Raw genomic sequence first — 64810 nt, 5'->3', positions numbered from 1 at the left:
TGAGAACTAACTTATTAGCTTGTATAAGCATAAAGATAGCTCGTAAGTGGTCAAGGTGTTCTTCGAGTGTGATGGAATCCCAAAACTTATTAGCTTATATAAGCATAAAGATAGCCACACCAAGCTATCTAATAAGGTGTCATGGATTAAGTGCTGCTTTAACATTTGAAAATAGTTTGCCTTTTCAACGTGTTCCAGAACCTAAGGATCCATCAAAGAACAGTAATGACACAAACCCAAACCCATCTATGAGAAAAATGAGCATCACACCTTTCAAGTAAGGCATGAGAAATAGTTGCTATTCATTTGTAATGTAACGGTAACGCCATGCAGTTTTATGAAGTAACAAATACCACTTTTACTTTGTCTCCAAATTAGATTCATTTAGCCTCTAACTTTTACTTTGTCTCCACATAAGATCCATTTAGCCAATAGACTAATATTTTGAGATTAATGTCTGTGAGACATCTCATGATTCAATAAGTTTAATCATAGTTAAATCAAATTACAAATAAATTTAAAAGTATTAAGAAGTAACAATAACAAGTAAAATAACGTGAAAAGTAAAAACCAGTTAAACTAATCATGTTTCAACCTAAATTCATTTCGGTACAACCATAATATGATAGAACCAAGATAAAATCAATTGATAAACTAAATGGTTCAATGTGGTTTAAAACATTGCTCTAGACCTAGTCATGGTTCAACTTAGAGTAAAACATTGCTCTAGACCTAGTCATGGTTAAACTCACGAAGGACAAATAAAATAAGACTATCTTCTCCCAACACAAATATACAGAGCAACCAATTCGATTCCATAAATCAATCAACAGTCAATAATTCGTCACAGAATCATATCCATGCATACACTATGTAGAATAAACCTAGTTTTCAAGTTTAAATTAATTATAAGCACTTAATAGTATCAGCATATCCAAACAAACACTGCATATACAAGCTATCTTTATGCTTATACAAGCTAATAAGTTTTGGGATTCCATCACACTTGAAGATCACCTTGACCACTTACGAGCTATCTTTATGCTTATACAAGCTAATAAGTTAGTTCTCAACAAAAAAAAAACCCAACCAAGATTGAAGCTGTTGCTTAGTGGCCAATCCCAAAAACCAATTTCTTTTGGAATTCTGAGTCAACCAACTACTGCATTTACTGAATGCAAGTTTATACAAGTTTATACAAATTCCGATTACATTAAGCAAGCTTATGCAAGTTTATTGGAGAGAGTAAACTAACAAACCTGGAATCCTCTTTAGCCCCCCTTTGCCTCCTTTTTCTACCGCGACTTATTTTTTTACTGCAAAACGATTGCAAGAGGGTTAAAAAACTGGATGAAAAATAAAAAGTAATCAATGAAAAATGATTGCGACTTCTTAACAAGATGAGATCTAATATCCCCGGAAGAAAGATGTGCTTTCAAACGACCATTCGAAGGCCGAACCATTGCTAGGGTTTTTGGAGTTTTGCAAGGAAGAAGATGGGTTTTGACGGCACCTCTAACGTGGTTTCAGTTGTTCTCAATATAACGTCCAAATTGCAAATTAGTGAACATAACTTATAGTCAAATTCGTCCCTGAAGATTTGGACGTGATAAAATTGAACCATATGCTTTGTTTGGTTATAAGTTGTGTTCACTAATTTGCAATTTGGACGTGATATTGAGAACAACTGAAACCATGTTAGAGGTGCCGTCAAAACCCATCTTCTTCCTTGCAAAACCCCAAAAACCCTAACAATGGTTCGGCCTTCGAAGGGTCGTTTGAAACCACATCTTTCTTATGTGGATATTAGATCTCATCTTGTTAAGAAGCGGTAATCATTCTTCATTGATTACTTTTTATTTTTATTTTTATCATTATCATCCAATTATTTAACCCTTTTGCAATCGTTTTGCAATAAAAAAATAAGTCGCAGTAGAAAAAGGAGGGAAAGGAGGCAAAGGTGGGCTAAAGAGGATTCCAGGTTTGTTAGTTTACTCTCTCCAATAAACTTGTATAAACTTGGTTAATGTAACCGTAATTTGTATAAACTTGTATAAACTTGCATTCAGTAAATGCAGTAGTTGGTTGACTCAGAATTCCAAAAGAAATTGGTTTTTCGGGATTGGCCACTAAGCAACAGCTTCAATCTTGGTTGGGATTTTTTTTGTTGAGAACTAACTTATTAGCTTGTATAAGCATAAAGATAGCCACACCAAGCTATCTAATAAGGTGCCATGGATTAAGTGCTGCTTTGACATTTGAAAATAGTTTGCCTTTTCAACGTGTTCCAGAACCTAAGGATCCATCAAAGAACAGTATTGACACAAACCCAAACCCATCTATGAGAAAAATGAGCATCACACCTTTCAAGTAAGGCATGAGAAATAGTTGCTATTCATTTGTAATGTAATGGTAACGCCATGCGGTTTTATGAAATAACAAACACCACTTTTACTTTGTCTCCACATAAGATTCATTTAGCCTCTAACTTTTACTTTGTCTCCACATAAGATCCATTTAGCCTCTAGACTAATGTTTTGAGATTATTGACTGTTGATTGATTTATGGAATCGAATTGGTTGCTCTGTATATTTGTGTTGGGAGAAGATAGTCTTATTTTATTTGTCCTTCGTGAGTTTAACCATGACTAGGTCTAGAGCAATGTTTTACTCTGAGTTGAACCATGACTAAGAGTTCTCAATATCACAACTTGAGGAATGTTTTTAACCGCATTGAACCATTTAGTTTATCAATTGATTTTATCTCGGTTCTATCGTAGTATGGTTGAACCGAAATGAATTTAGGTTGAACCATGATTAGTTTAACTGGTTTTTACTTTTCACGTTATTTTACTTGTTATTGTTACTTCTTAATACTTTTAAATTTATTTGTAATTTGATTTAACTATGATTAAACTTATTGAATCATGAGATGTCTCATAGACATTAATCTCAAAACATTAGTCTAGAGGCAATGACTCAGCCTTTTATGCATTGATAAGCAACTGCTACTTTTCTCTGTTTATTGGCAATGACTTTTTTCTAATTTATTTATCCAACGGCTATTTTGTTTAATGGTCATCGTTTCTCATATTCTATAAATAGGTGCTTTGCGATAGCTCATTTTGAACAACTAATATCTGCACTAACCATTGTCAAAAATATTATTCATCACTCTCATTATTTTTTACACTTGCTAATTTATTATTTTGAGAGCTATTTTATATTACATAGTTAAGTTGTAGTACTTGTGCTTCAATTTGTTATATCTATACATTTGGTGTATTATTTAATTATTGTAACTCTTATTTGTATTGGGTGCGATCTCAAGGTTTCAAGAGAGGTGATATCTCTTGGTTTTAGAGACTCTTCTACAAAGGATTGTTTTGTTTGGAGAGTGCTCGTTATTTGTAAAGGTTACCAGCTTATCCTAATTAAAAGCTAGAGCAGTGAAAATCTCAAGGGGCTTTTCCTTGGGGACTAGACTAGGCCTTGTTGTTTTAGGCCGAACTAGTATAAACTTCTTGTGTCTTTTCTCTCATCTCTTTATCTCTTTTACTTTGTTTGTCATTTATTTTATCTCACCATATCTATTTTTATATTTATTTAAACCTTTTATAAACACTTTATTTTAATTGCTTAAAACTTTTTTTTAAGTGCTTATTTTAAATCGTTTTCTAAAGAACACAATTTAGCCACCCCTCTTGTGTGTTTGAAGTCACTTGTTCAACACAAATGCAAATCATATTAATATTTGAAGAATTCCTCAATAATGACTCATGTCTGCACACACTCCAAAATTGAGTATGGTATTTCATAATGAAAATTATGAGGATGCTCGTACATACACTAATTAGATATGAGTTTATATCCCATCTATAAGCAAGGATTTGAATACCTTAATTAGTTCTAAATTTCGCAATAAAAATTTACACCATTCATCAAATCACAAAAATCACACATTCACAATTATCATAAAGAAAGTACATTTAAAAGAATACATACTTGTGGCTTCCCACTATTCCAATTTTCATATCAAGGATAAACATTTCAATGACTATATTCACAAACGATTTACACATATACCAAGCATCAACAACAATGATCAATTAGTCCACAAAATGAGAATAAAGACGACAATATTTCATTCAAATAATAATAATCCAAAAAGATGAATTAATCTAACATTTTAAAGTTCTTTAAGATGCTATTAATTTCTCCAATTTCCTTATACTAGTCCAGCATAATTCAACTAAGCAAATATCACAAGAATAATTAATATTATATATTTGATGACTCAAGCCAGCGTATGAAGATAAACAACAGCCAAAAGTAATTGTATGATAATATAATACAAATTAAAGCTTAAATGATGAAAATCATAACCTGGACTTTCCTTGGCTGAAAATAGCTACGGTGAAGGTTTACCTCAAATTAACTATGTTACTTCAAGACATCAACCGTTCGAGCATTTCATTTGAGCATCACAATCGGTAGTATCAAATCACCTAATTTAGTTCCTTTGATCAAAACCAACCGCGGTGGCAGATCTGAGAATTCGGGAACAAACGTAATTTAGAGAAAATCCTTAAGATTGTTGTAAAATTAGGGATAAGAATACCTATAAATAATAATCAACAAATAAATATAAGAATCAATTAAATATAAGCAAAAAAGTGAGATCAATAAACTTATCTGTCTTTGATGTTGTTGTATAATTAGGTCACCGACACAACTCTATCAACATCCAAATCAAACCTGCTACCAAATCAATTATAAAGATCTATAGAACGAACAAACAATGAGGTAGTTTGAGACGTGCTGATCGCACTGTCTTTAAGGATTTTCCGTGCGTGATTATACGCTAATCCTCCAGGATTTAACAGACCCTTCTCGGTAAGAACCGAGGATACATAACTGACAAGAAGAATATTTGTTCAGGAAGATGAAACCCCTGAGTTGTATATAGACTCATTATAAAATCAATTAATACGTAACTTGAAGCATATAAGAGGGGATTTCATTTTTTATGTGCTACTTCCTCTAACAATTATAAGGAGAGTTTTCTATAGTAGGTCTGTAAAACTTCTACACCTTTTTTCCAGTAAAAAACGTGTATTAATAGGCACACATATGTTATAGGTTGAGAGAATTAAGGTTTGACTAAACACCATAATTTCCATATTCATGAGATATTAAAGCAAAGGATGTTACAAAACTTTGGAATGAAAAATATGTTACAAAACCAAGTCAAGCATTATAATTAATAATATAATAATAATTTTCTATTAAAATCATTTCTATATTTCTCAATTAAAATATGGGACAAAAAATATTTGAAACTTTTGAAATATATTCAAAATTTACAACAAGAAACGATACGAACTTAAGGAATTTGAGAACCCACAAAATGAAATTTTGTTTTGAATATACAAGTCAATTACATGTTAAATTCATAACTGCGCATTTTTCAATATAAAAGTTTGCACTTTTGGATGTTTAAGCGATACCCTAAGGGCACTTGTTAGCATTTTCCAAGATTTTTAATTCAAGATGCTGTTTACGGGTAGTTGGTGATGGTAATAATACTTTTTTTTGGACGGATAATTGGGTTGGCGGAGTTCCTTTAAGGACTAAATTCCATCGACTTTTTGATTTAGTTGTCCATCGAGAGTGTTCGGTGGCGGATATTGCAGTGTTAGGTTGGGAGGAAGGAGGGAGTGTGTGGGTGTGGAGGCGAGGTCTTTTGGAGTGGGAGGAGGAGTGTGTGAGGGAGTGCTCGGCTTTGTTACATAACGTTGTTTTGCAGGAACATGTTAATGATAGCTGGAGGTGGTTGCTTGAACCTAATCAAGGCTATTTAGTGCGCGGAACCTACCATTTTCTAACGGCACCCGATGAAGTCTTGGCTGACGACCGTATTCATAATGTGTGCCACCAATTGGTTCCTTCAAAGATATCTGTTTTTGCTTGGTGTTTGCTTCGCAATAGAATTCCTAATAAAACTAATTTGTTGCGTCGAAGAGTTCTCCATCAAAATGATATTATGTGTATGGGCGGCTGTGGCTGTTCAGAAACGGCAGTCCACCTATTCTTAGCATGTGAAATATTTGGCAGCACGTGGTATTTTTTGTGGCGGTTGCTCGGTATTGATTTCGTTTCTTCAAGTGGGATTGGTGAACACTTTCATCTGTTTTCTCAGTTGGTGGGTGTAACGCCCTATTTCTATTAAAGCGATAAAACACGCGAATAAAACATATATTCAAAAAATAGACACTACGTCTCAACATAATCCAACAGACATGCATATAAAATTCTCAACAGTCGCAGCGGAAATAATTCATACATCACCAGAATTTACATGTCATAAAAACAACATCAAATCATAAGTGAAATCTCCGAAATCCGACAATGGATAAAACTCCTCAACATAAACAATACATAATTCCAAAGACAACTGACACCTAATCAGAGCCTAAAACTAAGACTCGACAACCAACAAAGGAGATTAGCTCCCGCTATCCAATCAAAGCATCAAGCAACTTACCGAAAGCCAACTAATCCTGCACAACGTCTACCCATCCATACAGACAGGTAGGTGGTCAAACCACTGGGGGTAAGCTTTACATTAATCATAATCAATAAATAATAATTGACATGAGGAAATCAATTCAATTCTCAAATAGTTTGCATGAACAATTAACTCCCATATATACAACCATTCCAAGTATCACAAGCAAGCACTCATCAAACACTTATCACCAACAACATCGTTCATAAATTACAACAAGATTTCATTTCAATATGCAATGCGCCTATACTCGACACATATATGCATGTGGTACCATAACAACAACCATTAGATGCCAACCGCACATCTATGTAAGAGTACACCTCCTCTTACAACCAACTATGTAAAAGTACACCTCCTTTTACATTTCAACATATGACTCAATATGATTATGATGCATGGACATACAACAACGACCCGATAATGCACAACTTCAACATATCAACTACCAACGAGAATATAAAAGTACACCTCCAATTACATTGACTATCTCAACAACAATTGCATTATCAAGTATTCATGTCCTCACATTCAACATACATCAACATCAACTACACAACATATCTCAACAATTCCATATACTTCTCAAAAACCAAGTAAGTGGAACAATACAACACTTTTATGATAAACATCTTATTCAACCATCATCAATCATCTACATATCCTCAATTAATCATATAAAATCATTCACGAAGGATTTATAAAGTAATCGGCTCAAGGAACCATTTTCAACCAAGTTCGTCTATCATTATCCCATTTTCAAAATAATTGAAGTTATTGAACCAAAACCAAGTAAACAAGATCCAATGCCTCAACTAAGTATACCTCTAGGCTACATATAAGTGCAGTAAAGTATACAATTATGCTTCACCGGCTAAACATGACGAATTCATGAGAATCACAAAGTTCGTCTCTCTTTATCACTTTTTCAAGAAAATCCCATTTTCAAAGCAAAACAAGTTAAGACTTGATGGTACATAATCACCTTTTCATGGTACATAATCACCTTTTCAATATTTATATTATTTTTTAATTCAACATTCATATCCTGACAAAAAAGATCATTTACAATTTCAAGGCATAATAATCATCCATATCCTAGGGGTCTCAATAATCTAACATTATTATTGTTATTATTGTCTTGCTTCAGATCTTGGGAAAATTCTTCTGCTTCCTAAATTTGGTGAATTACCTCAATGGGCAGTTGTTGGTTAGAAACTATTCCTTACACTTATTTTCATATGATTTTTGTTTTGAATATTAGTTATTTGTATTGAACATTGAATTCAACATTTTAACTGAATGGTTAATGACATATTTGCAAGAGACACATTTCCCTTAGGTTGTGCCTTTGATGAATTAAATGTTCACCACAAGGTAATTATAAATATCTTGTAAAATTATGACAATGAATGAATGAGTCAATTGTTTAATCTTAAGTAATCAATCAATTTACCTAAATCTTGTTCCTGCTGCAATATTTCAAGGAGAACCCTGATATCAAATCCCCTGCTTATAACACTAAAAATGGGATCTACAATGAAGGGTGTGGACTAGACAATGTGATGATGTCATGGGGACATGATGATTATATGTGTATGGTGAGTCCGTAAATAATTCACCACACGATAGTATTAAATTTTCATTTTTTTTTTACTGAATCGTTTGAATTGTTTCGATCTTGATCTAATAGTCTAAATTGTGACAAATGTGTGATGTGCTAGCTTCCGAGGAAATCCGAATCAATTTTCCGATGTGCAGGTTGTTTTATCTTGGTTTTCGGGTGTCAAACATTGATTACGTTTGAACCTTTTTAACCGGTGATATCTCATTTTTTCTTGGGAAGGGAAAAAATAAGCAAAACCCTTGAGAATCGAGGTCCGGGAGTTGTTTTCGCTACGGGAAGGTGTTAGGCACCCATAACGACTATAGTATCCTATAGGAACCGTCTTTACTTTCTACGCGCGCGCTTTATTTTTAAATGCTATTTTGAAAGTGTTTATTTAAACCTAAGAGTTTACCAAGTCAAGAATTGGAGGGAGAAGAAGATATTTGAATTTTTATTTTATTTGAATTGAAGGAATTTTGATTCCTTGCCTACGTACCCTTTTAAGGGATCAAATCCACCGTAGTTCTCTTCCAAAAATGTTTTTGTTTTTGTTGGTTGATTTTAAGTTTGAAAATTGTAATTTGAAGAATGAGAGAGAGAGGCCTCAAGGGCATAAGATTGTAAAATTGTGAGGTTTGATTATTGATTTTGGAAAAAAGGTCAAGTATGATTAATTTTCATTGAAATTTGATTAAGAAAACAAAGGGAAAATACAATGGGATTTTGATCCCAAGGTTTATTTAGAAAATGATTTGAGTGATTTTGTTCATATTTTGAAAAATGATTTTTTCTAAGTGTAAATCCTAAGCATTCATCTAAACATTCAATCCTAAACATACATCTAAACATGCATATCCTAGCCATACATCTAAAAATATCTATGTGATGTGTGTGCATGTGTCGGTGCTTGTGTCGGTGTACATCATTAGAGTCCATAGTCCATATTACATCCTTCACCTACATACACACTACTTCCTTGTGAGAACTTAATCCCACATAAATGAATTAAAAGCAAAAGAAATGTAAAGAAATGCGATGAGAAGGTGTGATGGAGAATATGCTTATGATGTATGAAACATGAAACAAGAAAATGTTAAGTAGCATAGGGTAATATCAAAGAAAATAAAGCAAGTAAAATATCAAGACAAAGGCATAGAAAACTTCACAAAATAAAGCCAAAAAGTGCAAAAACATAACTAAAATTCAACCACAAAAATGCAAGAATCATATGACTTATAATCCTCACAATTCAACACATTTTTTAAAGGCATAAACTCAAGTTTTAGAATGAGAATCAAGACAACATGATGAACTTGACATTTTTAGATTGAATTTAGACATATTTGCATTATTTATTTACAAACATAACTTGCAAACCAAGCAATTAAGCAAAATTCACACACATGCAGCAAGAGCTCATACAACCAGTAGTCAAAGCTTCACAAAATCCTATGGTATAGATCACAAACACTCATCAAGGAATTGGAACTAGAATCAAACAAATTTTCACAAGTTTTTTAATACAAAACATCACAAAATAGCAAGAAAATCATCACGTTATTTTTTATCAATTTTATCATGCAAAATCATCACAAAAATGTCAAAATTAACAAGAAATGCACATGAGAAATTTTAGAATTTTTAAGGGATTTTTAGACTCAAGAACATATAAAACTTCACAAATTTTAACAAAAATAGTAAACAATTAACAAGAAAATACCACACATTTTTTAATCAAGATTTAATACATAACAACATCACAAAAATGTCAAGAAAATACAAAAATAAGCATGCAGGGGTTCAAACAGCAAGCAAACAGGTGCATATAGCAAGAAAACAAAAAAACGAAAAAAAAACAGGAAGCTGGCCCAAACCCAAGGGAATATGGATCCTGGACTATCCAAACGTATCAGGGACGTTGGATTGATCCAGGACCCTAAAACCCTAGATCAAACGGTTGAACATGAATCAGAGTTGAACCAGGACTGGACCGGTCTGGTTCAGGGGTCTATAAAAAAGCAAAGGGACCGGTCTAGTCCATTTCTTACTTCTCTTTCTCTCTCTAAGCCTATTCTAGTGAGAGAAGCTCTCACTCCTCTCTTCTTCTTCGATCATCTTCTCCGATGAACACTACGACGGAGGTACGGTGGCCGCTGGTGGCGCCGCCGTACCTGAACACTTTTTCTGAAAAATTTTATGTCGTTGTGTTCGTCTTTGACTCCTCTTCATGATTTTGGCACTCGTTTTTTGAAACAAGGCTTAGATTTGAACAGATCTACGCTTGAATCTTACGTTCTAGGGTTTCAAATCTTTTTCTAATCTCCTTGAAACTAAACCCTAACTTGACCTATTTTCAACGCTGATGATGATTATAAACTTGGATTCCTGAAATAAACGGTGAATCTTTGAGAATTTACATTTTTAGGGTTTCGAATCAAACTTTTTGAATCCTTTTCGAATCAAACTAAAAAAATAAAATAAAAACCTTAAAAAAAATAAAATGAAATAAAAGGACTAAAGTGCAATTTAACAACTTTCAGGGACTAAAATGAAATTTAAAAAGAAATTAAAAAATAAAATTGGTTAAAATTTGGCAAATTGACAAAAACGTAAAGTGAAACAAAATAAAAAACACAAAATGGACTAAAACGAACCAATTACTTAAATGAGGTATTTAAAGTAACCTCTCTCTGCCAAAAATTTTGTGTGAAAAGACCAAAATGCCCTTGGGGACTAAAACGACTCAGATTGACTCTGATGCAATTTTAAAATGGCTTTTAACAAGGAATTTAAGCAAAAACTTATACAAGCACAATGAAAAGACTCAGGGACGATTTTTTTAGAAATTAAACAGAGTTTTAACACATGAAAAGACTAAAGTGCCCCTAGGGGCTAAACTGACTCAAAATGACTTCAAATGCAATTTTTGGAATGGATTTTAACATGGAATTGAAATAGAGACTTATTCAAACCATTTGAAAAGACTCAAACAATTTTTAAGGACTAAAATGAGTTTGGATGTAGGAAATGACTAAAATACCCTTTTTCATGAATTTTGCAAGTAACATTGAAATAAGATGCAGAGGAAGGTGTAATTGATCAGAGACAATTCAAATGACTTGAAATGCAAGAAAAGAAGAATTGAGCTAGTATTTTTAGGTCCAAAATTAGGGTATAACAGCTGCCCCTATTTAAGTTTCTTTGTCCGGAGAGTCAAGACACGAAGTCTTTGATTTGACGGGACGAAGATACTTAAATATTAACATTTGCACTGTTTTTGGACATAAAAATACGCCCTCAGATTTTCAAAATATGAATGCCATGCAACGCTTTGATTATGAGTGCAAGACAAACGAATTGGAGTCTACAGAGCATGTCATATCACTGGGGATTTAGGTGGACATTGACAGGGTAGACAAACAAGGGGACAAAAGATAGGTACGAGCTGTTCTTTGGATCGAACTTGCCACTTGACCGAGAGATACAAACAAGAGATGGGTACAAGCTATTCTTTGGATCGAACTTGCTACTTGACTGGGAATAGAAGTACAAGGCAGGTACAAGCTGTTCTTTGGATCGAACTTGCTACTTGACCGGAAATATAGACATATAGGCAGACACAAGCTGTTCTTTGGATTGAACTTGTCGCTTGATTAAAGATACAAACAGATAGGCAGGTGCAAACTGTTCTTTGGATCGAACTTGCTATCTGACCTGGAGGCATAGACAAAAGGATGATACAAGCTGTTCTTTGGATCGAACTTGCGGCTTGATCAATTATCACAACATGTAGGTTGGTGCAAACTGTTCTTCGGATCGAACCTGTCGTTTGACCGATAACAAAACATAAGCAGGGTACAAACTGTTCTTTGGATCGAACTTGCCGTTTGACCGGAAACATAGGCATATAAGCAGGTACAAGCTGTTCTTTGGATCGAACTAGCCACTTGACCAATAACAAGATACAAATTGGAAGTTTGATTTGGAAAGATACAAATTGAGAGTAAGTTGATATTGACTTGACTTGAAAATAGACATGACCATTTTTGTTGGCCCAAAAGCAAATTGAGAATGAATTAGCATTGATGGAGACATTGAAAGTTGAAAACAGTCAGAGACATAGACATTGAATTGGAGAGTTGAATTTGAGTTGAATTGGAGTTTGAAATTGAATTGAATTGGAAATTGAGATTGAATTGAATTGGAAATTGAAATTGGGTTGAGTTGGGAATTGAAATTGAGTTGAATTGAATCGAGTTGAAAGTTGAGATTAATTGAAAGTGAAGATTAAGTTGAATTTGAAAGTTGAGATTGGGAATGCAACATGTATGTATGGTATAACAAGATTATTAAATGTATGGGCACATAAAATGCATGATTATGCATGTATGAATGCTTGAAATGCATGATTGGTTTGTAGTTTGACAGAGAAGTTTCACAGAGACAGACAAAACATTGGAAGATTGGGCACGTAGTGGCTCGTGCTATAACATATTCATATGGAAATCCTCTTTGGAGAGACCGTCGTTGGAAGACGTATCAAAACCATGGCTGAGGGCAATAAAACTTGTAGAGGAGGGACCTTTGGAAGATTCTTGGATACAGGTCGCCGTTGTTAGGCGTGTCAATGCTGGGTAAACATTGGATGTTCGCATCTGTGGTCAATGCTTTTCATTCTTTCGTTCTTTCATTTTTTCAATCCCATTTTTGCCTGAACCACCCTTTCGGGTTTTCGATTCACTGGGAATAAATTCTTTTCGTTGCCCCATTTTTGCCTGAATTGCCTTCATAGGTTGTCAATCAGCGGGGTGCTCTTTTTTGCCTAAGCCGCCCTTTCGGGTTTTCGACTTAGCGAGCCTTTCATTTTGCATTTTTTTTCAATTTTTCATTCTGTTTTTTCATTCTTGCCATTGACCACAGATCATCCTGCGGAACAACCTGCTCGTAACATGTATTGGAATAGACATTGACACTCATTTATTCATGCATGTTTCATTGAAATGTACCCTGTTGCTTAGGTTTGTTTTTAAAATAGACAGAAAAAGGTTTTTTAATTTCCAAAGATGTTTGTTTCAGACATTGACATTATCAAATAGAAAGGAAATGTTTTGTATACAGTATTGAAAATAGAAAGAAAAAGTAGAGTTTCAAACAAAAGCATAGGCTCAAATTGATGTAGAAGAGTGAAAGTCAGCCAAAGACATGACTCCACGGATTTACAAAGCTTGGAAAATGGTAATTTTATTGGTTGGTGGTACATTGAACACGATGACCGCTACATTTCATAGAAATTTTGAATTCACAAGTACAGAAGCTTCTGATGAAGACGATCATTGACAGCTACAGACGCCCCAAGGAGTGATGGTGATTTGCCAGATATAGTTACTTGTCTTTTTATTATCAATCTCATTTTTGCATGAACCGCCCTTTCGGGTTTTCGGCTCATCGAGACGCTCATTCTTGCCTGAGTTGCGTACAATCTCAGCGAGCTTTTTCAGATTCATTTTTTTGTCCCTAACTTTTGCCTGGATCGCCCTTTCGGGTTTTCGATCCACCGGGAAGCGCATTTTTGCCTAGGCCGCCCTTTCGGGTTTTCGACCTACCACGCTGTTCTTTTCTTTTTAGACAAAGTATTTCTTGACTATATCGGCATTGACAGGATTTGGGAGTTCAACACCATCCATGTGTGTAAGGATTAAAGCACCACCAGAGAAAGCCTTCTTGACAACATAAGGACCTTCGTAGTTAGGTGTCCACTTGCCCCTTGGGTCAGGTTGCTGGCTTATCCTTCTTTTCAATACAAGTTCGCCTTCCTTGAATTCTCGAGGTCGGACCTTCTTGTCAAAAGCATTCTTCATTCGCACTTGATACAACTGTCCGTGAGCCATAGCATCCATACGTTTCTCTTCAATCAAATTCAACTGATCATACCGACTTTGACACCATTCAGCCTCAGTTAATTTTGCTTCCATGATCACTCGAAGAGACGGAATCTCCACTTCCAGAGGGAGAACTGCTTCCATACCATACACCAAAGAGAAAGGAGTTGCCCCGGTTAAACTGCGCACCGTAGTACGGTAACCATGCAAGGCAAACGGTAGCATCTCATGCCAGTCTTTGTAAGTAGTAACCATCTTCTGAACAATCTTCTTGATATTCTTGTTAGCGGCCTCAACTGCACCATTCATCTGAGGCCTGTAAGGAGAAGAGTTGTGATGTTCAATCTTGAATTCTTCACATAAAGCTTGCATCATGCTATTGTTCAGATTGGAACCATTGTCAGTGATGATCTTGTTGGGAACACCATATCGACAGATGATGTTATTCTTGATAAACTTTACTACCACTTGCTTGGTCACATTTGCATAGGAGGCAGCTTCAACCCACTTGGTGAAATAGTCAATTGCCACTAGAATGAAACGATGTCCATTGGAAGCTTTTGGCTCAATTCTTCCGATCATGTCAATGCCCCACATGGAGAAAGGCCATGGGGAAGATATAACATTGAGGACATGTGGAGGCACATGAATCTTATCAGCATATATTTGACATTTGTGGCATCTCTTGGCATGTCTGTGACAGTCACGCTCCATAGTTATCCAGTAATAGCCGGCTCTTAACAGCTTTCTTGACATGGTGTGACCCGTAGCATGGGTCCCAAAGGTACCGTCATGTACATCATGCATCAATTTCTCAGCTTCTTGTTTATCAACACATCTCAACAAGACCATGTCATAGTTCCTTTTGTATAGGATTTCTCCGTCCAGAAGGAATTTACTAGCCCATCTTCTCAAGGTCTTTTTATCCCTGTTGGAAGCACCAGGTGGATATTCGTGATTTCGCAAGAACTGTTTGATATTATGATACCAAGGTTTTCCATTATTCACATCTTTATCAGCCCGATCTGGCATATTTTCAATAACAAACACATGAGCGGGTCTATCAAGACGCTGCACTTTGATTACGGGCACATCATTCCAGTGATTCACACGAAACATGGAAGACAGAGTAGCAAGAGCATCAGCCATCTGGTTTTCATCCCGGGGAATGTGGTGCAACTCAACCTTAGTAAAGTATGTCAACAGACGTCTTGCGTAGTCACGGTAAGGGATCAGCTTCTCATGATGAGCCTCCCATTCACCCTTTATCTGATTAATAACAAGTGTAGAATCTCCATAGATGTCAAGGTGCTTAATTCTCATATCAATGGCTTCTTCAATGCCCAAGATGCATGCCTCATATTCAGCTATGTTGTTTGTGCATTCAAAAGTTATTCGAGCAGTGAAAGGAATGTGGTGCCCCTGCGGAGTTACAATAATGGCTCCAATCCCTTTACCATAAGCATTGACAGCACCATCAAACATCAATCCCCATTTGCTATTGGGATCCGGCCCTTCATTGATCAGTGGTTATTCACAGTCTTTGGCTTTCAGATACATAATCTCTTCATCAGGGAAATCAAACTTAATCGGCTGGTAATCATCAAGAGGTTGACAAGCAAAATGCTCAGCAAGGATGCTTCCTTTGATTGCTTTCTGAGCTTTGTACACAATATCATATTCAGACAACAACATTTGAAAATTGGTCCACAGGTAGTAGTCATGTGAGATATGAATCTTGAAATATAATTCAGGCGTCCGAGGAAACCTCTGACTTGTTTTTCAGTTTGAGGGGCCGGCATCTCTCTGATGGCTCGGACTTTATCAAGATCAACTTCAATGCCTCTTTGGCTGACAATGAAGCCTAGCAACTTTCCAGATCTTACACCAAATGTGCACTTGTTAGGATTCAACCGCAGCTTGTACTTTCTCAATCTTTCAAACATCTTTTTCAAATACACAACATGCTGCTCTTCATCACTTGACTTCACAATCATGTCATCAACATATACTTCAATCTCTTTGTGAATCATATCATGAAACAGAGTGGTCATACCCCTTTGATAGGTAGCACCAGCATTTATCAAGCCAAACAGCATCACTTTATAACAGAATGTTCCCCATGGAGTGATGAAAGACGTCTTTTCTCTATCTTCAGGTGACATCCGTATCTGATTGTAACCTGAGAAACCATCCATAAAGGAGAACACTTTGGATTGAGCGGTACTGTCAACAAGTACATCAATATGAGGCAATGGGAAGTTATCTTTCGGACTGGCTTTATTCAAATCTCTATAATCAACACACATTCGAACTTTCCATCTTTCTTTGGCACTGGTACAATGTTGGCAATCCACTCAGGATATTCAGCTGTCATGAGGAAACCCGCATCAATTTGCTTTTGCACTTCAGCCTTGATCTTAAGAGCCATGTCTGGACGAGACCTTCTCAATTTCTGTTTGACAGGAGGACATTTAGGTCTTGTCGGTATCCGATGTTCCACAATCTTGGGATCTAGACCCTGCATATCTTCATAGGACCATGCAAAGACATCTGGATAATCATGAAGAAGCTGAGTGATCTTCTTTTTTACTTCTGGCTCTAGTGCAGCACCAATCTTGATCTCTCGCTTATTCTCTTCAGTACCCAGGTTGATAAGCTCAATCTCTTCCTGGTGGGGTTGAATGGCTCTTCTTTCTTGCTCAAGTAATCGAGTGATCTCATACGATATCTCTTCATCATCTTCCTCATCTTCAGCTTCGTATACAGGGAATTCAAAATTTGGAGGAACCATAGGGTCACTGTGTTCAACGGGTTTATTGTGGTTCAATCTGAATAATATGATTGGGAAGATTTTAGAAAAAATGTTTTTTATGCAGATTTTTGAAATCAATAAGAAAATACAGATGTTTTGGTTTTTTCTGGCATTACCATTATTTCCAAGAAAAAGGCACTAAAAAGTAAAAAAAAAACAAAGATTCGTGGGAAAGACGACAACTTTTATTGATAACGGCAATGGCGAAACAAACAGGCCCTTACAAGGATATCACTTTCGCCTTGGGCAGAGCGAAAGGATTGTTATTTTGAAAATGAAGAAAAACATGAACAACAAGACACATTACGTGGAAGCATGCATGACTAAAGGAACATCAATGGCCTCCCAATTCCTCACGGTGCCTCCTGGTACAACAAATGTAGGCACATAACTACTTTCAGCAGCATCTTCAGCAATAGCATTAATGAACCCAGCACTATAGAAAGCTCCTGCTGAAACGCCTGAGGTCGGGGAGAATCCAAGGCCCTCTTTGCTTCTTCTCACTCTCGAAGCTTCGCTTCTGTGATCGTTCAAATTTGTCACTCAAGTGATGGATTTGAGCTTCGAATTGCAGAAATAAAAGTTCGATGATGAAGGTTCTTCAGTGAATCTCTGAGAACTGCTTTGAATTCATTGCAATTGATTGAAATTTTCGTTACTGGAAAGTTAGGGTTTGTGTGTGTTCTTCGTGTTCTTGAAGAATTCTGAATTTGATCTCTGATTTTGGAGAGAGAATGTGAAATGGTGTTTGTTGAGTTGGCGGTTAGAGAATGGTGTGATCCTGGCACATGTGATGAGTTGGCCTGTATTTATAGGCCAGCTGTGACATCTGAACCAATGAGCCCTTGACACCTGTGCTGGACTGTAACTAACTCGTCCTTGGCTGGAAATTGGCTTGAGGACCATTCTGCAATTTTTGAAAGTTTGGGACCAATCTGTAAATTTAAAAAAGGACTATTCTGTAATTTTTGAGACTTTGGGACTTAAATGCAATTGACCTAAAAAGGACTTAAAACAAAAATTTGACTTAAAGGACTAAAAAAATAAAATAAAAACCTTAAAAAAAATAAAATGAAATAAAAGGACTAAAGTGCAATTTAACAACTTTGAGGGACTAAAATGAAATTTAAAAAGAAATTAAAAAATAAAATTGGTTAAAATTTGGCAAATTGACAAAAACGTAAAGTGAAACAAAATAAAAAACACAAAATGGACTAAAACGAACCAATTACTTAAATGAGGTACTTTAAAGTAACCTCTCTCTGCCAAAATTTCGTGTGAAAAGACCAAAATGCCCCTGGGGACTAAAACGACTCAGAATGACTCTGATGCAATTTTAAAATGGGTTTTAACAAGGAATTTAAGCAAAAACTTATACAAGCACAATGAAAAGACTCAGGGACGATTTTTTTAGAAATTAAACAGAGTTTTAACACATGAAAAGACTAAAGTGCCCCTAGGGGCTAAACTGACTCAAAATGACTTCAAATGCAATTTTTGGAATGGATTTTAACACGGAATTGAAATAGAGACTTATTCAAACCATTTGAAAAGACTCAAACAATTTTTAAGGACTAAAATGAGTTTGGACGTAGGAAATGACTAAAATACCCTTTTTCATGAATTTTGCAAGTAACATTGAAATAAGATGCAGAGGAAGGTGTAATTGATCAGAGACAATTCAAACGACTTGAAATGCAAGAAAAGAAGAATTGAGCTAGTATTTTTAGGTCCAAAATTAGGGTATAACACAGGTTGCTAAGGATGTAATACACTGTGCATCCAATGTGCAGATTCTCCGAATCAAATGTGTAATAGTCTAAATTGTAGATTCAATGATCTAATACACTGTGCATCCAATGTACAGGTTGCTAAGGAAAATGGCTCCACTTTGCCAAATGCTGGATTGTTCACTATCAGATATCACTCCTTTTACCGTAGGCATTTTCGTTATTATGTGAAAACTTACCCCATTCTCTGCACAGAAAATTTATTTACTGAAAAACTAGATGACCTTACCTTACAGCTTTGCATAAGGATGGTGCATACACTCACTTGATGAATGAAGTTGATTTGAAGTGGCTCCACATATTTAAGTATATTTGTATTTTAGTTTCATCATTTTTTTTATTCATTTGCACACATCTTTTGCTTCTCCTCATTACATAATAATTACTAATGATGTAATTTTTGCACAAATATGATCTCTACAGCAAAAGCAAGGTTCTAGTTGATGTCGAAGCAGTGAAGCCATATTATCTATCACTTATTGAGAAGGTAACACCAATCTTTATGAATTGGTCATGTTTTTTTTTGTTCCCTCATTGTTTTTCTGTGTTACTTATTATTTTGTTTTGGTCATTGTTTTGCAGTATTTCCAAGCAAAGCTTAGATGGTGATACTAGAGAGTAGAGATTAAGGATTGAGGGATCAAAGATCTGAAGGAGACAAACATATACTGAATTATTCTAGGGGCGGTTTACATGATTATTAGGAGATCAAAGAGTTAATTTATTTTTTGGGAAGGTTTCAAAATGCAGTTCTTTATGTTTGGTGTAATATATATGTACTCACTTGCAGTCCGTATGCAGTCAAATAAATAAACTATTTACTATTATCTATATGATTCTCTTAGTGATCAATAATAATTTATGGAGTTCGTACAAAAATGACAAGAATCTGATGTCTGTGCTTAAACTGATGCATGTGCTTAAACAATTATAGCAGTTTACAGTGATTAGAAATAATGTATAGATATAATTGAGCAACCAACCACTATCACTATCAGGAAAACTACACCCTTAAATTAAATTACATCAAAAGTTTTGGGTATCTCTTGTAGTACCAGTTTTAGTGTTTTAAGTATTAAAATCAAATTACATCAAAAGTGTTGTAATTTCGAATTCCAAGTTCAATTCCTGATGAGAACAATCGTTGTTCAGATTTTATCATTCTCTGTCGAATTTCGAATTTCAAATTACTAGAGACTTCTTCCCTTCAAAACAGGAGATTAACACAAAAAAAAATGTAAAAGTAATTATTTCTACAAGAATTGTTCTCAACTTTTTTAAAAATATCTTAAGTATGAATTAGGGAGTTTTGACATTATTTTCTATTCCTTACGTATTGTTTTATGAAAATTATAATGAAGTTGTCGGATTGAACTAGTTATTATGTTTTAAACTATTTATGAGACTTTTATGATGAGGCCTTAGTGCCAAGGACTACTTTTAGAAGTTGTTAAATTCCGCTATATTAAGTAATTTATTGGTTGAATTTTGAAGGATAAATATTTATTTAATCCATTTATGATTTTTATGAAATGTGGCATTCCGTTTACGATGAATTACTCTGATTTTATTAAGAAATTTTTATGTTGGGAAAACGGGGTGTTACAATTGGTATCAGAGCAGGTCGGTCCATCCGTCCGGCCAAGTAGTTGAGTCGCGTTGTGTCGTTTGACAATTGAAAATACCGTCGTTAAGCTGTCCTGTTTGTTGTTTGTTGGGTAACCCTTAGTATGAACTGGTTGGAGTACAACCATGTTCATATTAATTTTTTTTAGTAAGATGGTGCATTTTTCTTCTGCTGAAGAACAGAGTGAAGCTGAGTTTTCGTCTACTAAGCAGCTGAAGCAATTAGAACGTGATGGAATTTTGATGTTCTCCTTGATGGCATCTTTATCTATGGAAAATCAAGCAGTGATTGATAAGATACAAGTGGTATGCAATTTTCCTGAAGTTTTTCCAGATGAGATTCTTGATGTATCTCCAGAAAGAGAAGTGGAATTTACGATTGATCTTATTTCGGGAACGAAGCCTGTGTCTATGACACCTTACCGTATGTCAGCGTCTGAGTTAGCTGAGTTGAAGAAACAGTTGGAGGATTTGCTTGATAAGAAGTTTATAAGACCAAGTGTTTCACCTTAGGGAGCGCCGGTATGGTTGGTTAAGAAGAAAGACGGTAGCATGAGGTTATGCATTGATTATCGCCAGTTGAATAAAGTAACGATAAAGAATAGGTATCCACTTCCAAGAATTGACGACTTGATGGATCAGTTAGTGGGTGCACGGGTGTTTAACAACATTGACTTGAGATCGGGTTATCACCAGATTAATGTGAAGTATGAAGATATGCAGAATACAACTCTTAGAACGCGATATGGACATTATGAATATAAGGTGATGCCTTTCGGTGTTAGTAATGCACCTGGTGTGTTTATGGAGTATATGAATCGCATCTTCAATGCATTTTTGGATCGCTTCGTGGTTGTGTTCATCAGCGATATTTTGATATACTCCAAGTCTGAAGAAGAACATGCTGAGCATTTGAAGATTGTTTTGCAAGTGCTGAAAGAGAAGAAGTTTATGCTAAGTTGTCTAAGTGTGAATTCTGGTTGAAGGAGGTAAGTTTTCTTGGCCATGTTATTTCTGGTAGTGGTATTGCAGTTCATCCGTCTAAAGTTGATGCAGTATCACAATGGGAGACTCCTAAGTCGGTTACCGAGATTAGAAGCTGTTTGGGATTGGCTGGTTATTACAGAAGATTTATAGAAGGGTTTTCTAAGTTGGCACTTCCGTTAACACAGTTGACTTGTAAAGGAAAAGCCTTTGTGTGGGATGTTCAGTGTGAGAACAGTTTCATTGAATTGAAGAAGCGTTTGACGACGGCTCCAGTTTTGATTTTGCCAAGGTCGAATGAACCTTTCGTGGTGTATTGTGATGCGTCCAAGTTGGGCTTAGGCGGTGTGCTTATGCAAGATGGTAAAGTGGTTGCTTATGCATCAAGACAGTTGAGAATTCATGAACGAAATTATCCTACTCATGATCTTGAATAGGATGCAGTTGTATTTGTGCTTAAGATTTTGAGACATTACTTGTATGGTTCGAGATTTGAGGTGTTTTGTGATCACAAAAGCTTGAAGTATTTGTTTGATCAGAAGGAATTGAATATGAGACAGCGAAGGTGGCTTGAATTGTTGAAAGATTATGACTTTGGTTTGAATTATCATCCGGGTAAAGCTAATGTTGTTGCAGATGCCTTAAGTAGGAAGACTTTACATATGTCTGCTATGATGGTTAAAGAGTTTGAGTTGCTAGAACAGTTTAGAGATTTGAGCTTAGTCTGTGAGATGTCGTCTCAAAGTGTTAAACTAGGAATGCTGAAGATTGATAGCGACTTCTTGAAAAGTATTAAAGAGGCGCAGAAAGTTGATGTTAAGTTTGTGGACTTGTTGGTTGCTGATAATCAGACTGAAGATAGTGACTTTAAGGTCGATGATAAAGGCATGTTGAGGTTTCGAGGTAGGATTTGTATTCCAGACAATGATTAGATGAGGAAGATGATTCTTGAAGAGAGTCATAGAAGTTGCTTGAGTATTCATCCGGGAGCTACAAAGATGTATCATGATTTGAAGAAGTTGTTTTGGTGGTCTGGACTGAAACGTGATGTGGCACAGTTTGTGTATTCCTGTTTGATTTGTCAGAAGTCGAAAGTTGAGCATCAGAAACCTGATGGATTGATGACACCTTTAGATGTGCCAGAGTGGAAATGGGATAGTATATCCATGGATTTTGTGACGAGTTTTCCCAATACTCCTAAAGGGAATGATGCTATTTGGGTGATTGTTGATAGATTGACGAAGTCGGCTCACTTTATTCCGATTAATATTAGTTTTCATATAGCTCAGCTGGCGGAGATTTATATTCGAGATATAGTGAAGCTGCATGGTGTTCCTTCGAGCATTGTGTCAGATAGAGATTCAAGGTTTACTTTTAGATTTTGGAAGAGTTTGCAAGAGGCTTTAGGTTCTAAGTTGAGGTTGAGTTCGGCGTATCATCCACAGACAGATGCTCAGTCGAAAAGAACGATTCAGTCATTGGAAGATTTGTTGAGAGTCTGTGTACTTGAGCAAGGTGGAACTTGGGATAGTCATCTACCGTTGATAGAGTTCACATACAATAACAGTTACCATTCTAGTATTGGAATGGCACCATTCGAGGCTTTGTATGGTCGGAGGTGTAGAACTCCATTGTGTTGGTTTGAGTCAGGCGACTGAGAAGGTAAAGATGATCCAAGAAAAGATGAAAGTGTCGCAGAGTCGACAAAAGAGTTGTCATGATAAGCGTAGGAAAGACCTTGAGTTTCAAGAGGCAGATCATGTGTTCTTAAGAGTTACTCCCATGACCGGTGTGGGTCGTGCATTGAAGTCAAAGAAGTTGACTTCGATGTTTATTGGTCTGTATCAGATATCAGAGAGGATTGGAACAGTGGCTTACCGGGTGGGTTTACCAACGCATCTTTCGAATTTGCATGACGTGTTTCATGTGTCGCAACTTCGGAAGTATGTTCTGGATCCATCTCATGTGATTCAAAGTGATGATGTGCAAGTTAGAGATAACCTTACGGTGGAGACCTTACAAGTGAGGATTGAAGATCGTGAAGTGAAGAAGTTAAGAGGCAAAGAGATACCTCTTGTGAAAGTCGTTTGGGACGGAGCGACTGGAGAAAGCATGACGTGGGAGCTTGAGAGTAAGATGGTGGAGTCCTATGCTGAGTTGTTTGCTTGAGGTATATTTTCGAGGATGAAAATTTTTAAAGTTGGGGAGAGTTCTAACGCCCATTTTAATTATTTAATTATTTTAATGAGTTTTAGGATATATTATATGATTTTTATATTATTTATAAGATGTACGTGATTTATGTGATTTTTTTAGAGATGTTATGAGACGTTGTGACTTATTTTATTATTAAATAAAATAAGATTCGGAAATAAAATAGTTATTGAGATGTGGGGTTGTTTTATAAATTTAAAGAGTTTAGTGGTTTAAGAGGAAATAGGAAAGAATAGAAGAGGGGTTATAAATAAGGAAGTCTAAGTTAGAAAACATTTTTACGTTAAAAACGACTTTTGGAGAAGAGGAGAACAAGAGAAGAGGAGAAGACCTAGAGCTGCGATTTCTACTTCTTTAAGGTAAGGGTGAGACTATCTTTCACTAATATTAAGTATGTGAATCATTAGATTGCATATAACATGTTTTAGGTTGAGTTTGTGACGATTTTAGAATTAGGTTAAAAGTGGTGAATTGATGATGAGAAACCATAGAATTGATGTAGAAAAACGTTTACAGATCATAGGGTAACCATAGTACATCGTTTCAGTCAATTTAGGGTCGATTATGAACCCAGAAGGGCTTAGAATGGTAGAAATCGCACTTTTGAAAAGCTGTTTTTTGGACCAGATACTGTCAAAAATGTGGCACGATTTGGCAACCATGGCACGATTTTAAAATGTCGAAAGTTGGGTTTTTCTGGTCGTAAAAACGTGGCACATTTTCCAAAATCGTGACACGTTTTCTGCAAACTTTTTCCTCGATTGTTCACTATTTTTCACCCGTTTCTGTTTTGAATTAGCTTTCGGTGTAAACATGAAAGTTGTAGATAATTGAGTTAGCTTTCTAATTGCACTCGTTTGACTTGAAGATGAATTGTAGATTTTGAGTTATTTTGAAAATAGTCCAAGTAGGTCTTCAGAAAATTTTAAGAAAACTTAGCATAACTAATCCTAAGTTAGTCCAAAAACTTATGGTTGGTTTCCAAACTTCAAACTTAGGTATTAGGGATTTAGTTGAGGTGTTTTATGAGTATTTGGCCTATGTATTATTTAATCAAACCTGATTTGCTTTTGAAGAATGTTTTGAACTTAGATATGAATATGAATGTATATGTTGATAGTTATGTTATTCTTTCAATGATCTTGGTTTGGCGTGAAAATGATCTGTGAAATTGTCAGAAGATGCTTAAATGTTGTTACTAATGATATATAATCGTATATGCATTATGTGGAATATTACGATGTTTAAGATGTTGTTGATTATCATTTGATGCTGTTGTATTATGATGCTGATATGATATGAATTAATATATGCTGCATATGTTGTTGTTGATCTTCATTAAGATGTAAATGTTGGTCTAAGTCACGAAGTTATAAGATGTTCATGAAGTTTCTAAGTAATAAGATGTTGAGTCTATGCATACTCATTTAAAGATGAGGGCTCATGCCCTATGAGCTTATGCTCAACAGAGACGAGGGCTCATGCCCTAGGAGCTTATGCTCAACAGAGACGGGGGCTCATGCCCTAGGAGTATATTTATGTTCATAAGCGACGAGGGCTTATGCCCTAGAATGGTACCACATGCATTTGCATTGTCAAGATGATATAAGATGATAAGAGTTGCATAGTCGAGTGTAGATGCATTGTCAAGTCAAATTGTTAAGTTGTGATGTTTTAACGAAGTATCTAGTGATGAAATATTTGTATGATGTTTTGTGACGATGATTATGACTGTTATATGATGATATCTATGTACTTAATTATAATTGTTGAATTATATGATGTTTATGTTGTTAAATGTAATTGATGAGTTATATACTTGATATTATTGTTTGAGAAATCTCACCCCTTCTGCTTGAAAATGTTGCTCTTCGTATGAGTAACTTGCAGGTAATCAAGATTAGGTGTGGTCGTGAGTGGACTCCTCACAAGTGTGTCTTTAGGTGCTCTGATACCTAACGGGATGGGAGTTTTGACATTATTTTCTATTCCTTACGTATTGTTTTATGAGAATTATAATGAAGTTGTCGGATTGAACTAGTTATTATGTTTTAGACTATTTATGATACTTTTATGATGAGGCCTTGGTGCCAAGGACAACTTTTAGAAGTTGTTAAATTCTGCTATATTAAGTAATTTATTGGTTGAATTTTGAAGGATAAATATTTATTTAATCCATTTATGATTTTTATGAAATGTGACATTCCGTTTACGATGAATTACTCTGATTTTATTAAGAAATTTTTATGTTGGGAAAACGGGGTGTTACAATTGGTATCAGAGCAGGTCGGTCCATCCGTCTGGCCAAGTAGTTGAGTCGTGTTGTGTCGTTTGACAGTTGAAAATACGGTCGTTAAGCTGTCCTGTTTGTTGTTTGTTGGGTAACCCTTAGTATGAACTGGTTGGAGTACAACCATGTTCATATTAATTTTTTTTAGTAAGACGGTGCACTTTTCTTCTGCTGAAGAACAGAGTGAAGCTGAGTTTTTGTCTACTAAGCAGCTGAAGCAATTAGAACGTGATGGAATTTTGATGTTCTCCTTGATGACATCTTTATCTATGGAAAATCAAGCAGTGATTGATAAGATACAAGTGGTATGCAATTTTCCTGAAGTTTTTCCAGATGAGATTCCTGATGTACCTCCAGAAAGAGAAGTGGAATTTACGATTGATCTTATTCTGGGAACGAAGCCTGTGTCTATGACACCTTACCGTATGTCAGCGTCTGAGTTAGCTGAGTTGAAGAATCAGTTGGAGGATTTGCTTGATAAGAAGTTTATAAGACTAAGTGTTTCACCTTGGGGAGCGCCGGTATGGTTGGTTAAGAAGAAAGATGGTAGCATGAGGTTATGCATTGATTATCGCCAGTTGAATAAAGTAACGATAAAGAATAGGTATCCACTTCCAAGAATTGATGACTTGATGGATCAGTTAGTGGGTGCACGGGTGTTTAGCAAGATTGACTTGAGATCGGGTTATCACTAGATTAATGTGAAGGATGAAGATATGCAGAATACAAATCTTAGAACGCGATATGGACATTATGAATATAAGGTGATGCCTTTCGGTGTTAGTAATGCACCTGGTGTGTTTATGAAGTATATGAATCACATCTTCCATGCATTTTTGGATCGCTTCGTGGTTGTGTTCATGGATGATATTTTGATATACTCCAAGTCTGAAGAAGAACATGTTGAACATTTGAAGATTGTTTTGCAAGTACTGAAAGAGAAGAAGCTTTATGCTAAGTTGTCTAAGTGTGAATTCTGGTTGAAGGAGGTAAGTTTTCTTGGCCATGTTATTTCTGGTAGTGGTATTATAGTTCATCTGTCTAAAGTTGATGCAGTATCACAATGGGAGACTCCTAAGTCGGTTACCGAGATTAGAAGTTGTTTGGGATTGGCTGGTTATTACAGAAGATTTATAGAAGGGTTTTCTGTAACAGCCCGATTTTCACTAGTTATATTTTATTATTTATTTTTGTGTGTTATATGTGCTCATGTGTGATTATTCGCCTCTATGTGTATTTTTAGTTGGGAATTGTAGGATTCGGTGTTAGAAGGGTATTTTAGTCATTTTGGACTTAGGGGCATTTTGGTCATTTTAAGAGTAGGGGTAATTTTGTAATTTTGTTGAGGATTGTTTTTAGTGCTTAATGAGAGTTGTTATTTTACTAAGTTACTATAGAGTGTAGTAATTATTTTATTTACCGGTAAGTGACCGTTAGTGATATATTTTACAGTTAAGTGAGTAGTAACATTTGGAGTTAGAATAGAAATGGGTTAGGCCCATTAAGGTTTGTGAGATAAACCCAATTGGATAGAGCATATATAAACTCTAGTTGTTGGTGAAAATTAGGTTTTACAAACATTTATCATTTCATTTCATTTGAGAGAAGAGATAGAGATAGAGAGAAGAAAGGGTTTGAAGAGATTGAAGAGGAAGACTAGGGCTAGAAGAGGGATTCATCATCTAGGAGCTAAATTGAAGTTTGGGTTAGAGAATCTTGGTGCTAGAGGTAAGAGGGTTAGAATTCAACCATAATTCATAACTTTTTCTTTTACCCATTTTTATGAAATTGATGAATTGATTTTAATTGGTGTAAATTTGTGCATGATTATTGTTGTTATGTTTGAGAACATGATTTGTATGATAATTGTGTTGTTGTTGTTGAATTTGTAAGTCAAAATAGGTAGATATGAACATGATATGTTTTTGTATGAATTGGTGATGAGTTTGTTGTTGTTGTTGATGAAATTGCATGTTCGTGATATGTATAAATGGGTATATTGTGAATTGTGCTTAAATTGATGAATTGTGACATGTTGTTGTTGATTTGTGGTTGAATTCATGTTTAATAAAGTTGTTGTTGAATTGGATATGTTGTTGTTGTTGGTTTGTTCCATAGGTATTCCATTTGTGAAGTTGTTGTTCGGATTGGTGAAGTTTATGCTAAGTTGTTCATGTGAAGGACCAAAATGAACTTTTGAAATATGAGGTTGTTGACTGAGTTTTTGATGTTGTTCGATGAATTGGACTTGGTAGAATTTCTGTTTTCATGTTATGATTGTGTTAGTCGAGTCGTTTGGGAGAAAACGAGATTTTCGTGTGAAAATTCGAGTGTTAACCGTTTTGAAAATGAGTGTGATGTGAGGTTTTGGAAAATGATTTTGGGATGGTTGAAACTTGAATTTTTCTGTAGATTATGATAGAGCTAAGTGTCAGGAGCATGTAGGCGAAAACGGCATCGAAAACGGGTTAACGGTTTGGATTTTACGCGCGAAAACGTGAAAATTGGAAAATCTGATGCTGTCTGTCAGGTGGCCATCGTACTACGATTTTTGACCAGTTTTTGGAGTGTTTTCGCACTGGAAAAATCGTACTACGATGGAGAAAAATCATACTACGATTTTGCCTGACCAGAAACTTTAAAAATGCATTTTTCTTCAACCAAATTGCTTCCAAACTTATTCCTAAGTGTAGGAACTTTATCCTAATCATCTAGGGGTGTTTTTATGAAAGAAATGACCTTGTTTAAGGGATCTAACTTGGTTTTGTTTTGTAAATGAATTGGTTTTGCAAAATGATATCATGAGACGAACTTTGTGAATTTTATGATTCCGTCGTGTTTAGCCGGTGAAACGCCAAGGTATACCTACTGCACTTATATATGGACTTGAGGTATGCTTAGTTGAGGCATTGAAACTTGTTTACTCGATTTTGGCTTCAATGCCCAATTATTATTTTTAATGTTGTGATTTTGGGAGATGAACTTGATTGAGAATGAGTTTTGAGAGCCAATTGCTTATGAATCCTTTATGGATAGATTAATATGATTATGAGATGATGTATGAATGGTTGTTAAGTGATGAATATGATGTTTGTGATCATATGTTGTATTTGTTCCTTTATTTTGGATTGTAAAGAATTATGTGAAAAGGTGGCAACTATATGTTGATTTACGTGGAGATGATTGGTGATGCATATGTGTGTGACAACTATATGTTGCTTGTATTGTGAATGTTGTTGGTAATTGTATATATTTCAAGGGGTGGTGAATTGTTGTCGATGCATATATACTAATTGAATGGTGATGAACATGTTTATGTTATGTTATTTGTTGAACATGTTAAATGTTGATTGTTGGTGGTGAATTCATACATGCTAATATTGATGATGATCTTGTTGGTGAACGCATGTATGCAAACTGATGGTGATGGTGAAGTGATTATTGTTTGTGTGAACATATGCATTGAGTCGAGTCATATGTTCATGCATTCATGACTGATGGTGGCGGATTTTATATCCAATTGAGGTGATTACGATGTTTTTGTTGCATCGAAGGTGACGACCTTGAGGTGATTTGGTACCACATGCATCTAGAGAAGAGTCTAGAGCATCATATCCATTTGATTAGTTGATGAGTCGTGTCATAATTGAATATATGACTTGGTGAATTTGTGCATTGGTGAAATTTGGTGAATGTTGTGATTGTGTGGATTGGTGTATATGTACATTGGTGGATTTTGTTGATGGTTGTGAATAATTGAATTATGCTCTAATTGCATGTCTTATTTGTTTGTGCTTATACACTTGGTGAATCTATTTGATGATAATTAATTTGATAATAATGATGAAGTGAGAGTTGTATATGTATATGCATATGATGTGGTGATTTCCTTGATGATGATGATTACTTGCTTATAACTTTGAAATGTTGAATTGTACCTTTGAATTAAGTATGCTAAGTGGAGAGTAAGGTGAGTAATCCTTTCTTTGATTGATAATTGATGAACTTATGTCGATGATTTGTTTAGAGATTGGATATGCTTGCTATGCCATGTTAATAATGTGATAGCTTGAAATGTAAGTGATGGGGGATAATAATCATGTGATGCTAGTATTCTAGGAGGGATGGTTTTGTATATGTGATATGTATGATTCCTTGAATGCTATGTTTTCATATGGATTATGATGATGTAATGCTAACCCTCAGTGGTTTACCACCTACCTTTCTGTATGGACGGGTAGATGGAGTGCAGGATGCTTAGTTTGTTTGCTTGATGATGCCGAGGAGTGGAGTTCCTCTTTTTATGCAAGTGTCTAGATTAGGGCTCTGATCTAGGGTAGTTCTTGCATGCTGTTTTATTTGACTATGTATTTTGGAGTTGAGTTGGTACTTGTTATTTGAGATTTGGAGAATACATTTGTATTTTGTTGAGACCTGGAGATGTTTTATGATTATATGTATGTTCCGCTGCTATGTTATGTAAACATGATCTTTATGCATGTATGAATTGTGGTTTATTCGAAGACGTAGCATCTATTTCTAGAATATGTTTGTATATTCGCGCGTTTTACCGCTTATTAGAAACAGGGTGTTACATTTTCTAAGTTGGTTCTTCCGTTAACGCAGTTGACTTGTAAAGGAAAAGCCTTTGTGTGGGATGTTCAGTGTGAGAACAGTTTCAATGAATTGAAGAAGCGTTTGATGACGGCTCCAGTTTTGATTTTGCCAAGGTCGGATGAAACTTTTGTGGTGTATTGTGATGCGTCCAAGTTGGGCTTAGGCGGTGTGCTTATGCAAGATGGTAAAGTGGTTGCATATGCATCAAGACATCTGAGAATTCATGAACGAAATTATCCTACTCATGATCTTGAATTAGCTGCAGTTGTATTTGTGATTAAGATTTGGAGACATTACTTGTATGGTTCGAGATTTGAGGTGTTTAGTGATCACAAGAGCTTGAAGTATTTGTTTGATCAGACGGAATTGAATATGAGACAGCGAAGGTGGCTTGAATTGTTGAAAGATTATGACTTTGGTTTGAATTATTATCCGGGTAAAGCTAATGTTGTTGCAGATGCCTTAAGTAGGAAGACTTTACATATGTCTGCTATGATGGTTAAAGAGTTTGAGTTGCTGGAACAGTTTAGAGATTTGAGCTTAGTCTGTGAGATGTCGTCTCAAAGTGTTAAACTAGGAATGCTGAAGATTGATAGCGACTTCTTGAAAAGTATTAAAGAGGCGCAGAAAGTTGATGTTAAGTTTGTGGACTTGTTGGTTGCTGATAATCAGACTGAAGATAATGACTTTAAGGTCGATGATCAAGGCGTGTTGAGGTTTCGAGGTAGGATTTATATTCCAGACAATGATGAGATGAAGAAGATGATTCTTGAAGAGAGTCGTAGAAGTAGCTTGAGTATTCATCCGGGAGCTACAAAGATGTATCATGATTTGAAGAAGTTGTTTTGGTGGTCTGGACTGAAACGTGATGTGGCACAGTTTGTGTATTCCTGTTTGATTTGTCAGAAGTCGAAAGTTGAGCATCAGAAACCTGCTGGATTGATGACACCTTTAGATGTGCCAGAGTGGAAATGGGATGGTATATCCATGGATTTTGTGACGAGTTTGCCCAATACTCCTAAAGGGAATGATGCTATTTGGGTGATTGTTGATAGATTGACGAAGTCGGCTCACTTTATTCCGATTAATATTAGTTTTCCTGTAGCTCAGTTGGCGGAGATTTATATTCGAGATATAGTGAAGCTGCATGGTGTTCCTTCGAGCATTGTGTCAGATAGAGATCCAAGGTTTACTTCTAGATTTTGGAAGAGTTTGCCAGAGGATTTAGGTTCTAAGTTCAGGTTGAGTTCGGCGTATCATCCACAGCCAGATGGTCAGTCGGAAAGAACGATTCAGTCATTGGAAGATTTGTTAAGAGTCAGTGTACTTGAGCAAGGTGGAACTTGGGATAGTCATCTACCGTTGATAGAGTTCACGTACAATAACAGTTATCATTCTAGTATTGGAATGGCACCATTCGAGGCTTTGTATGGTCGGAGGTGTAGAACTTCGTTGTGTTGGTTTGAGTCAGGCGAGCGTGTGGTTTTAGGACCAGAAATTGTTCAACAGACTACTGAGAAGGTAAAGATGATCCAAGAAAAGATGAAAGCGTCACAGAGTCGACAAAAGAGTTATCATGATAAGCGTAGGAAAGACCTTGAGTTTCAAGAGGGAGATCATGTGTTCTTAAGAGTTACTCCCATGACCGGTGTGGGTCGTGCATTGAAGTCAAAGAAGTTGACTCGGATGTTTATTGGTCCGTATCAGATATCGGAGAGGATTGGAACAGTGGCTTACCGGGTGGGTTTACCACCGCATCTTTCGAATTTACATGACGTGTTTCATGTGTCGCAACTTCGGAAGTATGTTCCGGATCCATCTCATGTGATCCAAAGTGATGCTGTGCAAGTTAGAGATAACCTTACAGTGGAGACCTTACCAGTGAGGATTGAAGGTCGTGAAGTGAAGAAGTTAAGAGGCAAAGAGATACCTTTTGTGAAAGTCGTTTGGGACGGAGCGACTGGAGAAAGCATGACGTGGGAGCTTGAGAGTAAGATGCTGGAGTCTTATCCTGAGTTGTTTGCTTGAGGTATATTTTCGAGGACAAAATTCTTAAAGTTGGGGAGAGTTGTAACGCCCATTTTAATTATTTAATTATTTTAATGAGTTTTAGGATATATTATACTCCCTCCATCCCGGAATATCTGACCCATTTTCTAAAAAAAGTGTACCAAAATAACTGAGCCATTTCAATTTTCAATAGAACTTTCATCATTCCCAATACAATATAATACTAAATAATACTACTTTTATCATTCCCAATACAATATATTTCACTTTCCCCTTTATTTATACATTTTTCTTAATCTGTGTGAAATGAGCCAAGGGCTCAGATAAATTGGGACGGAGGGAGTATGATTTTTATATGATTTATAAGATGTACGTGATTTATGTGATTTTTTTAGAGATGTTATGAGACGTTGTGACTTATTTTATTATTAAATAAAATAAGATTCGAAAATAAAATAGTTATTGAGATGTGGGGTTGTTTTATAAATTTAAAGAGTTTAGTGGTTTAAGAGGAAATAGGAAAGAATAGAAGAGGGGTTATAAATAAGGAAGTCTAAGTTAGAAAACGTTTTTACGTTAAAAACGACTTTTGGAGAAGAGGAGAACAAGAGGAGAGGAGAAGACCTAGAGCTGCGATTTCTACTTCTTTAAGGTAAGGGTGAGACTATCTTTCACTAATATTAAGTCTGTGAATCATTAGATTGCATATAACATATTTTAGGTTGAGTTTGTGAGGATTTGAGAATTAGGTTAAAAGTGGTGAAATGATGATTAGATGATGAGAAACCATAGAATTGATGTAGAAAAACGTTTATAGATCATAGGGTAACCATAATACATCGTTTCAGTCAATTTAGGGTCGATTATGAACCCAGAAGAGCTTAGAATGGTAGAAATCGCACTTTTGAAAAGCTGTTTTTTTGACCTGATACTGTCAAAAATGTGGCACGATTTGGTAACCGTGGCACCATTTTAAAATGTCAAAAGTTGGGTTTTTCTGGTCGTAAAAACGTGGCACATTTTCCAAAATCGTGACACGTTTTCTGCAAACTTTTTCCTCGATTGTTTTCTATTTTTCACCCGTTTCTGTTTTGAATTAGCTTTCGGTGTAAACATGAAAGTTGTAGATAATTGAGTTAGCTTTCTAATGGCATTGGTTTGACTTGAAAATGAATTGTAGATTTTGAGTTATGATGAAAATAGTCCAAGTAGGTCTTCAGAAAATTTTAAGAAAACTTAGCATAACTAATCCCAAGTTAGTCCAAAAACTTATGGTTGGTTTCCAAACTTCAAACTTAGGTATTAGGGATTTAGTTGAGGTGTTTTATGAGTATTTAGCCTATGTATTATTTAATCAAACTTGATTTGCTTTTGAAGAATGTTTTGGACTTAGATATGAATATGAATGTATATGCTGATAGTAATGTTATTCTTTCAATGATCTTGGTTTGGTGTGAAAATGATCTGTGAAATTGTCAGAAGATGCTTGAGTGTTGTTACTAATGATATATAATCGTATATGCATTATGTGGAATATTACGATGTTTAAGATGTTGTTGATTATCATTTGATGTTGTTGTATTATGATGCTGATATGATATGAATTAATATGTGCTGCATATGTTGCTGTTGATCTTTATTAAGATGTAAAGGTCGGTCTAAGTCACGAAGTTATAAGATGTTCATGAAGTTTCTAAGACATAAGATGTTGAGTCCATGCATACTCATTTAAAGATGAGGGCTCATGCCCTAGGAGCTTATGCTCAACAGAGATGAGGGCTCATGCCCTAGGAGCTTTTGCTCAATAGCGACGAGGGCTCATGCCCTAGGAGTATATTTATGTTCATAAGCGACGAGGGCTTATGCCCTAGAATGGTACCACATGCATTTGCATTGTCAAGATGATATAAGATGATAAGTGTAACACCCATACTAGACGTATCTAGAAAGTCTAGCACGTGCGTTATCTTTAGTACTGGATACATTAAATTTTTACAACAATAAAACTTCGAATGAATATCGTATACAACAAATGCGTTCGTACAAATAAATTACAACTTAACTTTTCTAAAACATGATAAATGCATCCTTGACCATCCATATCTTGCTGCAGCTGGTACGAACGAACACTTGCTGAAACATCCATTCGGCTACTAGCTTGCTAAAACATCCTGATATCTGAAACAAATAAGGATTGGGATGAGACATAATGTCTCAGTGAGTTCCACCTAACCCTAGGCTATAGGCAACCACGGGGGAAACCTACGGTCACCACGTGTCTACAATACAACCTGCCGGTTGATTATACGTGTGTGGGGACTTGCTTTCTTAGACGACGGTGCTTACTAGGGCCGTCTTAATATTCTTAACTTGTTATAGGCTTCTCTGCTATACGTGTCATGGCGGTAAAGGGGGAACTAAAACCGCATTGCCAAGAGTACACTCTAGGTATCAAGGCTCTCTTGTATCTCTATCACGACACGATTCTAAACCGGACGATTAGGGGTAACCTAAGATCGTCGTTGGCATATCTTTCTTTACTTGCTTCTACTTGCTTAATATGTTGTATCTAACAACATATCGTCTCTTATCACAAAAGTGATTCTTGCTAACTTACTACTTCTTGACGATCTACGCCAAGTCTCTACTTGTTCTTGACGATCTACGTCAAGGCTCTATGACATAACATGTAAATATATGAACAATATGCATAGTTAGCTTCATTGATTATGTTAGCGTGTAACAAACAATTATCTTGAATTCATTTTATGGATTAGTCCCGAGTGGAGTAACCCCGGAAGTTAATCCCTTACTACCGGTGAAGTGCTTAGCAAGAGCGCACCGGACTCCCTTAGTGAACGTGCGGGTCCCTTACGGCTTACCCCGTTCCCCTTGGAGAACCTTTTGTACCCAACCTTGGATGGAATACAAAAGACACGGCACCTTAGCTTAGTGAAATGCGGCTCCCTTGCGGCTTAACCATTCCCCTTGGGGAACCCCTTGAATCCAACCTTGGAAGGATTACAAGAGACATAACACTCTTTCTTTCTTGTAAGTCTTAGTCTCATGCATGAAAATTAACTTAAACATGCTAACTCTTTTACCTCGGATCCCTAGACGATCCTACTAGAGGTAACTATATGCTTGCTTAACTTGCTTATGAATGGATATAAAATCGATTCACGTCTTGCCATACTCGTATGGCACATGCTTCTATGCGAAGATAATACTCACATTACCTCGCGTCTTATCAAGCATATTACTAATGCATAGCAATTCTATTTCTTTCTAACTATTCTAGTTCTCGATAACTATATCGAGGCTCTAGTTCTTCCCTTTCCTTAAAGAATATCTTGCTACCCGATCGTAATACCTTTACTTCGCTCGTATGTCATGCTATACTACACAAGGAAAATACTTGCTTTACCTTTAAGAAAACCTTCTTGCAACCCATGCTTTGGAATCATGATTGAGGGTTTACAGTTTAAAAAGATTGCTTGAAAAGAACCGCTCGCGAAAAGCCAAAACCACCCGGAAGCGAACAAACAATGAGCTGCCCCACTGTTTGCTCGCCATGGCGAGTGATTGTGTGTGGGAGGCGAGCACCTGCTCGCCACTGCGAGTAGGAGGCGAGTGGACACTCCCATTCGGCCTTCAAGCTCGCCTCGCGAGCCATTTGCTCGCCGTGGCGAGCTGTGACAGTCCAGAACTCTCAAAAATGATATTTTTCACTCAAAAACCTCAATTCCAATCATTCCAAAGCATATCATGGAACTAGGGATCATATACAACTTGTAAAACAGTCATTGAGCAAGTATTCACATGTGTAAAGTTACATGACATAAAAGGGGCAACTTTCTATGTGTAAACCCTAGAAAATGCATAGTTATCTTACAAGAGAAAACACATAAACCATGGGTGGTAATCTAACTAAGGAACTCACCTTGCAAGTTATCAAAGCAATTCCAAGCCTCAAGCTCAAGCAAGCATCATCTTCCCTTTACATCCAACCCTAGTTTGCTTCCTTGTTTCCCAAAGCTTCAAGTTTACCAAGAACACATCCCATACTCTAATTTGTGCTCAATCTTCCACTAAATCTTCCAATTTGCCATACCTACCATAAACAACCTCAAACCCTAGCTCTTGGTTCATCAATCTAATCTCCCAACCAACTTTCTCTTTAGCTCTTAACCATGAGATCACCAAGATAATTACTTAACCCCAAGCTTCCAAGCATCATCCTCTTCTAGCATCAACAACCCTAACTTCATAATCTATTCTTGATGGAGAGAAGAAGAGAAAGACAACTCAATACAAGCTTCTAATGATTTGGTGTCTTGAAATATCATAAGGTGAAGCCTTGCCATAGATGGAAGAAGTTAGAAAGGATAGAGGAAGAGAAAGAGAGAAGAAGGCGTGGAAGAAGAGAGAAGAAAGAGAGAAAATCCTTGCCAAAAACTAGAGAGAGAAAGGATAAGTGAAATGGGATATTTTGGTGCCTTTACCAAATAAATATCCTTTCCTACGCAATTACCAAATTGCCCTTGCCTTTAAACGTGTTAAATACGATACCGATACTTTTCCCGTGTTATGCTGACATGTCATAAAATATTGACTATTAACCACTCTCCCTGAATTATTTCCTCTGGCACGATTGACGGGTAATATTCCGATACTAGCAGACGGGATATTACAATAAGAGTTGCATAGTCGAGTGTGTTTTATCTTGGTTTTCGGGTGTCAAACATTGATTACGTTTGAACCTTTTAAACCGGTGATATCTTATTTTTTCTTGGGAAGGGAAAAAAGTAAGCAAAACCCTTGAGAATCGAGGTCCGGGAGTTGTTTTCGCTACGGGAAGGTGTTAGGCACCCATAACGACTATAGTATCCTATAGGAACCGTCTTTAATTTCTACGCACGCGCTTTATTTTTAAATGCTATTTTGAAAGTATTATTAAACCTAAGGGTATTCTAAGTGAAGAATTGGAGGGAGAAGAATGTTTTTGGATTTTTATTTTAGTTGAATTGAAGGAATTTTGTTCCTTGCCTACGTACCCGTTTAAGGGATCAAATCCACCGTAGTTCTCTTCCAAAAATGTTTTTGTTTTTTTTGTTGGTTGATTTTAAGTTTGAAAATGGGATTTTGAAGAATGGAAAGAGGCCTCAAGGGCATGAGATTTAGAAAAGAGTGAGGTGGAATTAGTCATTTGCAAAATATGGTCTAAGTATGATTAAAGTTCATTGAAATTTGATTAAGAAAAAGAAAAGGAAAATACAATGGGATTTTGATCCCAAGGTTTATTATGAAAATGATTTGAGTGGAGTTTGTTCACATTTTTTTGGAAAATTGATTTTTCTAAGTATAAAGCCTAAACATTCATCTAAACATACAATCCTAAACATACATCTAAACATGCATATTCTAACTATATAGTGATGTGTGTGCATGTGTCGGTGCTTGTGTCGGTGTACATCAATAGAGTCCATAGTCCTTTACATCATACCCTAGATACATTCTATGGCCTCTTTGCCAAGAAATTAAAAGCATGAAAGTAAAATTTTACAAGAATTCCTAAATCTTTACATTCTAACTTTTTGCATGAAAATTAAATTGCAAGAAATAAAAGTGCAAGAAATAAAAGATGAATATATGATATGAAATGCTATGGAAATGAGACATGAAACAAGAAAAGGTTAGTAGCATAGGTGAAATAGAACCAACATACTAAAGGCATGGCAAAGTAAATGTAACTTGAAAGTGAAGTAACAAGCCAAATTAACCAAAAGTGATAAAAGGAACTTGGCATTTTAACACAATTCTAAAGCAAGGTTAAAGGCCTAAATCCTCATGATATTAGAGAGGTTTTGAGTGACTTAGTTCAAGGGAAAAAATATGAGGATTAAGGTCATTAACTATACCAAAGATCATGGAATTTTCAAGTTCTTTATGCACTTTATTTCACAAGATACTTCACATTATTTCACAAACACAAGATTCACAAAGACTAACTCGGAAACAGCAAGTATACATCATATCTAGGAGTCACATTCACTCTAAAAATTTCAGATTCGAAGCCACATTTATGCGCTAAAATCCAAGTTCACAATCACGTCACAAATTCACAAAAAACTTAACAAGACATGCACAAACTCGCAAAACACAAACACATACGCCTTGAAGTAAATTTTAACATGTAATTGCATTCAAGAACAACTAAAAATAACAAGAAAAGTCTTAACAATTTTTTGGGAATTTTTTAGAGGGTTTTTGGACACGAGAACACGCAAAACTTCACAATTTTCAACAAAGAGCAAACAATTAATCAAGAAAATACCACACATTTCTTTTATCAAAATTTGATACATATAAACATCAAATGAAAGTCCAAGAATGCATAGGAAATTTTTTTAGGATTTTTCATGAAAAAATTAAATGGACAGGGGTGCAAATAGCGAAAATCAACAAAAGCAGCAGATACAAGGGGGTGTGAACAGCATACTGGGAAAAGAAGCCAAAAGAAAAACGTTGGGCCTGAGAGGGTATGGGGGCAGATCCATGTTTGTTGGATAGTGGCATGGGTCAAGTTAAACAAATATAAGAGAAGCATAAAAATTAGTTTGAAGTAAAAAGAAGCTTCACGTTGAAACAAATTGCTCTCCTCTCTCTCATCTTCATAAAACCAGCATCGCCTACTTCTTCTTCTTCTCAGGCGAGATAAGTATTTTCCGGCACGGTGGCTGCCGGCCCAACAGGGCGGCGCCGCCGCGTCGGACGACCCAAACAGCTCCGTTTTCAAAACTTTTTACATCTTTAAACATCGTTTTTCATGCTAATGACAAATCCGAGATTAATTTTCACAAACACATACACATATGGCATAGATCTAAACACATAGGAACAAGAAACTTTTACCTCTGAATTGGTCTGCTTCGCTGCTATGAGACTCGGTTTTCAGCTTCTTCTTTACTGGAATTCGGTTTCTTCTTCCTCGTTCCGTGAATTGGCTCAATTTGAATTCGGTTTAGACACTCTTTTCTTCATAATTCGTATTCTTGCCACTGCTGGATTCGATTTTGATCTGTTATTGCTTCTTTTCACACTTCCAATCCTCTTCTTTTGCAATTTCGGTTCTGGTAGGTTGAAGCTTCGTATTTCTTCTCTTCTCCCTTCTTTCCCGATCTGCAACCGAGCCTGATAATGGTTGTTGTAACAGCTTCGGAAACGAACAGAATGGTGGATGGATTCGGTGTGATATATGAGTTTGCGTATTGTTGTTTTCGAATTTTGGTGTTGTCGGAATGATGATGAAGAAGATTTGGACGGTTCAGTAATTTGTGGATGAAAAGGAGAAATTGATGATTGTGGCTGAGTTTGACGATGATGATTGTGGAATTGAACCGAATTTGTGACTTTTACGGTTGAATTTGCGGTTGTGATGATTGTTGTGGCGGTGGAGGGTGAAAGAATGTGGTGGTTTGAGTGGTGGTTTGGGTTAGTTATGGTGGAGGAAGGTTGTTGAAGATGGTGGTGGAAGTTGGTTATGGTGGTTAGAGTGGTGGAGAAAGTTTGTTAGGGTGGTGGAAAGTTAGTTAGAAAAGAAAGAAAAAATAGAGAGAAAATAATTATGAAGTTTATGATTTTTTGTGTATTTGTGAAAATGATTAATTGTTAATGAACCTTGACCATGACTTTGACCTATTTATAGGTGATGTGGGAATGCTTGGACCAATGATGGACTGCCACGTGGCACTTGACTTGTAATAAACCTTGACTTTGACTTTAACAAACTTAAAAATGGATTAAAATGCAAATGACAAAAGTACGAGGACCAAAATGAAAATTAAAACTAAAATTGAATTGAAAAAGTAAATTGAAAATTAACGTAAAGCGAGACGATTAAAACAACAAAGCAGATTAAAATGAATCAGCAGTTTTATGTGAAATGACCAAAATACCCCTGGAGGCTTAAAACGACTAAAAATGACTCAGATGAAATTTAAAAATGGATTTTTAACAGGGAATTAAAGCAAGAGCTTATACAAGCAAGTTAAAAGACTCAGAGACAAAATTTAGAATTTAAACAGAGTTTTGACACATGAAAAGACTAAAATGCCCCTAGGGGCAAAACTGACTCAAAATGACTTCAAACGCAATTTTTGAAATGGGTTTTGACATAGAATGGAAGCAAAGACTCACTCAAACTATTTAAAAGGACTCAAACAAAATTTTAAAAGACTGAAAGAAATTTTGACATAGGAAATGACTAAAATGCCCTTCTGTGTGACTTTTGCAAACAATATTGAAATAAAATGCAGAGAAAGATGCAATTGATCAGAGACATATCAAATGACTTGAAATGCAAGATAAGAAGAATTGATTAGTATTTTTAGGTCCAAAATTAGGGTATAACAGCTGCCCCTATTTAAGTTTCTTTGTCCGGAGAGTCAAGAGACGAAGTCTTAGAGTTGACGGGACGGAGATACTTAAATATTAACATTTGCACTGTTTTTGGACGTAAAAATACGCTTTCAGATTTTCAAAATTATGAATGCTATGCAATATTTGATTATGAATGCAAGACAAACGACTGGAGTCTATGGAACATGTCATGTCACTGGGGATTCATGTGGACATTGACAGGGTAGACAAACCAGGGGATAGAAAATAAGGTACAAGTTGTTCTTTGGATCGAACTAGCCACTTGACCAAGGAATACAAAACAAGAGATAGGTGCAAGCTGTTCTTGGGATCGAACTTGGCACTTGACCGGAAACATAGACATATAGGCAGATACAAGCTGTTCTTTGGATCGAACTTGGCACTTGATTGAAGATACAAACAAATAGACAGACACAAACTGTTCTTTGGATCGAACTGGCCGTTTGGCTGGAGACATAGACAAAAGGGTAGATACAAACTGTTCTTTGGATCGAACTTGCCGTTGGATCATCACCACATCGTGTCGGTAGGTGCAAACTGTTCTTTTAGATCGAACTTGCCGTTTGACCGATAACAAAGCATAAGCTGGGTACAAACTGTTCTTTTAGATCGAACTTGCCGTTTGACCGATAACAAAGCATAAGCTGGGTACAAACTGTTCTTTTAGATCGAACTTGCCGTTTGTCCGGAAGTATGGGTATATAAGCAGGTACAAGTGGTTCTTTTTGGATCGAACCTGGCACTTGACCAGTAACGAGATACAAATTGAGAGTCTGGTTTAACAAGATACCAATTGAGGGTAAATTGTCATTGACTTGATTTGAAGATAAACATGACCATTTTTGTTGGCCCAAAAGCAAGTTGAGAGTGAATTGACATTGATTTGAATTGAATTGAAAGTTGACATTGAAAGAGATTGATAATTGAGATTGAGCAGAGACATAGACATAGACATTGGATTGGCATTGGCTTGGAAATTGAGATTGACATTGACATTGACATTGACATTGACATTGGATATTGACATTGACATTGACATTGACATTGGATATTGACATTGACATTGACATTGACATTGACATTGGATATTGACATTGGATATTGACATTGACATTGACATTGACATTGGACATTGACATTGACATTGACATTGACATTGGATATTGACATTGACATTGACATTGACATTGACATTGGATATTGACATTGACATTGACATTGAGATTAGATATTGACATTGACATTGAAATTGAGATTGCTTCGAATTTGACATTGAATTGAAATTGACAGTTGGAATTGAAATTGAATTTGAGTTTGACATTTGGAATTGAAATTGAAATTGGCATTGAATTTGACAGTTGACAGTTGGATATGCAACATGTATGTATGGTATAGCAAGATTATTGGATGTATGAGCACATAAAATGCATGATTATGCATGTATGAATGCTTGAAATGCATGATTGGCTTGCAGTTTGACAGAGAAGTTTCACAGAGGCAGATGAGACATTGGAAGATTGGGCACGTAGTGGCTCGTGCTGCAACATATTCACAGGGGAAAACCTCTTTGGAGAGACCGTCGTTTGAGAGACGTATCAAAACCATAGCTGAGGGCAATAAAACTTGTAGAGGAGGGACCCTTGGAAGGTTCTTGGATACAGGTCGCCGTTGCTAGGCGTGTCAGTGCTGAGTAAACATTGGATGTTCGCATCTGTGGTCAATGCTTTTATATTCTTTTTATTTTCCATTTTTCAATCCCATTTTTGCCTGAACCGCCCTTTCGGGTTTTCGATTCACCGGGGAATAAATATTCTTTTCATTGCCCCATTTTTGCCTGATTTGCCTTCATAGGTTGTCAATCAGCGGGGTGCTCATTTTTGCCTAAGCCGCCCTTTCGGGTTTTCTACTTAGCGAGCTTTTTATTTTCATTTTTCATTTTTTCATTTTCACTTTCATTCTGTTTTTTTTTTAATTCTTGCCATTGACCACAGATCATCCTGGGGAGTTGATAGATCTCTGGCAAGTGCACCAAATACTATCGAAGTAGTAAAAATATCGATCCCACGAGGACTGTTTTTAATCTCAATAATTCAACTACGTTGTATTTTAGGATGTATAAAGGTTATTTTGATTTGCCACTAGGCAGTAGATTGGTTTGATTGCATAAAAGTAATTGCTAAAAATAAATTGGTTTTCAAGAATAAGAGAGAGATGAGTTTAGGTCTATCGAATCATCTATGTTCCCCTAATTGTTATGTTGCACCTATTCGTATGAATGATCTTCTAATCCCACGATAGTTAACAAAATAGTCCTAATCAATCCCTTGAGTTAGGACCCTCTTCTTAAACTACAGCCCCTAATCCCTTAGGTGGTCTAATGATCTTTGAAGGTTTAAAGCACGTTAACCTAAATTCACTAATAAACGATTATCCATTCCTAGACTAACCATGTTTATTAGAACAATTCAATAGGTCTAAGTAGAAAGCTATGGTCAGTAGTCATTCATTCTCACAAAATCATATTTATATTTGATCAGGATATAAAAAGCATTAAGAACAATTGAATTGAATAAAGACTAGAATATCATTCACAATAAATAGAGTTTCACAACATAATATCTCAATTAGGGTTACAACGAATCATCTCAGACCTAACCTCTAATGGATTTAGCTACTCATAATAGTGTTTACAAATAACATAATCATTAGAGGTAATAAAACATACACAAAGTGGTTGGAAGATGAAGAAATCGTCCTCCTGGTCTTCCTTGCAGTTGCAAAATCGCACTTGGCTCTCTAGAATTCGTAACCCTTGTTTTTTGGAATAGACTTCAGCATAAATAGGCACAGAAAATCGCCCAAATCGTGTCACGTTTTAAGTGAATCGTGACACGTTTTTACCTTCTGGAGCAAGAAACTGAATTAGGGTTTCACCAAATCGTGTCACGTTTTACCAATCGTGACACGTTTTCATAATGTCGAACCAAACCTTTCTGAAGCTCTTAAATCGTGTCACGTTTTTGATAAATCGTGACACGTTTTCTTTCTTTGTATTTTCTTCAGTTTTTCTGCTCTTTTGCTGCATAAGTCTCCTTGTGAACTCCATTTTTGTGCTAAAATACATATAAAATTACGTAATGACAAGATGTCATCACAACCCCAAACTTAAACCATTCCTTGTCCTCAAGGAATTTACTTGCAAAGCTGACAATTGACAGTGAAATAACAATTACCTATTCAAGCAGTAGTACCCAAAAGTTCAACACCTTACTAGCTAAAGATGAGCTAGTTTGACTTGTATGCATCCACCAATTCACAACTCCACGCAAATATTTGAAATAGGGTTCTACCAGTCGACATGCAGGTCTACATATTACCATACGCTTGAAAAGTTTCTCAACATCAATCAAAGTCAATATCATTACACACTTTTGAGGTCTTTAGGGTTATAACGGGGCTTAGGTGAAAGGTGGGATACGTTTGGATAAGTAGGCTACACAAAATTTGAGTTAGGCATTCCTACGAAAGTTAAAGCACAAAATTCAATCCAACACATTCATTCAGCTAATAGAACCACAGTTGCAAAGGTACTAGAGAATATTTATAACTTTTAGGGACAATCGAGTTTGAAGTTACTCGTATGTTTCAAAGTTTGGTCCCTTTTTCATCATTCATTTCATTTTCTCTCTTTTTTTTTTGATACACCATTTTTGTGTTTATTTTTCATTGATAAGTTCATTCTTTGTTCTATTATTCTCTAGTACCCCCACCCCAAACTTAATTGGTTGCAAATTCCAATAGCAACCCCAAACTTAATCTTTAGCAACATTCTACAATGTCTAACTCAGAAAAACATTATGGGGCAAGTCCTAAGAGTCTCTAAGCTTGTAATGTAGTTTGTCACCGAACAAAAAGTTCTAATCCTACCGGCTCACAATTGGTTAGGAAAGGATAAATTCAACAAATTAAAACAGGGTAGGCTTCAAAAAGGCTCACAGGACCAAGCACTTTTGCCTCAGTGTGTAATTAACAAAGACCAATCAATAATAGAGAAACAATGCAAGTTCTAGAAATGTAGTTGCATGGAAAACTAAGCTAAATATAAGTAAATTGAAAAACAAAATATGGCAATGAACCTTATGGCTGAGATTTCTGGGAGTTGTGACTACCTATCTTTACTGCCGTACACTTCGCCTTTGAAACACAAGTCACTCCTCCTTTTGAACTTTGGAATACCACTTGAACAACTATTTGTTATCAAACTGTAAAAAGTCAACTAAACAAACAAATTCATCAATAATAAACAAGTGCAGGAATAATTACATAAACGGGGAGTAAAACCGAGTTAAACTTAATTAAAAGCAATTAAAATTGTTCGAACATAAAATTAAAGTTACATAACCAAAGCGCTGAAACAAAAACAGAAAAATACAAAATAATGGGCCATCAGTAGCCCACTCAATCATGCATCTGGTCCTCTGGAATCCAAGTATTGGGGTCCTCCTCTGCATAGGTATCCTCCCCAAAGTGCTGCCTAGACTGAGCTCCACCAGCAGCAAAGTCAGCTCGGATCTCCTGCTCTCTATCCTGAGCTCGACCTCTGGTGACATCAAAGTAGTGGTCCATAGCCTCCTCGGACCCATCAAAGCGCTCGAAAGACCCAGTCATCTTCCTCCTGTTGAGGCAGACCGCCTCAGTGAACTCCTGACCAAATCTCGGACGGTTCCAATACTTCTGATCTGACACCTCATTCATCCAGTTGGCATGGCCGAACATGTAGTCCAGCATCATCGGATGAATGGGTGCATAGGTACCCTGCTGATTGCTCCCCTCTCCAGCAAAAGTCTGACTCTGAGGTGGTGGCTGTGGCTGTCGTGGTGGTGGCGGCTGTGGCTGTCCTGCTGCTGCTGCCTCGGCACCCATGATAGTCTGCATGCGGTCATGATAATCCTTGACAAAGCCATCCATGTAAGTGTCGGTGATGGGCTTCATCATTGCTGCACTCAAATCATTAGCAAACAAATCGCACTCCTCCTCCTCACAAAGCCAATTGATAAGGCTCAAATGAGGGAGTGCTTTCTTGGTACCTGAAGCAAACATATAGATATTGTCGGCAATTAACTCACCAACATTGATGGGTGCACCATCAAGAATAGCAGACAGCGTCAACAAGCGGGACAGCGGAATCTCTGAAGTACAAGAGGTGCCCTCAATAGTTTGCACCACAAAAGATGCCCACGCCTTTGCATGGGGCTTGAAGTCAGCCCTCAACAGCATATGTGACCCTCCATGCCACTTAGCACCTTCAACACAAATCTGCAATAGCAACTCCTCCCACCTTTCATCATCCCAATTCTTGCACTCCTCCATCCTCCTCTTCACATCACAAATCTCCGGTGGCACAATCTCCAACAACTGATTAATCCTCTCCGGGCTATAGTCTATCTCCTTCCCCCTCACATAGGACACATACTTCCTCCCCATATACCTAGCATTGGAATAGAATTCTATCCCAATCGTTTTGTTGGCCTGCTCAAATATCATACTCACAAGAGACTCCCATCCTCTCTCAGTGATCACTTGATGAAATTCGGGGTTGGAGATGAGTTTGGTGAAATCAAAATCTCTCTCCGGGATCACCCTATAGCCTCGGATGTCCTTGAAACGGTCACGGGCAGCAGTATTATAAAACCGGTGGTTGATGGACGGTGGGGGTGCGGTGTTAGGGCTAGGTTTGACAGGTTGTTTGCGTTTTGGGGCGACTTTGGCCTTTTTGGCTGGTTGGGCTGTGGCTTGGGACTTGCCTTTGTTGCGGGTCTCAACCATGGTTAGGGTTAGGGTTTGGAGAAAAATGGATATTAGGGTTAGGGCTGGAGTGGAGAGGATTGAGATGTTGGATTTGGTTTGTTTGTGGGTGAAGATGAAGGTTAATGGTGATGGTTTGATGATTGGAAGATGAAAAGATGAAGATTTGTGGTAGAAAAGGGTTAGAAAATCGTAGGTTAGGGTTCTGGGAAAATTTTGGCAGAGTTTAGCTACTTTTGGAAGTGAATGGAATGAAAATCGTGTTGGGTATATTTATAGGCTGGGAAAATCGTGTCACGTTTGGCCAAAAACGTGTCACGATTTTGTTTTGTAACGGTTAAATTTTTGAAACTGCTAAAATCGTGTCACGTTTTGGGCTAAACGTGTCACGATTGTTCATTTTTGAAAATTTTCTTGCCCAGAAATCGTGTCACGTTTTGGCCAACGTGTCACGATTTCTCAATGTCGAAATGCACCAGTTGAGACTTAGAAAAAATTTTAGGTGCCAAAAATTCGTGGCACGATTTCAGCATCGTGACACGTTTTCTGGAAATGTCGAATGGCACCTTTTTTAACTTAGAAAAATTTCTGAGAGGAGCTTCAGAGGGAGGGCAAATCGTGTCACGTTTTGCCCAAAACGTGTCACGATTTGCACAGTATTGGAAAACAAAAAAATTTTCTTTCCTCTGTCTGTTTCAGCTAAAATCTTTTTGTGTTTTTGAATATTTGAAAGCAATAAAAAGAAATAAGAAATACTACCTGAAATCTAAATGTGGGTTGCCTCCCACCAAGCGCTTCTTTACCGTCACTAGCTTGACTCATGACGACCCCTAAGGATCATTCAAAATAAGTCCTACCCTTGCCTTCGGTAGGTCGCCACCCAGATATGGCTTAACTCTTTGCCCATTTACCTTGAAACTTCGGTCACCTTCAGGTGTCATCAACTCGACAGCTCCATGAGGTGACACACTTTTCACCAAGAACGGTCCAGACCACTTTGACTTGAGCTTTCCAGGAAACAGTTTCAACCTGGAATTGTACAACAAAACTAATTGCCCACAGTTAATATCCCTAGACACTAAGTTTTTGTCATGATACCTTTTAGTCCTGGCTTTATAAATGAGCGCATTTTCATATGCTCTAAGCCTCATCTCCTCCAGTTCATTAAGTTTCAAGAGTCTTTTCTTACCAGCGGCTTCTTGATCAAAGTTTAAGGTCTTAATGGCCCAGTACGCCTTATGTTCTAGCTCAACTGGTAGATGACATGCCTTTCCATAGACTAACTGATAGGGTGAGAGCCCGAGGTGAGTCTTAAAGGCAGTCCTATATGCCCATAGTGCGTCATCTAATTTTTTAGACCAGTCCTTCCTATTTGACGCAACTGTTTTCTCTAAGATTTGTTTCAGCTGACGGTTTGAAACCTCTGCTTGACCACTTGTTTGTGGGTGGTAGGGAGTTGCAACTTTGTGCCTTATGTTACACTTTTTGAGCAAATTTTCAAGAAAATTATTGCAAAAGTGCTTCCCCCCATCACTGATCAAGACTCTAGGTGTTCCAAACCTAGTGAAAATGTTTTTATGCAGGAAGTTAACAACTGTCTTAGCATCATTAGCAACACAAGGTATCGCTTCAACCCATTTAGTGACATAATCAACACATACAAGAATATGAAGAAAAGAGTAAGAGGAAGGGAAAGGTCCCATAAAGTCGATGCCCCAACAATCAAATGGTTCAACTTCGATGATTCCTGATAGGGGCATCTCATTCCTCTTAGAGATGTTACCTGTCCTTTGGCATTTGTCACAATGTGCAACAAAGTCGTGGCAATCTTTGAAAAGGGTGGGCCACCAGAATCCACTTTGCAAAATTTTTGCCGCGGTTCTTTCTCCACTATGGTGGCCCCCATAAGCTGAGCTATGGCAGTGCCACATGATACTATGAGCTTCCTTACCTGCAACACAACGTCTTATCAAACCGTCAGTTCCTATCTTAAACAGATACGGGTCATCCCACAAGTAGTGGTTTGCATCCTTGAAGAATTTTTTTCTCTGAGGATAGGTCATATCATCAGGAACTATGTTACCGGCCTTAAAGTTCGCAATGTCAGCAAACCAAGGCCTTTCTCCAATAGCAAACAGTTGTTCATCAGGAAATTCGGCCTTGATGGCCTTCTCTTTGTTTGTCACCTCATCATTTTCCAGCCTTGATAGATGATCAGCTACTACGTTCTCTACTCCTTTCTTGTCACGAATCTCAAGATCGAATTCTTGTAGCAAAAGGATCCACCTCAACAGCCGAGGCTTTGAATCCCCTTTGGTCAAGAGATATTTAAGAGCTGCATGATCTGTAAAAACAATGACTTTGGAGCCTATTAGATAAGAACGAAACTTTTCCAATGCAAAAATTACCGCAAGCAACTCTTTTTCAGTTGTGGAATAGTTAATTTGATTCTCATTTAAAACCTTGCTTGCATAGTAAATTGCATGGAAAAACTTGTTCTTGCGTTGGCCTAGAACTGCACCAACAGCATAATCACTTGTATCACACATAAGTTCAAATGGTACATCCCAATCGGGTGCAATGATTATTGGTGCAGTTACCAACTTTTTTTTAATCAAAGAAAAAGCATTCAAACATTCATCATCAAAATTAAATTCAGTTTCTTTGACCAAGAGGTTACAGAGGGGCTTGGAAATTTTTGAAAAATCTTTTATAAAACGCCGATAGAAACCAGCATGCCCCAAGAAACTTCTTATTCCCTTAACATTAACAGGTGGAGGGAGCTTCTCTATAACCTCTATTTTAGCTTGGTCCACCTCTATGCCCTTCGCACTTATTTTATGCCCCAAAACTATACCTTCGGTCACCATAAAGTGACATTTTTCCCAGTTTAAAACAAGGTTAGTTTCGGTGCATCGTTTAAGGACAGCATCTAGGTGAAATAAGCATTGATCAAAAGACTTACCAAACACAGAAAAGTCGTCCATAAATACCTCAATATTCTTCTCTATCATGTCAGAGAAGATGGAGAGCATACACCTTTGAAAGGTCGCCGGCGCATTACACAGCCCAAAGGGCATCCTCCTATAAGCAAATATACCAAATGGACAAGTGAAGGCTGTCTTCTCTTGATCTTCTGGAGCTACCGCAATCTGATTGTACCCCGAATACCCATCCAAAAAGCAATAAAAGGCTTGGCCAGCCAACCTCTCAATCATTTGGTCCATGAATGGTAAAGGGAAATGATCCTTCCTTGTTGCGGTGTTCAACCTCCGGTAGTCTATACACATCCTCCAACCAGTAACGGTACGGGTGGGTATTAATTCATTTTTTTCATTAGCCACCACCGTCATTCCACCTTTCTTTGGTACCACGTGGACCGGACTTACCCATGAGCTATCAGAGATAGGGTAGATCATACCTGCATCTAGTAACTTCAGCACCTCTTTCTTTACCACTTCCTTCATTGTTGGGTTAAGTCTCCTTTGAGGTTGAACCACCGGTTTGTATTCAGCCTCCATGTGTATTTTATGCATGCAATAAGCTGGACTAATACCCTTCAAATCTGAAATGTTCCACCCCAAAGCTCCTTGATTGTCTCTTAACACCCTCATTAATTTTTCTTCTTCCAAAGGTGTCAAGGTATTGCTGATGATTACTGGTTTAGAGGCATCCTTAGTGAGAAAAACATATTTCAAGTGAGAAGGGAGTTCTTTTAATTCTGGATTTTTCTCTCCTTCTCCACTCAAAATAGGAGCATCCATAGAGTTCTTACCCATTAATTCTTCTATTTTTACCGGACCCAACTCTTGCTTGCTTGCTGCTAGTTGCTTCACACAATCACTTACTTCAAGATCTTCATCATGCTCACAACTCTCTATAGAATTTACAATTGCTCTTTCAAGAGGTTGTGGTGGTTGAGGTTCACGAGAGTTGTCTTCTACTATTTCTTCAACAACATCAATCCGGTAACACTTGGGATTTTCCTCTCGGTGTTTCATCGCTTCGAAGATATTGAACACCACTTGCTCATTATGGAACCTCAACATTAGCTCTCCCATCTCAACATCAATCAAAGCACGACCAGTTGCAAGGAAAGGTCTTCCTAAAATGAGTGGCATATCTTCATCTTCAGCCATGTCTAAGATCACAAAGTCTGCTGGAAACACAAGATCATTAACTTTGACTAGCACATCTTCAAGTATGCCAACAGGATAAGAGATTGACCGATCAGCTAAAGTAATGGTCATTCTCGTTGGTTTTGGCTCCCCACACTTGAGCTTCTTCATCATTGAAAGAGGCATCAAGTTGATACTTGCTCCTAGATCACATAAAGCTCTTCCAATGTCTACCGGTCCAATGGAACAAGGGATAGTAAAAGCACCAGGATCTTTCAGCTTAGGTGGTAGCTTCTTTTGAAGAATGGCACTACAATTCTCGGAAAGAGAAATATTTTCATCATCTTTAGGCTTTCTTCTTCCCGTTAGCAAATCTTTCATGAACTTGGCATACAAATGCATTTGATCAAGAGCCTCACTGAAAGGAATATTCACTTGAAGTTGTGAGACAAGTTGCATGAACTTCTTGAATTGTCCTTCCTCCTTCTTTTTCTTCTTCTCTAGATGAGGGTAAGGAAGCTTCACATATGATGGAATAATTTGTGGCTTGTCTCCATCTTTCAAGATTTGACTCTTTGACTTCCTCAAGATAGAGTCTTCATCTATCAATTTCTCACTTTTATCTCCCTCTATTTTTTTCTTCTTTTCATTTTCAACTACTCCATGATCATTTTCTTTTTCAACTACACCCTCATCATTTTTTTCAACTACATCGTTCTCCTCCACCTCAACTACTTCATCAACCTTCTTTGGAGCTTTTGGAACTAAAGGTGTCAAAACCTTTTTGCTCCTCAATTCAATAGCATTACAAGACTCATTCTTAGGGTTATCTTTAGTGTTACCTGAGAATCCGCCTTTACTTTGTTCAGCCAATTGCTTAGCTAATTGCCCCAGTTGAGTTTCAAGCATCTTCCTAGAAGCTTCATTGTTCTTTCTTTCAGCTTCTTGACTCTTCTTCATCTCTTCAAAGTTGCCTTGAGTCATCTTCATGAAGTTCATCATAGTTTCTTCAAGAGCTGATGGCTTCCTTTGTTGTTGTTGAGGAGGAGTAAGCATCTGAGAGTTCAAAGCATTGTTATTTGAGTAGCTTAGATTTGGATGCTTATTAATGCCTGAATTGTAGTATTGATTCTGCCTTTGATAACCTCCCATGAAGTTAGCTTCTTCACTTGATCCTTCCGGAACGCATTCACCGTTGGGATGTTCTTCACCACATAAGTCGCACTTGATTGCAGCTACTTGTTGTTGTTTATGAGCCAAAGTGAACCCTTGAAACTCCTTAGTTAGAGCTTCAATTTGTTTGTTCATAGCTGCTTGGTTAGCAAGGATAGCAGTTTGTTCACTCACCCCAAACACTCCTCTTTCCTTCTTCTTAGCTTCAGCACGATACTCATTTCCAGCCATGTTTTCTATCAAAGCTTGGACTTCATGATCAGTTTTGCTCTTGAGACTACCTCCCGCGGAAGCATCTAAGAACATTCTAGTGTTTGGTGTTACCCCCTCAGTGAAGATTTGGAGGTATTGCTTCTCGGTGAACTCATGATTAGGGCATCTCTTAAGAAGCAAATTGAATCGCTCCCAAGCATCATACAATGATTCACCTTCTCCTTGCTTGAAGTTAGAGATCTCCATCTTCTTTTCCCAATATTTAGACATAGGGAAATATTTCTCCAAGAACTTCAGCTCTAACTCTTCCCATGTTTGGACAGTCCCGTTCGGTATTGTTAGCAACCAATCTTTTGCTCTTCCCGTCAAGGTGAAAGGAAACAGCCTTAGCTTCTTTTGTGCTTCAGTTACGGTGGCTGGTTGCACACAAAACTCGCAGGTTTCAGCAAAGCGGCTCAAGTGTTCATGAGGACTCATAGCTTCAGTCCCATCGAATTGCTTGTCCCTCAAACCGTTGAGGACAGTTGTCTTGATGTCGAAAGCTACGGGGTTAGCTGGTTGAAAAGTGTGGGTCAGTTGACCGCGATGAGTGGCTAACCCGTAGTCTCCTAGCTTAGGTCTTGGTGGTACAACACCTTCTCCTTCCATAGTTGCAGATTTAGGAGAAGAGATCGTTTCAGAATCAGTTGAGAGTGGCTCTGGTATTTGTTCTCGAACACCCGGTGGAACGGACTGAGCTAACCTTTGCGATCGGACAACTTTCCGAAGTGCTCTAGCAGTCCTTTCAATTTCCGGATCGTACTCTAAGTCGTCTGAGCTCTGTTTACCTCGCATAAACAGCAAAATACCTTAGTAGCACTGCACAACGCAAAGTAATCAAGTGAATATGAAAACAGAAAAATAAAAATTAAAAACAGAAAAGTAAATTGCAAAAACCCTAAAATTATAACGTAATTGCCTTGTTGAAATAATTCAACAGTCCCCGGCAACGGCGCCAAAAACTTGATAGATCTCTGGCAAGTGCACCAAATACTATCGAAGTAGTAAAAATATCGATCCCACGAGGACTGTTTTTAATCTCAATAATTCAACTACGTTGTATTTTAGGATGTATAAAGGTTATTTTGATTTGCCACTAGGCAGTAGATTGGTTTGATTGCATAAAAGTAATTGCTAAAAATAAATTGGTTTTCAAGAATAAGAGAGAGATGAGTTTAGGTCTATCGAATCATCTATGTTCCCCTAATTGTTATGTTGCACCTATTCGTATGAATGATCTTCTAATCCCACGATAGTTAACAAAATAGTCCTAATCAATCCCTTGAGTTAGGACCCTCTTCTTAAACTACAGCCCCTAATCCCTTAGGTGGTCTAATAATCTTTGAAGGTTTAAAGCACGTTAACCTAAATTCACTAATAAACGATTATCCATTCCTAGACTAACCATGTTTATTAGAACAATTCAATAGGTCTAAGTAGAAAGCTATGGTCAGTAGTCATTCATTCTCACAAAATCATATTTATATTTGATCAGGATATAAAAAGCATTAAGAACAATTGAATTGAATAAAGACTAGAATATCATTCACAATAAATAGAGTTTCACAACATAATATCTCAATTAGGGTTACAACGAATCATCTCAGACCTAACCTCTAATGGATTTAGCTACTCATAATAGTGTTTACAAATAACATAATCATTAGAGGTAATAAAACATACACAAAGTGGTTGGAAGATGAAGAAATCGTCCTCCTGGTCTTCCTTGCAGTTGCAAAATCGCACTTGGCTCTCTAGAATTCGTAACCCTTGTTTTTTGGAATAGACTTCAGCATAAATAGGCACAGAAAATCGCCCAAATCGTGTCACGTTTTAAGTGAATCGTGACACGTTTTTACCTTCTGGAGCAAGAAACTGAATTAGGGTTTCACCAAATCGTGTCACGTTTTACCAATCGTGACACGTTTTCATAATGTCGAACCAAACCTTTCTGAAGCTCTTAAATCGTGTCACGTTTCTGATAAATCGTGACACGTTTTCTTTCTTTGTATTTTCTTCAGTTTTTCTGCTCTTTTGCTGCATAAGTCTCCTTGTGAACTCCATTTTTGTGCTAAAATACATATAAAATTACGTAATGACAAGATGTCATCAGGAGTAACCTGCTTGTAACATGTATTGGAATAGACATTGATATTCATTTATTCATGCATGTTTCATTGAAATGTACCCTGTTGCTCAGGTTTGCTTTCAAAATAGACAGAAAAAATGTTTTAATTTTCAAAAATGTTTGTTTCAGACATTGACATCATCAAATAGAAAGAAAGTATTTTGTATATAGCATTGGAAGTAGAAAGAAAAGTAGAGTTTCAAACAAAAGCACAGGCTCAAATTGATGTATAAGAGTGAGAGTTAGCCAAAGGCATGACTTCACGGATTTACAAAGCTTGGAAAATGGTAATTTTATTGGTTGGTGATACATTGAACACGATGACCGCTACATTTCATAGAAATTTTGAATTCACAAGTACAGAAGCCTCTGATGAAGACGATCATTGACAGTTGCAGATGTCCCAAGGGGTGACGGTGGTTTGCCAGATATAGTTACTTGTCTTTTATTGTTAACCTCATTTTTGCATGAACCGCCCTTTCGGGTTTTCGGCTCATCGAGGCGCTCATTCTTGCCTGAGTTGCGTGCAATCTCAGCGAGCTTTTTCATATTCATTTTTTTTGTCCCTAACTTTTGCCTGGATCGCCCTTTCGGGTTTTCGATCCACCGGGAAGCGCATTTTTGCCTAGGCCGCCCTTTCGGGTTTTCGACCTACCACGCTGTTCTTTTCTTTCTAGACAAAGTATTTCTTGACTATATCGGCATTGACAGGATTTGGGAGCTCAACACCATCCATGTGTGTAAGAATCAAAGCACCACCAGAGAAAGCCTTCTTGACAACATAAGGACCTTCATAGTTAGGTGTCCATTTGCCCCTTGGGTCGGGTTGCTGACTTATTCTTCTTTTCAATACAAGTTCACCCTCCTTGAATTCTCGAGGTCGGACTTTCTTGTCAAAAACATTCTTCATTCGCACTTGATACAACTGTCCATGAGTCATAGCATCCATACGTTTCTCTTCAATCAGATTCAATTGGTCATACCGACTTTGACACCATTCAGCCTCAGTTAACTTTGCTTCCATGATCACTCGAAGAGATGGAATCTCCACTTCCAGTGGGAGAACTGCTTCCATACCATACACCAGAGAGAAAGGAGTTGCCCCGGTTGAACTGCGCACTGTAGTACGGTAACCATGCAAGGCAAACGGTAGCATTTCATGCCAGTCTTTGTAAGTAGTGACCATCTTCTGAACAATCTTCTTGATGTTCTTGTTAGCGGCCTCAACTGCACCATTCATCTGAGGTCTATAAGGAGAAGAGTTGTGATGTTTAATTTTGAATTCTTCACATAAAGCTTGCATCATGCTATTGTTCAGATTGGAACCATTGTCAGTGATAATTTTGTTGGGAACACCATATCGACAGATGATGTTATTCTTGATAAACTTGACAACCACTTGCTTGGTCACGTTTGCATAGGAGGCAGCTTCAACCCACTTGGTGAAGTAGTCAATTGCCACTAGAATGAAACGATGTCCGTTGGAAGCTTTTGGCTCAATTCTTCCGATCATGTCAATGCCCCACATAGAGAAAGGCCATGGGGAAGAGATAACATTGAGAGCATGTGGAGGCACATGAATCTTGTCAGCATAAATTTGACATTTGTGACACCTCTTAGCATGTTTGTGGCAGTCACGCTCCATAGTTATCCAGTAATAGCCGGCTCTTAACAGTTTTCTTGACATGGTGTGACCCGAAGCATGGGTCCCAAAGGTACCGTCATGCACATCGTGCATCAACTTCTCAGCTTCTTGTTTGTCAACACATCTCAACAAGACCATGTCATAGTTCCTCTTGTATAGGATTTCTCCGTCCAGAAGGAATTGACTAGCCCATCGTCTCAAGGTCTTTTTATCCCTGTTGGAAGCACCGGGTAGATATTCACGATTCTGCAAGAATTGTTTGATGTTGTAATACCAAGGCTTTTTATCATTCACATCTTCATCAGCTTGATCTGGCATATTTTCAATGGTAAACACATGAGCGGGCCTATCAAGACGCTGTACTTTGATTACAGGCACGTCGTTCCAATGATTCACACGAAACATGGAAGACAAGGTAGCAAGAGCATCAGCCATCTGATTTTCATCCCGAGGGATATGGTGCAGCTCAACCTTGGTGAAATACGTCAACAGACGTCTTGCATAGTCACGGTAAGGGATCAGCTTCTCATGATGAGTCTCCCATTCACCCTTTATCTGATTAATAACAAGTGCAGAATCTCCATAGATGTCAAGGTGTTTGATTCTCAGGTCAAGGGCTTCTTCAATGCCCAAGATGCATGCTTCGTATTCAGCTATGTTGTTTGTGCATTCAAAAGTTATTCGAGCGGTGAAAGGAATGTGATGCCCCTGCGGAGTTACAATGATGGCCCCAATTCCTTTACCATAAGCATTAACGGCACCATCAAACACCAATCCCCATTTGCTATTGGGATCTGGCCCTTCATTGATCAGTGGTTCTTCACAGTCTTTTGCTTTCAAATACATGATCTCTTCATCAGGGAAATCAAACTTAATTGGCTGGTAATCATCAAGAGGTTGACAAGCAAGATGCTCAGCAAGGACACTTCCTTTGATTGCTTTCTGAGCTTTGTACACAATATCATATTCAGACAATAACATTTGCCAACGTGCAATCTTTCCAGTGACAGCAGGTTTCTCAAAGATGTACTTGATTGGATCCATTCGGGATATCAACCAAGTTGTATGATTCACCATATAATGACGCAGGCGTTTGGCAGCCCAAGCTAAAGCACAACATGTCTTTTCAAGCATTGTATACCGAGTCTCACAGTCGGTGAACTTCTTGCTCAGATAGTAGACAGCATGCTCTTTCTTACCAGTCTCATCTTGTTGACCGAGAACACAACCTACTGAATCATCTAACACTGACAGATACATAATCAAAGGCCTTCCTTCCACTGGCGGGACAAGGATAGGTGGTTCCAACAGGTATTCTTTAATGCTATCAAAGGCTTCCTGGCATTCATCATTCCATACAACAGGCTGATTCTTTCTGAGCAATTTGAAAATTGGTCCACATGTAGTAGTCATGTGAGATATGAATCTTGAAATATAATTCAGACGTCCGAGGAAACCTCTGACTTGCTTCTCAGTTTGAGGGGCCGGCATCTCTCTGATGGCTCGGACTTTGTCAGGGTCAACTTCAATGCCCCTCTGACTGACAATGAAGCCTAGCAACTTTCCAGATCTTACACCAAACGTGCACTTGTTAGGATTCAACCGCAGCTTATACTTTCTCAGTCCTTCAAACATCTTTTTCAAATACACAACATGCTGCTCTTCATCACTTGACTTCACAATCATATCATCAACATATACTTCAATCTCTTTGTGAATCATATCATGAAACAGAGTTGTCATACCCCTTTGATAGGTAGCACCAGCATTTATCAAGCCAAACGACATCACCTTATAACAGAACGTTCCCCATGGAGTAATGAAGGACGTCTTTTCTCTATCTTCGGGAGACATTCGTATCTGATTATAGCCAGAGAAACCATCCATGAAGGAGAAGACTTTGGATTGAGCAGTACTGTCAACAAGCACATCAATATGAGGCAATGGGAAGTTATCTTTCGGACTGGCTTTATTCAAATCTCTGTAATCAACACACATTCGAACTTTCCCATCTTTCTTCGGTACTGGTACAATGTTGGCAATCCACTCAGGATATTCAGCTGTCATGAGGAAACCCGCATCAATTTGCTTTTGCACCTCAGCCTTGATTTTAAGAGCCATATCTGGACGAGACCTTCTCAATTTCTGTTTGACAGGAGGACATTCAGGCCTCGTTGGTATCCGGTGTTCCACAATCTTGGGATCTAGACCCGACATATCTTCATAGGACCATGCAAAGACATCTGGATAATCATGGAGAAGCTGAGTGATCTTCTTTTTCACTTCGGGCTCAAATGCTGCACCAATCTTGATCTCTCGCTTGTTCTCTTCAGTACCCAGGTTGATAAGCTCAATTTCTTCCTGGTGAGGCTGAATGGCTCTTCTTTCTTGCTCAAGCAGTCGAGTGATCTCATACGGTATCTCTTCATAATCATCATCCTCATCTTCAGCTTCATATACAGGGAATTCAAAATTTGGAGGAACCATAGGGTCACTGTATTCAACGGGTTTATTATGGTTCAATCTGCATAATGTGATTGGGATGATTTTTAGAAAAAGTTTTTCTATGCAGATTTTTGAAATTAATAAGAAAAAACAAATGTTTTGGTTTTTTCTGGCATTACCATTATTTCCAAGAAAAAGGCACTAAAAAGTAAAAAACAAAGAGTCGTGAGAAAAACGACAATTTTTATTGAAAACGGCAATGCCGAAACAAACACGCCCTTACAATGATATCACTTTCGCCTTGGGCAGAGCGAAAGGATTGTTATTTTCAAAACAAAAAACACGAGCAACAAAACACATTACATGGAAGCATGCATGACTAAAGGAACATCAATGGCTTCCCAATTTCTCACAGTGCCTCCTGGTATAACAAATGCAGGCACGTAACCACCTTCAGCAGCATCTTCAGTAATAGCATTGATAAACCCAGCACTGTAAAAGGTTCCTTTTGAAACAGCAGATGTCGGGGAGAATCCAAGGCCCTCTTTACGCTTGTTTTTCAAGATCTGAATCACCTTGCCCCAGCCAGCAGCTTGCCCTGCTTGGACAGCCTTCTGGGCATCTTTCAGTGAGGCCATGCTAGCACCAGCCCTCCGGGGTTCTGTACCCTCGACAGTCAAGCCTTGAAACGACGTTCCTTCAGCGGACCCTGCTTCAACACAAGAGAACGATGATACTTGGCTAACCAGAAATGCCTCTTCACCATGCACAGTAACAATCTTACCATTCCTCATGAACTTGAGCTTCTGATGCAAAGTAGAAGTGACTGCTCCAGCGTCGTGGATCCACGGTCTTCCGAGGAGACAACTGTAGGAAGCATTGATGTCCATGACTTGGAAAGTAATTTGGAATGTCTCAGGACCAATGGTAATTGGCAAGTCTACTTCCCCAAGAACATCTTTGCGGGATCCATCGAAAGCCTTAACCAGATAGCTGCTACCCCTCAGGGAAATTCCATGATGACTTAATTGCCTTAGTGTGGACTCAGGCATTACATTCAACGATGATCCAGTGTCCACCAAAACGTTGGATATCATATCAGATCCACAGTGCACCGAGATATGTAGAGCCAAGTTGTGATGTTTCCCTGCTTCGGGGAGTTCATCATCACCAAACCCCAAGTTGTTGCAGGCAGTGATGTTACCCACTATACCGTCAAACTGATCCACAGAGACCTCATGATCAACGTAAGCTTGCTCAAGTATCTTCATCAACACCTTCCTATGAGCTTCTGAGCTCATGAGCAGAGACAAGATGGATATCTTTGATGGGGTTTGCAGCAGCTGGTCAACGATCTTGTAGTCAATCTTCTTAATAAGTCTCAGAATCTCATCCAGATTAGACTCTTCAACAGGCTGGCCCGAGGGGTTGGCATTCTCTTCCTCAAGGTTAGCCATGTTTCTTCTCTTGTACAATCTTGTCTGATAAACTCTATCTGGTTGGTAAACCTTGCGAGCACGAGCCACCTTTCAGACTGCGGCAGAAGAACCAGGAGACAATGAGCACGGGAAGCCATTTGTGACCGATGAATGATGCGTATGATGCATGATATGCAAATGCGAAAAGACTCTTTTTTGTCAGAGGACTTTGTCAAAGTGGTTGTGAACATCACGGAGAAACACGGTTTTATTTGAAAATCTTGAGCAAAACTAAAAGTTTAGTTGAGATGGTATCACTTGGTGTTCACATCCGTGATGTTCAAAAGATGACTTGTCTAAGTTCTCCGATAAATACATGAAAAAGTTTATGCATGTATGCATGTATGCATGATTATGTTCAAGTTCGGAGAAAACATGGTGGGTTGAAGTTCAAAGTCGAGGAGTCATGGGTGGACACGGTGTCCGGTGAATCTAGGGCTTTAGGATAATAGTAACCGGGTTCTAAAAAGGTTCCCAAGTTGCAACCTCTCTGACGTATATCATGGTGTCACGAGACAACACTCGCTCCATGATTATCCGTGGAAGGTCTAACTTGAGTGTAGTATCGCGTGACGACTAAAACCCGAGACAACACTCGGTTTAGCCTCCGCACTACGTCCTAGAAAATGGCCATGGATGGGTTTGGTTATCTACGGTTCATAGCGTCATAGAACAATTAGAAGTAAAGTGCCTAAACGCGACAACACGCGTCGACAACATCACCCCAAAAATGCCTCAGCTATGTGGGATTGATCGCATAATCCAAAACACGAGGCAACCCCCGGAATGAATTGTCAATTATATCCCTCCTAAATCCTAAGTTCACTCAGCCCGGGTGCAGGACTTTTGATATTCTCACCCCACACGTTTGCAAGAAATTAAACATTTATTCACATAGGAAAGCAAATAAAAGAAACAAGTAAAAACGAAGCGCAAGCGTGGAAATAAAGACTAGGCGTAACTCTCGAATCTCCCTAGTGAAGTCGCCAGCTGTTTTATCTTGGTTTTCGGGTGTCAAACATTGATTACGTTTGAACCTTTTAAACCGGTGATATCTTATTTTTTCTTGGGAAGGGAAAAAGTAAGCAAAACCCTTGAGAATCGAGGTCCGGGAGTTGTTTTCGCTACGGGAAGGTGTTAGGCACCCATAACGACTATAGTATCCTATAGGAACCGTCTTTAATTTCTACGCGCGCGCTTTATTTTTAAATGCTATTTTGAAAGTATTATTAAACCTAAGGGTATTCTAAGTGAAGAATTGGAGGGAGAAGAATGTTTTTGGATTTTTATTTTAGTTGAATTGAAGGAATTTTGTTCCTTGCCTACGTACCTGTTTAAGGGATCAAATCCACCGTAGTTCTCTTCCAAAAATGTTTTTGTTTTTTTTGTTGGTTGATTTTAAGTTTGAAAATGGGATTTTGAAGAATGGAAAGAGGCCTCAAGGGCATGAGATTTAGAAAAGAGTGAGGTGGAATTAGTCATTTGCAAAATATGGTCTAAGTATGATTAAAGTTCATTGAAATTTGATTAAGAAAAAGAAAAGGAAAATACAATGGGATTTTGATCCCAAGGTTTATTATGAAAATGATTTGAGTGGAGTTTGTTCACATTTTTTTGGAAAATTGATTTTTCTAAGTATAAAGCCTAAACATTCATCTAAACATACAATCCTAAACATACATCTAAACATGCATATTCTAACTATATAGTGATGTGTGTGCATGTGTCGGTGCTTGTGTCGGTGTACATCAATAGAGTCCATAGTCCTTTACATCATACCCTAGATACATTCTATGGCCTCTTTGCCAAGAAATTAAAAGCATGAAAGTAAAATTTTACAAGAATTCCTAAATCTTTACATTCTAACTTTTTGCATGAAAATTAAATTGCAAGAAATAAAAGTGCAAGAAATAAAAGATGAATATATGATATGAAATGCTATGGAAATGAGACATGAAACAAGAAAAGGTTAGTAGCATAGGTGAAATAGAACCAACATACTAAAGGCATGGCAAAGTAAATGTAACTTGAAAGTGAAGTAACAAGCCAAATTAACCAAAAGTGATAAAAGGAACTTGGCATTTTAACACAATTCTAAAGCAAGGTTAAAGGCCTAAATCCTCATGATATTAGAGAGGTTTTGAGTGACTTAGTTCAAGGGAAAAAATATGAGGATTAAGGTCATTAACTATACCAAAGATCATGGAATTTTCAAGTTCTTTATGCACTTTATTTCACAAGATACTTCACATTATTTCACAAACACAAGATTCACAAAGACTAACTCGGAAACAGCAAGTATACATCATATCTAGGAGTCACATTCACTCTAAAAATTTCAGATTCGAAGCCACATTTATGCGCTAAAATCCAAGTTCACAATCACGTCACAAATTCACAAAAAACTTAACAAGACATGCACAAACTCGCAAAACACAAACACATACGCCTTGAAGTAAATTTTAACATGTAATTGCATTCAAGAACAACTAAAAATAACAAGAAAAGTCTTAACAATTTTTTGGGAATTTTTTAGAGGGTTTTTGGACACGAGAACACGCAAAACTTCACAATTTTCAACAAAGAGCAAACAATTAATCAAGAAAATACCACACATTTCTTTTATCAAAATTTGATACATATAAACATCAAATGAAAGTCCAAGAATGCATAGGAAAATTTTTTAGGATTTTTCATGAAAAAATTAAATGGACAGGGGTGCAAATAGCGAAAATCAACAAAAGCAGCAGATACAAGGGGGTGTGAACAGCATACTGGGAAAAGAAGCCAAAAGAAAAACGTTGGGCCTGAGAGGGTATGGGGGCAGATCCATGTTTGTTGGATAGTGGCATGGGTCAAGTTAAACAAATATAAGAGAAGCATAAAAATTAGTTTGAAGTAAAAAGAAGCTTCACGTTGAAACAAATTGCTCTCCTCTCTCTCATCTTCATAAAACCAGCACCGCCTACTTCTTCTTCTTCTCAGGCGAGATAAGTATTTTCCGGCACGGTGGCTGCCGGCCCAACAGGGCGGCGCCGCCGCGTCGGACGACCCAAACAGCTCCGTTTTCAAAACTTTTTACATCTTTAAACATCGTTTTTCATGCTAATGACAAATCCGAGATTAATTTTCACAAACACATACACATATGGCATAGATCTAAACACATAGGAACAAGAAACTTTTACCTCTGAATTGGTCTGCTTCGCTGCTATGAGACTCGGTTTTCAGCTTCTTCTTTACTGGAATTCGGTTTCTTCTTCCTCGTTCCGTGAATTGGCTCAATTTGAATTCGGTTTAGACACTCTTTTCTTCATAATTCGTATTCTTGCCACTGCTGGATTCGATTTTGATCTGTTATTGCTTCTTTTCACACTTCCAATCCTCTTCTTTTGCAATTTCGGTTCTGGTAGGTTGAAGCTTCGTATTTCTTCTCTTCTCCCTTCTTTCCCGATCTGCAACCGAGCCTGATAATGGTTGTTGTAACAGCTTCGGAAACGAACAGAATGGTGGATGGATTCGGTGTGATATATGAGTTTGCGTATTGTTGTTTTCGAATTTTGGTGTTGTCGGAATGATGATGAAGAAGATTTGGACGGTTCAGTAATTTGTGGAGGAAAAGGAGAAATTGATGATTGTGGCTGAGTTTGACGATGATGATTGTGGAATTGAACCGAATTTGTGACTTTTACGGTTGAATTTGCGGTTGTGATGATTGTTGTGGCGGTGGAGGGTGAAAGAATGTGGTGGTTTGAGTGGTGGTTTGGGTTAGTTATGGTGGAGGAAGGTTGTTGAAGATGGTGGTGGAAGTTGGTTATGGTGGTTAGAGTGGTGGAGAAAGTTTGTTAGGGTGGTGGAAAGTTAGTTAGAAAAGAGGGAAAAAATAGAGAGAAAATAATTATGAAGTTTATGATTTTTTGTGTATTTGTGAAAATGATTAATTGTTAATGAACCTTGACCATGACTTTGACCTATTTATAGGTGATGTGGGAATGCTTGGACCAATGATGGACTGCCACGTGGCACTTGACTTGTAACAAACCTTGACTTTGACTTTAACAAACTTAAAAATGGATTAAAATGCAAATGACAAAAGTACGAGGACCAAAATGAAAATTAAAACTAAAATTGAATTGAAAAAGTAAATTGAAAATTAACGTAAAGCGAGACGATTAAAACAACAAAGCAGATTAAAATGAATCAGCAGTTTTATGTGAAATGACCAAAATACCCCTGGAGGCTTAAAACGACTAAAAATGACTCAGATGAAATTTAAAAATGGATTTTTAACAGGGAATTAAAGCAAGAGCTTATACAAGCAAGTTAAAAGACTCAGAGACAAAATTTAGAATTTAAACAGAGTTTTGACACATGAAAAGACTAAAATGCCCCTTGGGGCAAAACTGACTCAAAATGACTTCAAACGCAATTTTTGAAATGGGTTTTGACATAGAATGGAAGCAAAGACTCACTCAAACTATTTAAAAGGACTCAAACAAAATTTTAAAAGACTGAAAGAAATTTTGACATAGGAAATGACTAAAATGCCCTTCTGTGTGACTTTTGCAAACAATATTGAAATAAAATGCAGAGAAAGATGCAATTGATCAGAGACATATCAAATGACTTGAAATGCAAGATAAGAAGAATTGATTAGTATTTTTAGGTCCAAAATTAGGGTATAACAGAGTGTAGATGCATTGTCGAGTCAAATTGTTAAGTTGTGATGTTTTAATGAAGTATCTAGTGATGAAATATTTGTATGATGTTATGTGACGATGATTATGACTGTTATATGATGATATCTACGTACTTAATTATAATTGTTGAATTATATGATGTTTATGTTGTTAAATGTAATTGATGAGTTATATACTTGATATTATTGTTTGAGAAATCTCACCCCTTCTGCTTGAAAAT

At 37.3% G+C, this 64810-nt stretch overlaps 1 protein-coding gene, 1 long non-coding RNA gene and 1 other non-coding gene across 3 annotated transcripts; all 3 read left to right on the top strand.

Annotated features, from left to right (window-relative positions):
- Positions 1–18957: 18957 nt before the first annotated feature.
- On the top strand, positions 18958–19494 carry LOC146922002 (uncharacterized). The gene is made up of 2 exons (XR_015012300.1): positions 18958–19150; positions 19246–19494. It is a non-coding gene; the product is annotated as an uncharacterized LOC146922002 (long non-coding RNA).
- A 12586-nt stretch (positions 19495–32080) lies between these two features.
- Positions 32081–32422, top strand: LOC146922001 (uncharacterized). The gene has a single exon (XM_085711428.1). The coding sequence runs from the start codon at positions 32081–32083 to the stop codon at positions 32420–32422; it is 342 nt and encodes a 113-aa protein (XP_085567554.1).
- A 19881-nt stretch (positions 32423–52303) lies between these two features.
- On the top strand, positions 52304–52409 carry LOC146922000 (small nucleolar RNA R71). The gene has a single exon (XR_015013062.1). It is a non-coding gene; the product is annotated as a small nucleolar RNA R71 (small nucleolar RNA).
- Positions 52410–64810: the final 12401 nt, after the last annotated feature.

Source organism: Medicago sativa, chromosome 5 (assembly GCF_051527215.1).
Source record: "Medicago sativa cultivar Bolivia chromosome 5, Bolivia_mono, whole genome shotgun sequence".
Lineage (NCBI taxonomy): Eukaryota > Viridiplantae > Streptophyta > Magnoliopsida > Fabales > Fabaceae > Medicago > Medicago sativa.
This window is presented reverse-complemented; position numbering and strand designations above follow the sequence as displayed.

Coding starts and splice junctions, on each gene's coding strand:
- LOC146922001 (XM_085711428.1), top strand. CDS start 32,081: ATGTTTATTGGTCCGTATCAGATATCGGAGAGGATTGGAACAGTGGCT.